This window comes from Channa argus, chromosome 11, assembly GCF_033026475.1.
Source record: "Channa argus isolate prfri chromosome 11, Channa argus male v1.0, whole genome shotgun sequence".
Lineage (NCBI taxonomy): Eukaryota > Metazoa > Chordata > Actinopteri > Anabantiformes > Channidae > Channa > Channa argus.
Genome location: NC_090207.1, coordinates 25,474,200 through 25,539,474, shown reverse-complemented (window position 1 = coordinate 25,539,474; position 65,275 = coordinate 25,474,200). Strand labels below are relative to the sequence as shown.

At 40.5% G+C, this 65,275-nt stretch overlaps 1 protein-coding gene across 1 annotated transcript; it reads right to left on the bottom strand.

Annotated features, from left to right (window-relative positions):
- Positions 1-8,145: 8,145 nt before the first annotated feature.
- LOC137135753 (tight junction protein ZO-2-like) lies at positions 8,146-64,577 on the bottom strand. The gene is made up of 23 exons (XM_067520300.1): positions 64,188-64,577; positions 42,026-42,079; positions 38,616-38,740; positions 38,238-38,340; positions 34,747-35,251; positions 33,298-33,401; positions 33,046-33,199; positions 28,691-28,796; positions 27,698-27,810; positions 26,891-26,954; positions 26,471-26,621; positions 26,221-26,329; positions 23,469-23,688; positions 20,670-20,854; positions 19,564-19,659; positions 19,390-19,469; positions 18,782-18,992; positions 18,591-18,691; positions 16,272-16,490; positions 14,659-14,766; positions 13,139-13,639; positions 12,937-13,022; positions 8,146-11,533 (listed from the first exon to the last, which is right to left on the bottom strand). Exons 1-23 carry the CDS (start codon positions 64,245-64,247, stop codon positions 11,389-11,391), a joined length of 3,600 nt encoding a protein of 1,199 aa, XP_067376401.1. The 5' UTR covers positions 64,248-64,577; the 3' UTR covers positions 8,146-11,388.
- Positions 64,578-65,275: the final 698 nt, after the last annotated feature.

The following is a 65,275-nucleotide window of genomic DNA, read 5'->3' as shown; positions in this document are numbered from 1 at the left end:
AAAACACACAGGTATGAGTGGCAGGATGAAAACTGCCTGTGAGTAGAGTAAAACTATTCCCACAGTCAAACATGGTGGAAGATCACTGATGTTTTCAGAGTGTATGTCTGCATCAGGCACTAACGTTCAGCATAACGTGGAAGAAAGAATAAGAGCAGCCTGTCATCAGGAGATTTTAAAGTAAAGCCTCTCACCTTCAGTCACAAATACAAAAATTTAGAGGCAGTGAATCCTTTAACAAAAAAATGATCCCAGGCACAAAGCAAAGTAATTCAGACATGCATTAAAAAGAATACAGTGAACGGTCTTAGTGAACTTATATAGCACTTTTCTACTTTCACTTTTCTTTTGCATATTTTTCACACTTAATGATTCAGATCATAATATTAAACAAAAATAAGCCTAGTACAATGATGTTTTCGTGGAAAAAAATAATTTCCTCGTAAACCTTATCAAAAAAGAACTACAATCAAGCATTAGTGATAACTTGCAATATTTCACATCGCTTAACCTGCATTTTGTATTTACTCAGCTTATTTTTGTGTCATGTTAAAATGTTTTTGAAAAAATCCTTTGAAGAACGTGATCACGTGCCCTTCATAGACTGTGAAAACAAAACTTAGAAAGTAACATCACCAAGATTATGTTACAAGATATATTTATTGGATTACTAAAAGTTTTATCGTTGTATTCCTCTGTGGGCAGCACGGTGGTGGACTGGTTAGCACTGCTGCATCACAGTTTTGGATCCATGTCCCCTGACACCCTGTCCAGGGTGCAACAAAAGCAACAACAAAACATCGGGCAGGTTGGTAGGACCAGTAGCTGCACGATGGAAGACGCACAGCTTCAAAGCCCGAGGACAACTGCAGAAAGGGACAGAGAGAGGGAGACATAGAAGGACAAAGACAACTACGGGAGAGAACACACAGAGTTAATGACATACAGTGGTGACAATTGTGGGGTGAGAGGAGAGGAGAGATGGGTTAAGAGGAGGAAAGGAGCTCAGTGCATTGGGGGGGTGGGCCCTTCAGCAATGTAAGCCTATAGCAGCATGACTATAAGGAAGGTTTTAAGCCTAGACTTACAAGTAGAGAGGGTGTCTGCTTCCCGAACCTGAACTGGGAGCTGGTTCCACCGGAGAGCTATGACAGCTGGAATAGGCTCCAGCCCCCCAATGACCCATCACAAGATCCATGGTTACAGATAATGGATGGATGTATTTCTCTGGCTCTGTGGATCCTGGATTCTCATTTGTTTGGTAACACACAAATCATTTTGGATCAGAACCTCAATCCCCAAAGGATCCACTCATTGGAGACCTTGTAGCCAGGAGAAAGAAAGCTGCATTTGTCAGTCACACTTGAAAGAGCCTTTAACATGGGACGGGCTTCTTGCTCTAATGCAATTGTGCTCCAAATACAACCAAATCAAAGACACAGCTTCACTCTGCTATACCTGTAAAAAAAACTCCACCAGATGACATCATTCGGAAAGGTTTTTAGATCAGATAATGTCCGTAGGAAGAAGATGACCAAGACTACAACAGAGCCAGGTGACATCATGTGAAATTATAACTTTCTTGGCCAGTAGCAGAGAGAATTAAAGTTCCAGTCATACACCTGTACTCTCCAAGCTACTACCATTGGAAAGCAGTTAAAAATTGGTGAAGCCACTCTTTAACATAAAAAAATCCAGAAACATTTCTTTGGCATATGAGAAAGCACACATTAAAGATTTAACTGGATAATAACGAGAATAATATATTTCAATTGAATGAACAATGCAAAGAATAGCAAAAATATGCAGAGCCATGCTGACACACTGCAGGCCAGACAAACCACTGAAAGTCCACATGTGCCATTGCAGCATTTTTTAATAGTTGGGCTATTGTAAAAAATTATGGCAAACATTTTTACCCTTGGTGATAACTTTAAAAACGTGACATTTACCTGGAAGGAAAACGAAACTGCAGTGACTTTGTGGCAGATAAACCCTCAGTGTCAACTTCCTGAAACTTGGCCTGTAACAAACATGGTCCATTCATTTGTTTTGATGATATACTGTAGCACTGTTGTTCTGAAAACAGCCTAAAGCATCTTATGTTTTAACAACAACATGGTGAAAAAAAAAATGTTTGAGTGACGATCATCAGTGACGATTCTGAACTTAGACACCAGGATCCAACTCACAAAGACAGTGAGGAAATCAAATAGAGATTGAAGCAGTTCCCAGACTGTACTTGATTAGCGCCATGTAGACATGGATTCCATTGGGGTTTGATGCATTATATTATGTCCGTATTCAATAGTATAAGCAGGATGAAACAAACTTTAATTTGTCTGGGTTCAAATTTGCATTTTATATCAATATACAGTACATGAAGGTTAATCATGTGTAACCTTCAGACATTCTTCCTGTTGTACCAGCAGCAATGCGCTTCAATAATAACACAGAGTCCTGTCTTTGTCCCGAAAGGCTCAACACTGCTGTGTTCTATGTGCTGATTAAACGCTGATTAAACACTCTGATTTTTACAAGATGCGCCACACACTTTTCAAGGTTTCACACAGGAATGTGTGTCTAGAAATTTTTGGTAAAACTTTATAATAACGATCACTTGGTATTCATTTATAAGCCATTAGGCAATAATGAACTAATCATTACCAGAATATTTTTAAATGTTTGTACATTATTAGAAAATGTTGAGTTAATATTTCACAAATGAATTCTAAGACTTTTGCAAATACTTTAGTGAATCATGAAATGGTCATTAACAAATCGTTAGTACATGTATTACAAATAATTTGCGTTAATTCATATGTGAGTAATGTTGTGAGAGTTGTTAAACATTCACAACATGATCATCTTAAGGAAATTTACATAATAAACTCGGGACGATACAGATATGTAGATATGTCAATAGTGTTGCCCAAATATGAAGCAATCAAAGAACATTTGTTTCATCAATGTAGTTACAAAACAGGATATTTACATGTTGCATGAACATTTTTAAAAAATGAGAAGTGCACCAATGAAATTACCAATGTTGAATGATATAACTTCTGTAAAGATAATCTGCACTACAGTATAGGACGTATTCAAAAATGTTTTCCTACGCATTTGTAAAAAAACAACATAACAATTTACTATGGAACAAGGATTTTCTCTTACCTTGTTTGTCATTTTCTAACCCTCCACCAACCCACCAATACAAGTTTATAAACTCTTTTATTTATCAGAATCAGAATCAGAAAACTGTTTATTGCCAGACACAGTCAAGAGAGCACTAGAAATTTCTTCTTGGTGTCAGGTGCATAAACATAATCCAAAATATAAAGTTAAAATGCAAAGGTGTGACTCACAACAAAGTGACTGTCCGTGGGTTGGGGGATTATCTGGGGGGATTTGGGCGCTGTGCAGACAGCACAGTGGGGAAGAAACTGTTGCCGGATGCCCTTCCTGACCTAACCCTCCCCAATTTTTACCAGGCTTGGACCAGCACTACACAGCTGGGGAGGGGAATGGGCTGTCAGGGTTTCAATGTCTTCCTACAGACACTTTGACAAATAGCCGAGACCGGGGATCAAACTACTGACCCTGTGGTCTGTGGACGACTGCCTTACCAACTGTAATCATTAAGTCCCCCCCTTGGATTCCTGTCTAATCCAACAGCCTTGTTAGAAAATCTCAAGTTCTTCCCTTGAGACCCTCTTGGGTGCATTCCCATCCACAAGTCGTGACAGTAGGGACTTGCCAAACTGGACCCTGTTGACACTTGGGAGGGAGTTACCATGCAAGCCTCTGAAGTAGTTGAGTTTTGGCTTCATTACAGAGCACAGACAGACAGTCCAAGCCAAACCCCAGGCCAAATCTCAGAGCCCTAGTGAATGTGAGACTTCTGGCAACACTCTTGCTGCCCCTTTGTTGGATGACAATGCAGTTGTTCCTGATTCCGAGACGGCCAACCTCCGATCTGCTCCTGCAACCCATTCAGTCACTGCGTTGGTCCCTGCTACTCTCTGGGTCCCTGCTCTTCTCAGCTCTTCTGCGCAGTGTCAAGGTGGCCTCAGCACCTACACCTGCTTCAGCTACTGCTTCGGTTCTGATTGTGGTCCAGGAGTCGATTGACCAGTCTACCCCTGAGCCAGTCCCTGTCCAAATGGGTTCTAGGCCACGGCTCCAAAACACCGTCAGACCTAGGACACAGCCAGCCAGACATCGGGGATCTTGCCACATCAGCTCTCCCGAACCTCAACCTGTCAATCATGAACATCTCTACAATAATCACCCCAAAAACAGATTTGTCCCAGACTTTAACCAGCAAGAACAATACCCCGTGATCCACCAGCTACTAGTAAGCCTTTGAGAGATCATGGAGACCTCCACAGATCCTGAGGTTTGCTATGCTGCAGCACACCAAGTGGAGGAGATTATCACATCAAGATCATGATTGTTGAACCTGTATGGGGTTCCCCAGATACCTGACAGTTTGGGGGCTTTCAAGGTGGAGGTTGGACTGGCACAACCTCCTCCTCTAAAGGGCTTCTCGCCTCATTCAGACTTGGCCAATGTTTTTGTCCCTGAGTTACCCAACCTGGTTTGGCGAACACCCCTGAGTCTGCTTCTGGTCCTGGGTCGGGCAACTCTCTCTTTGCTCCTGTTCCTGCCTCATGTTTGTCTGAGGACAGTGGGGGCTTCCTGTCCTGGCATCTACCTCTGGTGCGGCCGTCCCGTCTGCTCTGATTCCTGTCTCTGAGTTGGTTGACGCCTGTCTTGACCCTGATCCTGTCTCCAAGTCAGATGTCATCAAACTTGTCCCTGGACCTGTCCCCTGGTCAGCTTTCTTTCCCGCCTGTTGGTGCTACCAAGGAGGCCAACAGTTCACCTGGTCCTGAGCTGGTCGCCACCTGTCTTCCAGAGTCAGCCAATGCTTCGCCAGTTCCTGTTCCCCAGCTGTCTGTCCCAGGAGCCATGTGTGTTGGCAATGGACAGATTGAGAAGACAAAGAGGATAACGCACAGGAAGTCAAAGAGTTCATTGTAATACATTAAAGTAATTTTTGACATGAGTATAACATACTGTACATAGTTATTAAATATGTAGCTAAATGCCATAATTACCTAATGTTGAAATATGCACAAATGCCTTTTTAACAATTGTTGTAAAAAGAAATTTACCTTCACTTTAACATCCATTTGCCTTTTTAATATTTACAGTATGGATGAGGAAGAATGAATGGCAGATGGAAAAAGGGGGAAGTGTGTGTTTGGTATCTGGGAGTGAAACACCAAGTAAACACATCTGCAAAACCTGTTCTCCGCTTGGTTGAATGGCGGACAGGAAGAGAATTAATTCCACTCATGCCATCATGTGTGTTGTCTTCCATATTATGTTATGTGAAGTAAGACAAAAACATAAAACATTATTTTTTAGAAACATTTTATTCTTTTGCTTACGGCCTGTTACAGCCTTAACTAGGGTTAATGTCTAAGTAGTTACCTACAGCATTCAGTCGGTCTTTCTGTTTTCACAGTCAGATATATCTTGTTAATATTAAGACAGGTTTAAGAATATGTACTGAAGTCACAAAATAATTTAGAAAATGTCTTCTACTTTGAGCGTCCACTAAAAAGTTTGTGTGACTAATAAATGAGTTTTAAACCGGTGGTTCTTTTGTAACATGTAACTAACAGTTTGTAGTGGAATTTAATAAAGTTTCAAAATGACTTGTATACATTTATAGCGCTATCATTGATTTACAACACATTTACATGGGATGAATAGTTCATATAGGTCATGCATCCACATTTTATTCCCCCGGATCCCACTCCTGTGTACCCCAACCAATCAATAGTGAAATGAAAATCATTCCTTGACAACTCACCTGTGTTTGATGTTGCACCTGCAAAAGCGGTGAAAATGTTTTTCCAACTACTTACAGGTGAATAATGATTTGTTAATAACCATTTCATGATCACTAAAGTATTTACAAAAGTCTATATACTCGGCTTTCATGTCCACTACAGGCACCACGTTTTCCAAATGGCAATACAATGGTTTTGGTCATTCTCTGCTACTGGTACAAACAACCTATAGATCTGTGTTTTACAGGATGATAGTATCAGAGGCACATTTGAGAAATAGCTAACAATAATAAGTGAAATAACGCTGCTTTTAGCTAATTCTTTCATGTGCATGTGAGTATGCATTATTTCAAGTATGATATCAGTGTCAGACTGCATATTTGTTGGAGTCAGTTAATGTGATTTTTACCTGAACATGTCTGTTTGGGATATTGGTTACTCTCTCGAATTGTTATTTCTGAGGATGATAATGTCTTACTTTAGCCTATAATTTAGTCAGTTATCCTTTTGCTACTGTACACACCTTGTTCTACACTCGGTTATAATCACAAGCCAAGCACCTACTTCCTGACTCCATGTGTGGCCAATGTCAGTAGAAACTGTAGTAGTAAAAGTAGTATTAAAACTACCAGTACTCAATGCAATCAATAATTTACATTCAGCCCTTATTACTCTGCAAGAGCTTCTGTTCATCCTGATGTCCTGAGGGGTGTATTTGACTCCAGTTTGTCTTTTGGACTTCAGCCTGCAACTTTATCCATTAGCGATTAGTTACTGACTGCACACCTTTTGCCGAACCCTTGTGTTTTACATTACTCGTTCTGCCCGAGCCAGTCGAACCAGAGGTCAAACAAGACGTGGACATGCCCCTAGCTTGGAAGCTAGTGGTATCCTCACATTGTCCTTCTTCTTTCTCCTCAACACTAGCATTAGATCAAGTATCAGTACCTCCTGCTAAACAGTGCGGTGTCAAATCTCTGCAGTCAACCTTTGAAGAACTATTGATCTTCCAGTAGGTTTAATACCTTACTGCAGGAACAAAAGCTGTCTTATAATTATACCCTGCTACTCAAATGTCCTGCTCTTTCTTTCATTCACTTATGTACACATCTTTATATAAGTTAAATGCATTCAGTTTGTCCATCAGTTTATTGACCTGATAAAGTTGTTACAAGTTGTCTTCAAGCTATATTTTGATTGATATATATTTGTAAATATACTTCATTATATACTATTATTATATACTTTATTATATACTTATTATATACTTTATTTCTTCAAAATAAAAAGGTCAGGGACTGGGGTCAGGTGTCGGTTGTTGTGCCGAAATAGCTCAGTTGGGAGAGCGTTAGACTGAAGATCTGAAGGTCCCTGGTTCGATCCTGGGTTTCGGCATTACACCACCTCTGTCTGGCGTACGATGCCATGAGGCCCCTAACCTTTGGGGCGGCTATAGCTCAGTTGGTAAAGGCAGTTGCTTACGGACCACAGGGTGAGTGGTTCGATCCCCAGCCCTGGCTATATGTCGAAGTGTCCCTGGGCAAGACCCTGAACCCCTAACAGCCCATTCCCCCTCCCCAGCGATGCAGTGCCGGTCCAAGCCCGGTAGAAATTGGGGAGGGTTGCGTCAGGAAGGGCATCCGGTGTAAAAACTGTGCCAAATCAACATGCGGACAATGATCCGCTGTGGCGACCCCGAACTCACGGGATAAGCCGAAAGGAGAGTAGTAGTAGTAGTAGTAGGGACTGGGGTCAGGTACTGGGGTCAGGGTTCAGTATTGACATCTGTGTATTTCTAACACCGTTGGTTAACAGTAAGCCAGTTTGGTGACACTGATGAATCACTGTGGATCTGTGGAGTCTCTGAGCCTCTAAAACAACTTGAACCCTTCACAGACTAATGGATTTCAGCCTGGTATTGTGCTGGATGTGGTAACAAAGCGGGTGAATGCTTTTTGCCACAGGACTTGGCATCACATCATCTTTTGTGATTTACACAAAAAGAGAAGTAATCAGAGGATGAGAGGTTCATGGCACAGTATCCACCACCTACTACTACTGTTCTTATGATCATGTGATCATCTTAAAATACACTGTGTATGCTGAAACATTTACTGGTTGCTGACAGTGTGTTTGTGGCGTGATGGTGCTGTGAGAGAGAGACCGAATACACAGGTTTGTTCCGTGCAAACTGTATAATGAAGCTTTAGTCCGATGCAGACTAATCACCTAGATAGTTTAGAGATCCGTTTGATAAAAAGATCACAGTATGAACATGTGGTTAAGACGTTTCATTTTATTTGGTGTTGTAAGGTGAAAACATGGAATAACTCAGCAGACACAGTCCAGTCATTCTTCTCACTCTAAGACTGTCTTATTGTAAAATAATCCCCCACCATGACACAGCAAAGCAAACTGAATGAGGTCAACGCCAGTGACACCACTTGGTAGCACTTGGATTCTGACAGTAAGCACTTTGTAACTTGTGTGGAGGTAAAGAATGAGCTGAGATATACAATCAATTTGAATGGGACTCCACTCATTGATACTGATGGTGGAGCCCAGAACAAAGAGCCTGAAAGGTTCTGCGACACTAAGTGTCCTTCCACATGCCATCACATCATACTAGTCATCTGAACACAATAAACTGCCATATTTTCATAGAAATAAAATGTTTTTTTCTCCACTCTGTGGATGACTGATAGAACACAAAAATTATTCTGACAGGTCATTAAAGATTTTAATTTGTTGTTCTCCATGTCTGGTAGCGTAGCGGAATGCAGAACGACGTGTGTGTGTAATGTCTCTGGTTTGTCTGGTGGAAGAAGAGAAGCTGTGTCTCAATCAAGAGCCTCTCTTTGGACAAACACAGCTCATGGTGGTGTGTCCTTTAGGAAAGGCTGGATAAGGGCCTTCAGGACCCTGCTTTATTCATCTTGAGGTCATGTGAAGGGGTTCTGTGTCACGTCTAGGCACAATGCACAATGCCCCCTAGCCAGTTCATCCAACCATTCCTATAGAGGAATTCAAAGGATAAGGCTGGTGTTATTCTGGATTTCTCTTACTCTAATTTTTTTTTGTCTCTAAATACTGTCTGGTTCATTTTGAACACACAAATCTGTAAAAAGTCTCCACAAATATATAGGTTTGCTTTATAGAAAAAAGCTCAGCAATTTCCTAATACAGCTGGACAATGCAGTTTTGTTCTCAAATAGTCAAAGAGCAGAGAAAAGTGCATTCGATCGAGAATACAGGAGTTCTAATGAATATTTCATGTGGTTCAATAGTTCTTAGACAACGACGTAGCTCTATGGCACAGAGGAAAAGGGCTATTTTCTTACTATGATACATTCAAGTTGCAACATTAAAAAGTAAAGAATATCACCAACCTTATGATTTACTGCGTTGTTGGCATGGGCAGTGATAGTCAACACATACTGAAGAGGGCACCACCCGCATTACCCAAACTTTCCAAGAGAGGAAACTCTGTTAAATCATTTGTGGCTGACAGCAATGACTGATGAGCCCCAGAGATGGCAAAATTAAAAGCGATTGGAATCTTAAGGCTCAGTCACACCAGAAAGTGGAACACCAAAGTACCTTTATATATATATGTCCTAGTAAAATAGGTAGTGGTAGCAACTCAGTGACTAGTTGGAAAACTCTTGCAGCTGGCAATCTAGCTCATGGAAGTATTAAGTAAGTTTGTTGGGATGTGGTAAGTCAGCCTTGCTTCCAATTTATATGGTCAACCATGGTCAACAATAACAGTGGAAACCATCCCCTGTGGCCCAAAAATGCTAACATGCCACGGATGTTTTATGAGGACTAAAGACAGTATTGCCACTCACATGTTCAGCCAGTTTTTCTGTTTTTTGCCAACACTGCAAAGTACCATAAAAGACCAATGGCCCCCAATACTGTGGGGTCCTCAAGTACCCCTGTCTTGCTTGTTTATCAACCTACGATCAGTTGATTACCAGGATCAGGTGTGTTTGGTCAATCAAGAGCTGGAAGATAGCATCTTAGATGAGGAGAGGAGGAAAAGACAAAGTGAATGGGTATCGTTACACCTGATCCTGGTAATTAGCCCTGGGTAGAGTAAAAAGGTTGGTCATCACTTTAAAAAAGTACATTTATTGTGGTGACGCCATCACAATGTAAAGTCTATCGGCCAGGTGGGAAAACTACGAAAGGCTACAAAAGGCTGAAGCAAACCCGGAAGCTGGAAAACTTTTTTGGCTCCTGCGCCAGGTGAGCAGTTTTCACAAAGTGACTTTGTGCTACCTTTTGATGCAATGCTAAGCCAGTAGAAACGTGGTAAAAGTCAGTCTAACTTGCTAATGACATTCAATTAGCAATCTGGTTAGCATGGTCTCTAACAGGACAGCGGTTGACTTTTGTCTCTGGCACATCATTCATTGGCTAATGCTTGCATGTCAAAGCTCATCCGGACTGAACCTGCCACAAAAACTTTGTGCAGAAATACATCCTCCCCGCAAGTTTGCTCACCCATTGTGCAGATTCCACTGAAGCTGGAGTGACTGGGCCTATAAAGATATTTAACCTCACATCTGAGGTGCCAGGTTTTTAGATTCTCTTAATTGAATTCCAGATCCAACAGAGTTTGCTCCTACTAATGGCAGATAAAACTAGCTGAGGGGTGTGTACTGTATTTTTGTGGGTTTGTTTTGTCACATGAGGTGACTGCAGACAGTACAGTGTGTGTGTGTGTGGGGGGGGGGGCAGCATTAAGGTTTTGGTGTCACTGGTTCCCTGGTTTCCCTTTAAGCTTGACAGCAGCAGAGGTTATAGTCCAGCTTGATGGCTGAAGGGCAGAGGAAAGACAACCCAAAACTTGTGGGTTTACGAAAGTAAAAGGCACTTCAAAAAATTGTAACAAATTCCAGTGTTACTAGATAGAATATATATAGATATATATAGATATATATATATATAGATAGATATATACTGTTATGTATACACAGGCATTGTCATATAGGGAGGAATGTAAAGACAGAGTATAAACACTTAACACACTGTATGTAATAATATATACGCAACCTTTGTTGATTGCCGCTGACAGCAATAGGAGCCTCAAAAAAGAAGGGATAGATATGATAAAGCGCATCAGGGTTTTGGGGTTCGTTGAGGTTTCTGTGAGGGCAAAACTCTTGGCAATTGGTTTCAGTTGCTGTGCACAAACTGAAGAGTTGCATAGGCAAGAAAACAAGTGGTTCCTGATCACTCAGTTTTCACCATTTAAAATATGTACAAAAGAAAAAAGAAACTAATAAATACAGCATAAGAAAAAGTAAAGTGTGTAGAGTCGAGTGTTTGTATCCAAACGGATTTTACGGATTGCTTTAACTTCCTCGAAGCAAAGAAAAAGTTCAGTCAGCTGCTGACTTGTGCAGAGCATGATGGAATGGTAAGTGTGTACACAGATTGCATGTGCAGTGCATTTGTGCATGTATGTCCAGGAAGAGGAGGGTGGGCACAGCTGTTGTGCCTGCTGACCCTACAATTCAGTGTCCTGGTACTGGTGGGAGTTAGCAGTGTAGTATCCTGGTGCTGTTGCCTCCTCTGGGCCCTCTTCACTTGGGTAGAAAGGACATCCCTCCCTGGAGGACAGAGGAGTCTGGAGTTCAGGACGGGAGCTGGAGCTGGTGGGACACAGATAAAAAAAAAAAAAAGCTTTGCTAAGTCCTGAAAACGTCTCAAGACGCCTGCTCGTTAGGCATAACAGTTGCAAGATAAGCACTCAGGGCATTTACTTGAGTAAATACAACCCCTGCAGCAACAAATATTAACGGTTAGTTTTTGTAACGTTCTTTTCATTAAATGCTGCTTTTTTTTTCTCCAGAGACATTTTTGTTGATCAGGCCAAGAAAGTTTAGTTCATTCAAATCATAACTCCGTGGTCAAAGGCATTATTGGCATATCCACTGATCTTTCTGCGATTTTTATTTCCCTTGCCACAGTTAGAAGGTGGTAGATACCTGATGTAGAACTTTAAGCACAAGGAACTAATCAAACCCGAAGCTGCAATAAGTTGCTATTGAAAAAAAGAAATATAAACACTTACATAGTTTTACAAGTTGCTACCACCCAGACCTCAAAGGTATGAATTTATACCTCTCTCTATCTGTATACATCTTCCTACTGTTTAGTTTAGTTGATATAATCAATATGTTTATTAAACATAAATTACCATAACAAACAGAATCTCTATGCATAGTAAATATCCAGTAGAATTAGGTTGTGTTTACTATATACAGTATGTCAATTGTAAATGGTCTGCACTTATATAGTGTTTTACAATGTTTGTCATTCACCTATTCACACTCGCAGACCAATGGAGCTGTTGTTCACCTGGAGCAACTAAGTTGGGGTTCAGTGTCTTGCTCAAGGACACTTCGACATGTGATCAGAGGAGCCGGGGATCGAAACCAACCATTGCGGAATTGGTGGAGCCAATTCTTGTGCCACTGTCACCCCAGTGTGGGTAAATTGTATTGCATTGCATTGTTAACAGTATAGGGTGAGGGTGTCTTCTCAGCACCTAGATGAATACCACACTCCCTTTGGTTAAGCTTTGGTGATATAATATATTGCACATACAAAATATTGAATGGATCATGCTTTAGGCTGCAGACTTCGATCCGCTCAGCAAGCTGCACAGCATTACTGTGGAAAATAACGGGTGCCACACACAGCATGAAAGGTCTTCTGTAGCATTTTTGATAACTCTGCTGCTCATAGGACTGTGTGCTGTAGTATTAAAAAGCTACTTGTTAAATCCAGTAAATGCCACTAACAACAGAACTACAATTTTCAGTATAACAACTTTGGTAAGACATTATGTGTCTGTTGGCTGTCTCTCAAATGTGTTGTCATATTGTTGATGGAATTTTCTCTTTCTGTGAGAATACAATCCTGTCAGGCTGCCGTATCAGTCACATCTTGTAAACTGAAAGATAAGCAAACGCTGAAGAGATTCAAACATGCTAACAAATGCACTCACAGTGAAGGCTGGAAGCAATCGTACAGCAGCAGTACACCTTACCCGATCGGCTGTGGGCGACTGTGATCCAGCTTGGCTGTCTTCAGAGGGACAGCATAGATGTCTGGGTGCTTCTGAGCAATTTCCAACTGGAAACACAGACTAGATGATTAGTTTGGTATCCCAGCCAAAATACAGTTTCTACTTTAAAAATACACTATCATGGCAAGGAATCCTCTCCTCACTAACATAGAACTGTGCCCACCCTGGCATTCTGCGCCTCCTGGATTTCGAGCACCCTTTGGGCTCTGGCAAAGTGATCCATCTTCTCAAAGGCTTTGAGCTTCCCCAAGAAGGACCTCGTAGATGGATCCTCTGCATAGTTTTCATCTGCCACCTCCTCGTGCTGCCTACAAGCTACGATGGCTAGACTGGGCAGAGCCACAGGTGAGTGAACTGCAGCCTCTGTTGTGCTCCTGCTGCTGCCGGGCTTGGGTGAAGCAGGGGGCTGGATAGGTCCGAGGTGTCGCAGTTTGCCAAAGGAGTTGAGGTGGTGAGCTGGAGGCAAGGGTGGTGGACCACAGGAGGCAGATGAACGGGAGATGGGTGGTGGAGGGTCGTTATTGCTGCTGGCAGGGCTGCTGCTGGATGGGGAGTCGTAACTTCGGCTGGAGCTGGGGGGTGGGGGGTGGTGTTGGCGGGGATGATGATGCGGGTTGATGGAGCCTGATATGAGGATCAGCTCATCCCTCAGAGACATTTTGACCTGACCAAGAAAGGAAAGTATTAGAGCCACAGTAATGGGCGGTACTCACAGTACGAGCTATGAGAAGCAAAACCATGTAACAAAAACTGTTCTGCACAAACGGCTGCCACTATCAGCAAACAGTGCTGGTGTCCAATTACCCAACACTAAGCAAAAACTGTAGACTGCAGGCAGTAAGGTGAGTATTAGCAACTTCATGTGATGTAATATCTTGTTCTATAGGGATCATTCTTATGTCTCCCTGGTTATTAAGTCCTGTCAACATATATTACACATTCAGATTTAAGCCTCATCTTAACGTATTGGATCACAATTTCTGTTTTATAAAAGGTAGAAACATTTTTAACAGTTTCTTCAATTAGTGTTGCCATTGAGGCCTTTAAAGCATATATGTGGGGTTTCCACATTCAAGAAAACTTGAGCACAATATTGCTAATATATTGGATTTATTTGAGTTTTAGCGTCTGTATAGAGATAATTTTATATATGAATAATATAGAAAATGAACTAAAATTAATTGATTTTCAACTTGCTTCCTATAGTTCTGGTTCTGGAGATGACATATTAATATAGTAATAAACTTCCCTCTGCTGTCCATGTATTAAAATAACCCTGCTTCCAGCTGTTCAGGACTGATGATGTCTTGACTATGAAGGTTTTACTCTTGGTCAAGCTGCTTCTTCAGAACTAATTCAGATGACATGACATCATCTGAACTGATCAACTTCTTCAGATGATGTAATCTGGAGTTTTCCGCTAGACATAAATAGATTTTTTTAATACAGGGAATTCAGAGGGACGTTTAACATCATTCATATGCATATTCTGCTCAAGTCAAAAACGGTTGAAGTCACTCTTTAATTAAACCAAATTTACAGTTAAGTTTGCTGTAATAAAGTGTAAAATTAAAGTACTGTGCACGTGTGCGTAACAAGACCAACAGCCCAAAGCCCTGTTTCCAGAGCTGCTGTAGGTGGATATTTACAGCTGTAGTCCAAAAGGCTGCATGTGTCCCTCACCTTGCTGTCCTGTAAGAAGACAGGTGGAGGGCTAGACCTGTTCAGGAATTCCCGGCTGGTGATTTTCCTCATGCGACTCCTGATGTCCGGACTGTATCTGCGCAAGATCTACGCACACACACACACACACACACACACACACACACACACACACACACACACACACACACACACACACACACACACACACACACACACACACACACACACACACACACACACAAACACACACATTAGACACACTCGGACAGCATTGTCTTTGCTGGTAATTTGGTTTGCTTATGTACAGTATAACTACAAACACTCTAAAACAAATTCTAGATTAAAACACCTTGTAGATTCTAACCGCTTTACAGATGCTACTGACAGCCGTGTTGTGATGTGATGGCAGATTTGGGGCTGTAACCCCCTGCTAGCACTATAGATGGCAGCATCATCCAACGAGAGACAGGAGACTTTGAGCCTGCATCCACTTTGTGTGTTTAGGACATAAAGATGTTGGTCAATGCCTCAAAAAGATACAGGACTGGTTCAGACCAAATACAAATAAAGAGAGTTATCTGGAATAACGGGGACAATGAATGATCACTTTGACAGCAGAAAGCTTCAAGATTGTTAGTTAAGAAATGCTGGAAAGCAACTGAAGCTATTGAAAAAAATTGTATTTAATTGTTTTTATTTCCAGTTGGTTTCCAGATTTTATTTTTCAATGTGCCCCTGGTTGAAAACCAGACTTGAAATCAGTCCACTCTGCTCCTAGACATCCCTCTCCTTGCTCTGCTACACTTGGTGTAAGGTATTCTCATTATGAAAGCAAAATAAATAAGACGCTCCAAATCTTATCAATCGAGCAGACATTGCGGAAACTAGCTACTGTGTCCTAAAACAACAGTTGGGTGCCCATATAAACACAGAACAAGTTTTTACTTTCTGTAAACATTCCTGCTGTTAATACAGGATTTGTATCTGTTCCAAAATATATAAAAAGTATCACGGACTTAAACTAACGTACTCTTTATGTTACTTTCCATGCACTGCAATTCAAAGAGGAAACACAAAATATTATGCTGTGATATAATACCTGCACTCTGCTTGAGCTTAAGATACTCATCTAAATCTATATCTCCATATAGGTACCTGACTACTGTTCGAAGATGGACATGAAAATGTGTGAACATATCCTTTAAAGAGCTGCTATTATGGCCCTTTATGACTCATTATTATTATATTTGTGACTTGATATTTGCCTTCAGATTTCTCTTCAGCTATCTTTACAAATAGGCCTGACTGCTCTCTGTTCTGAAGCAACCTACCATACATTTTGCATTATTCATGAGCCTCTCGTCTGATAGGCTGGAGGTATGGCCTTCACATTCAAGCGCACTGGGTGAGACCATGACTTAAATAATAAATGCATGTTCTGTTAAGCTGCAGCTGCAGGTACGTAATGGAAGCTGCTGGTGACGTAGACAGAATAAGCCGGTGTAAAACAATAATCCCATCTTTATGATTCACCGGTGTCAATAGAAGTATTACCATGAACCACTTTGTTTAATTACAATCAAATTAACTGGTTCCAGTTTGGCGAAAGCTTGTGTGTGTTTGACTCTGACCTCCTCAGCTGTCACAGGTTCAGAGGAGCGGCTAATGGCGGAAATGTGCATCATCTCCACATCTGGCTCATTGTCAGTGTAGGCTCCGCCCTCGTCTGCGGTGTCATCCATGTCAGAGGTCAGCCGGCTGTCCATGCTGAGGTAGTCGGCAGACATGGCGGACAGGAAGGACAGTCGCTCCACGTCCTGGCAGTCCAGGTCACTCTCTACTCCCTCCAGCTAGAAGAGACACATGATGGATCTTGGGTGTACAGGAAGGAAGGATGGACAGACGGATAGTACAAGAACAAGAGAGAAGAAAGAAAGACAAACAGAGCCGAGCTGTAGAGCACTACTGGCAGGAAGTAGGAAAACACAGAGTGAACATACTCAGAGCGCCCACACAGGTGGCTGCTATGAAGGTGACTATGGACTAATGAGACTGATTAACAGTAAACTCTACAGTACAGTACAGTACAGTCAGTGTCCAGTTTATTAGGTACACCAGCCTACAACAGTCCTGTAACGAATCCTCAACGAAAGTGATACTGTTCAGTTTGTGGCTTGGTGAACTCAGTAAACTGGATACTGAGAGTAAACATCATACAATACACTATAGTAAACCAACCGTATAAACATACTCTTACACACACCCATGTGCAGTCAGGACCATATCTGTTTGAACAGGGCCACAGTTTTTATAATTTTTGCTCTGTAATAGTGGATTTAAAATAAAACCATCAATAATTACTCAACATGCACCAAAGCTGTAGACTGTCCACTTTAATTTAAAGGTTTCATCAAAAGGATTGGACAAACCATGCTGAAATTACGGGCATCGTCGTGACCCCCCCCCCCCCCTCCTCATTTTGGTGGCTCATAAGTATTGGGAGGGTTGACTCCTTAGCTGTTCCATGGCCAGGTGTGTTTAGTTTATTTATGAGTAAATGATAAAAAGGTTTAGAGCGTTTTTCTATATTTTGCATTTGCATTTAGAACCTGTTGTTATTTAATTTTCAAACTACAGTCTAAGATGCTGTGACTAGCAATGTGACTAGCAATGAATTAAGCCATGGTTAGACTGAAAAGTTTTTTTTTTTTTAAACTATTGGGTACAATTCTTTAAAAAAAAAAAAAAAAAAAGAACACGTTTGAAGGTTGGAAAACCACAGAAAATAACTGCTGGAAGTGACAGAAGAATTCCCAGGAAGTGGTCAAAGCAAAGCCAATAATCAAGAGAACACTTGGAAGTAAATACAGAGGGTGTAAACCATTGTTAAATCTAAAAAAACAGGAAGAGAAGATTAGAGTTTGCAGAATATACGACAATAACTTAACTTACAGCAGTAAAAAGGGATGATAAGTGGGAAAAGGGAATTGATCATGATTTGCAGCTACCACCTCATCTGTGAAGCATGGTGGAGGTGGTGTTATGGTGTGGGCATACACAGTACAGCATGTACTGCCAAAGGGACTGGTTCTCTTGTGTTTATTGATTTTGTGACTGTTGATAAAAGCAGCAGGGTGAATTCTATAGTCTTTAGGCCTATACGCTTTTTAAAACCTATTGAACAGTGCTTCACAGTGAGGATGGTCAATGACCCATAGCACACTGTGAGAACCATTTTAATGTTCTGCAAATAACAAATCTATCACCTGACAGGGATTCAGCTGAACTGCATTTCACCCGCTGAGGCAAAACTGAATATGCAGGAAATAAAAATATGAAGCGAGCTATAGAACAGAGCATCACTACTGTAGTAAAGAAACCCAACATGTGGTGATATTTAATTATAGGCCTCGAAATGGAGGCCTATAATTTAATATGGGTGTAATTTTGACCCAACCAAACCACAAAATTAAAGCTGACAGCCTTAACATTAAGTTTAATTTCAAATCCACTTTAGTAGTTTACAGAGTTAAATGATGAAACCTGTGTCACTTCCCATTTGCATGCGTACATGATGATATACTGTTGAGTGTAACTGTGTTGTTACAGCTGTGTCTCATACTGTGGCAATGTAAAATACTTTTTGTGCTTAGATGGATGTGGGTGTGTCATACTGACATAATCTAAATACAGTAGTCCCTGTTTGAAGGCTGCTGGCCTCAGTTGTTTCTGGAGTAGTAGAGGAACAGCTGATAAAATACTGCTGACATGAGGTTTACTTAAAGCAGAAACATGGCTCAACAATATGAGTCAAGTGGTAAAGGTGCTGATATTGACATCCGTGGGCTGAAGATGCTTGATAGAACTAACAAATGAAACAATGGTCATGATGATCATAAAAGCCCTTTTAAACGTGCAGTACATGTGTGTATGTGTTTTTTTTTTTTTACCTTGCCATCAGAAACCCAGACAGACTGCATCTGCTGCTCTCTGATGGTGTCTTTGACACTGCCATACCAGGCATCATTGGCTGAGTTCAGATCAATGGTGGCTGGGTGAAAAAAACCCATAAATCTTCAGCTATCATCGGTAAAAATCAACAACTATGCAGCTACAGCTACTGCATTGCTAATAACTATACCAGTGAATAAATGTAAGCAGGTCTTCCTCAGTTTGACGGCCTGCTCATAGAGTTTGCGGGCACTGCGATTGGAGCTGGGGATGATCCTCTGTCTCATGGCCTTGATGCCGTGCTTGGTGTCTGGGTTGAAGAAGATGACGATGGGGTACCACTGGGTGTAGTTCAGTGTGTCTACTGCCTTGGGCGTTACATCCAGCAGAGCGTGTTTGTCCTGTGTGGACAAAAGGAAACGGAGAACAGTTAATGGAGGTCATTGTCATATTTCTTTGTCTGCTATTAATAGTAGCTTATGATGCATAACGGTTTTCTCTCAACTTCTTGCATGTAAATCTTGCAGTGTGTTCAGTCTGTATTAGTACTTTGTCAAATCAGTATCTGCACAACTCTCACACTACACTACATTTAAGCCCTTACTATTATGTAGAGACATCCCAAGCTGATCTACAAGGCTGGCTTCATTGATTTTCAACTTGTTTCCTATAGTATTTTGCGGACCACATGTAGATGAATGGCATAAAACAGTGGATATCATGGAATGAATAACTCTTAAATACAGTAATCCTTCCCCAAAATGAAGGCGTTAGATAAGGCATAAATTGAGTAAGTACCTGCTCAATGATTTGTCGGATTGTGTTCAAACGAACCACACCTGAGGACTTTTCAGAACCTGCGTCTTTTGGTTCAGTTTCTAACATTAAAGGGCAGAAACAATGGATTTAGCAGAACATCAGGAAGGGAGAGTTTCATACACAAAATGTTGACAGAGGCTGGGATGAACTTACTGGCAATGGCAAACAAGTCGGGCATCTCAGAGGCCAGTCTCTCATTAGCAGCATCAGCGATGGGGCCAAACAGCACTACAGGACGCCTGAAACCAGCTGCGATGACACAATATCTCTTACAATGCTGCTCGCTGTTCATTCTGATGTAATATAATGGAATTTCTAAATTACGTCAGAACCACTCCGTCTCTTTACTACATTATTTCTGTACAGACAAGCCATTAGGTTTTGTTTGGGTCAGAAGTAAGTGAACAATAAAATAATAAATTAAAAGTGACTTAATTTGAAACAAACACTCAAAAAATTTTACCCCACTGGCAAAAACATGTCCTCATTTTCTCTAGTACAAACTACTGTAGAAAAAAATGGCAGCAATCAAAAAAATCTGGATTATTAGCTTTAGCTTTAAATTATTTGGATTTTTTTGTTAATTTATTATTAACATAAATGCAATGTCAACTATTCCTTTGGCATCTTTACTCAAACATATCTGCTGGTACCACATAGATGACCTTAAATACTAGTTATACTAATTTATCACTCACATAATTCATATTTAAGAAACCAAAAACGTGGTTAAACCTATCTGGAACAAGGTAATGTGATGAATTATTTTTCTCACACAAATATGCAGAGAGCAATTATTTCCAATCTAAAATAATAAGGTGTTGTAATAAGCCTGTGCACCATGTTTAACATTACTGCTTGTTGGCATCTAAAGTAATAGCATCATGTGGAAAATTTATTTGGAAACTACTCAAAGCTGTGTCAGGATAAACGTCTTTACCCATTTACTTATTTATTAACAAAAGACTTCAAAATCTAAATACATGAGAAAGTTTAAAGTTAACATAATAGTAATAGGTGAGTTAGTTCAAGCTACTATAAAACAAATGTTCCTCCATCATCAGGAGCAACAAAGATAGAACAGGAGTGTATAAAAAACAATAGTTTTCGAAGATCCTTCTTTATAATCCCTCGCCATGGTAAGAAAAATAAGGTTTTAGGTGTCTTTAAAAATTAACTCAACGAACAATGTTTGCCAGTATTGTCCTAATTGAAATGACAGTATAGTGCTTATGTCTAGAAGCTGACGTTTCGCCTACCTTCTCGCAGCACCACTCGTTCATATGCTGGGAAGCGGGTGGCCAAAGTCTGACTGCTCTGGTTTTCTCTGCTCTTCCTCAGGTCCTTTCTCTTCACAGAACGCTGGCCTCGCAATCGCCAGAAGTCAGCTCGATCGCCCACGACCACTTTATGGGAGCTCTGGACACTGGCCATCTGCTCCGCTCTGACATGGGGGACGAATATCTGAAATCTTTATTTCATTCATATACTTTTGTAAATCCCTTCTGGATCACTTGTCATTGCTCCAGCTTTTGCCAAGATTGCCGAAAAGTTCTCTCTCACATTGCAATGAAATGGAACTGCTCTTAGAAAAATATTTGTTCAGATTAAATATGATCCTGCCATCACAAAATCTGGAAAAGGGTCATTTAACAACATTCTACTACTGAGACCAGTTGATTTGGTTGTAAAAGTTGCTTTTACTTCATACTTTTTTATTCATCCTCTTCTTACTTCTGAAAGACTCGGCCTCTGTGGGACGCTCTTTTTATATCCAGTCATGATAATTATCGGTAGTCAAATAACCTTATCAGCTGTGAGGTGGTCCACCAATTGTTTTTTAAGCATTACTCAAGTTGACCAGTCTTTTATTGCCCCTGTCCCAGGTTTTTTTGAAACAGGTTGCTGCTTTTTAAAATTTCTCTTTGGCTGGATTGTTGTGAAAAGTTGTGACTTCATGTGACATCCACTGCTTTTGTCCTTGTTTTACCATCTACTTGAAAAAGGTTTTATAGAAGAAATCTTCCATAGTTACCATTTAAACAAATTCCACATTCTGATGCCCAGTATGAATGTGTGGTACAGTCCAAACACAACAATCATACCAGAGCACACAAGTGGGACACGTGTCTCACCAGTGACCGACAGTACCTCAGGGCTCTGGACCTGTAATTACAGTAACCCTCTTGGGCCAATTACGTGTCCCGTTACTTGAGCCCAGCTGGGATGTACATATTTCTCCTCAGTCCAGAGCTAGTGAAAGAAGCCTTGCATTGAGAAAGACTCACAGAACTAGAGGAACACATTGCACAGTCTATTCCACACATTTTTCAATCTTTTATTGTATTACACAAACAATTATATAAAGTATTTAGCAATAATGGAATAACTGAGGTTCTTCTTCTTTGTTAATATTTAAAATACTACAGGACACAGTGACCTTCTATTGTGTTCGTTTTTTTTTATATTTAACATCACCTAGGGGAAATATTCAAACACGCTTGACATACATCATATGTCTTGAAGGCTGCTGTGGTATATTTGAGTCACAGCCATAAAGCGGTGTGAGTATCAGAGTGACCTTGGTTAGAATTCTCAGTGGAGACTGACTGACTAACTGAATGACTACAGACTGGGTGGTAAGCAGCTTAAACGTACCAAGGCACAGAGCAATGCTGCTGTGGGGAAACATGACCACAAACCTGAAAGATCAGCCACTTAATCTAGCACAAAAACAAACATGTTTTTCATCTTGTGTGGCAAAATGCCTGCGGGTTGCTTTTATCCTTGCGAGATGACTGTGTTGCTGTCACTATTTGTAGCTAATACAGACAAGGAAAGACTAACATGAAACACAATGAAGTTGCAGCTCTGGCCTGATTTTGGCAGCATTTAGTGCTCGTATCACACAGCGGTGCGTCCAGTTTCCCTGCACCCATGTCCAAGCACTCCAACAGCTACGTCCCTGAAACTTCTACATGCACTCAAAGGGCATCCATATTATGGAAGAGGAAGAGTAGTCAGAAGCCTCTTACAGCCATCCACTGGAATTCAGACATTTTGAGACTTTTTTTCGGGTGGGTGTACAGTATGTGTGAACGCAAACACCCAAGTCTTGACACCCTGACTGAACGCAGCCAGCTCCCTAGTGCAAAGTCTGGAAGTAATACTCTGGAGAATTCACCATGAGTGAGGGGTTGATGACATCGAATTTCCTGCGAACTCGTTCATTCATACGAAATCAAGAACAATATCAAATTGGAAGGACAACAAAATTCATAAACTTCTGTCGGTAAGGACAGACTTGGAAATCATTAAACAAATACAAGGAGCGGCATGTTCCGGGCCCAGCTCGGAGTGGTGCCCAAGCACCACCCCTTGTCCAATTACATCAAGTAAGAACGCATCTCGCACGGGCTATATCCTGATGTTGGCTACATGTCTGAAAGGAAAACTCCAGACAATTCAGGACTTGATCCTCCTGACATTGTCCAGAGTTCATGTCTGAAACAGGCTAGAAAAGAAAAAAAAAGAGGCTGAATGAAAGAGGACAGAGGGATGATGAAGTACTACTCTCAAATATACCTAGAGTATGTATATAATGTTTACAGCAGGACAAATTAAGGTAACACAATGGTGCTGTCAAAGGTTTGAAAAACATAGATAAAGAGTGATAATGGAGAAACACGTAGTCTTCCACAAACTTGGACTAAATGTATGAACAGCTGTAGCCATGGCTTCAACACTAAATACCTGGATTCCAGATTCCAGCTGGAAGTCACAGGGTTCTTTTCTTTACCTCTGATCTCACGTGAAATGTTTGTGTGTGAACTTTTACTATGAGAGTCTGAGTACTGATGCTTAGTGAAAAAAGGTCAGTGTTTTGAATGTCCACGGTCAAACGCCCCCCTACTGGACAAACCTCCCACTGAGCTCTGCCATTCAAAAGGAAAGTCTCAGATGCTTTTAGAAAATGGGAGACGCTTACAGCCTTACAGAAAAACATAGCTCCAACAAGCTTTCTCTTTGCCTGTAAAGGTACCACCTGAAACCCCTACCTGCTCTTGTTGGGGATGATGCCCTTCTCCAGCAGCTGCTTGTCCTTGTCAACGCGGACTGCCAACCAGTTGCCGAGCTTGCCATCATACAGGGTGTCCACCACCTTGAAGATGTCCCCCCGGCTGAAAGCAAGGCTCTGAGGAGTCTCCTTCTCATACTCAAAGTGGGTCCGGATAAAGAAGGAGTCCCCACGTCCTGACACCAAGATATCATTATAGACTAGAGATTTGAGAAAGAGAGAGATAAAAACAGGAGACATTAAAAGAATAGAAATTTTTGGGGCAGCATTTGAAGAGCAAAATGAGGTTTAGACTAGTTCCTGCATCAACTCTCCCATTGTATCCAGGTTCGGGACAGGCACCAAGGTGGCCTTGATAGTGGGGCAGGGCCACAGCTGGTAGCACAGGATTTGATCCCGCAGCCTTCTGCATCCTAACCCAACGCTCTACCGATTCAGCCACCAGGCCCTTAACTACTAGCTAGTATATAAAACTTTATCATTTGGAGTAGTTTTTTGAATGTGTAATGTGACCAAAGTTTCACACATGGGTTACATGGCGATTATGAAGTCATTCCCACTGGCTCAACTGAGACCATGACGTGCAGTTTAAAGCTCAAAATCACAAGCATATGGAACTTTGAGCATAAATTATTTGGTTACGTGCACTTCCCGAAGGTCAAGAATGATCTCTCATGCTCAGATTTTTCAGCTTTATTTGCACAAACCAAACAACACGGACACGTTTGTGTGACTCTTGCATGTAAATACAATTTACAGCCTGCTCCAGGCTTCCTGATTTGATGCGTTTGGTCCGACAAAGCGCTGACCCAAAAGGAGCATCAGCAGCAACATTCATAATGTTATGCTACAGTTCACTGCTGCTGAGGCAGACTGGCTGCACAAGCACATATCCAGTCCACTTTAATTACACACTAACACTGACAAAATACATAAAACAAAAGCTTTTGCTTGTAGAAACATCTTCTAGTTGAATAGAGTTGCTCCAAAATAGAAATGTGAACAGTGGCAGTCCACGAGGCTTCACAAATTCCATGTCCATTAAAAATGTCCATTACTGTATTTGGGAGGACCCTGCATAGATTGTCAATTGTTCCTTTAAGTATTAAAGTATTTTATCAGTACACTATTATGCATAACTCCTGCTTTATAATTTATTTTGTGGTTGTTATTTTACAATTACAAAACCCCCTTTTTTTTTAAAATGGGCCTTTATGCAGTACTTTTGCCTTCTGAATGAAACACACCAAGTCCCATATGTTCTGAAAGGGTTGGGTTGGGGATGCCTGTTGGGTTCAGAGAACTCTGGACGCTCTTGCTATTACAAGTAAAAATACAGAATCACATATTATGCAGTGTTTAAATGTAAAAATGGGGCAATTATCCAAAATTCCTTCCTATCAAAAAGCAACATTACAGTATCCACAGTATCCAGACCATTACAATTCCCTTTCCATCTCATGACCTTTAACGTTCTCTCAGCAGTGCACGGCAGTGAAGAATCAGAAGATTTCATGTCAGGTCCATTCCGCTACATTGTGTGATGAGGTTTTTGCTTCACAAATAGATGTTTTCTAATTAAGAAAAGGCCAAAGCCTTTTAGCTTGAGGGACCAATGTGCACATTATATAACACAATTTGTGTTGCTCTCACTCATCCGATGTGTTCTTAAGCAGATCTGTGTGTGTGTGTGGGTGTGCATGTGTGTCACGGTTGGCTGAACTAAAACTAGGCTGATCTGGTCTATGAGCTTTGGGAAGGGGGGGGGGGGGTTGTAGCTGGTATCTCTGAGATAGAGAGACACTAGGGTGCTGAGGTGTGAGTGTGACAAGAGAAAATTGCGGGAGAGTACACTGTACACTGCATAGTCATTCAGTGTGGTCATTGGCTGAGCTGTGATATGCAGATGATGCCGGTGTTCTTCTCCTCTGTTTCTGTCAACTTATTATATACAAACGCCAAAGTCAAGTATGTCATGAATCCCCTTCTCTCTTGTCACAAAGCACAAGAAGATATAACTTTTTCCTAAATCTGATACTAAAGGGAAATCTACAGGGCCACAAAAGTCTAAACTTAACTACTTAGTATCATGAATGTTCTCAGCCGACTTTACACCAGTTGTGAATAAAGTGGAAAATTTTACCTTATAACAACCTGGATTTTAGCCTGTTAGGGTGAATTCACATTACATGCAGAACTGGCCCAAATCTCTTTTTTTTTTCTTTACAGTAATCTTGATCTAATTTGTTCATAGAAGTGTAAACAGCAGTGTGAACAAATCCAAATCCGATTATTATAATTTGGCCCTAACCAGACTCAGGTCCATACTCAGGTCTCGGTTTCTTTGAACGGAGAGGAACTGCGAAAACCTCTACAGAGAGGGTTAGATTGGAATTAACATCCCAGGTGTGTGCTTGAATACACACTGGCTGTTGTCATCACTCAGTGTCGGCTCCTCACAGTCACACAGGTAAATAATCATAGATGGAGACAGAGGTGCATGGAGAAGTGAGGAAACATCAGCTTTGTTCTTAGGCATGAAGAAGCTTCTTCTGAAGCAAAACTGGAAGATTTGCAACTAAGCAGTTTAGGAAGACACTGCACAAGTGATGTTGTTATTATTGTTCACTAATTTCGTTACTTCGCACATGTGAGGCAGCTTAGAACAATGTGTGTGTGTGTGTGTGTGTGTGAGTGTGAGTGTTACAGTGGTCCAAGAGGGAAAGTTTTACCATCAGGTTTGCTCTGGGCCAGGATTGTGATCACATCTCCTTTAGGAATCTCCAACAGGTAGAGCACTGCTTCCTCTCTCACTACACCTTGGAAATCAACATTGTTCACCTACGAGGAACAAACAAAAAAAGCACAATAATTGAACTGTTTGCTATCCCATCAAAACTACGTTACAATACTGTTGTAATGTGAACCAAGTCTTCTTTAAACATCTTATTTACATAAATCAGCTGTGTCTGGACTGAGTACCTTTAGGATCTGGTCTCCAACCCGTAGACCCTCTTCCTCAGCAGGACTGCCCTCTTGAACACCAGCAATAAAGATTCCCACGTCATTTCCTCCTGCCAGCCTCAGCCCGACACTGTCTCCCTTCTGGAAATTCACCATCACTGTGTTCGGCCTGCGAGAGGACAAATACATGCAGCTATTGACAATATGAAGCAGGCGAGCAAATGTACAAATGTTCCTTAGAAATCTGGTCCCTTCAAAAGGTAAATCTAATGCAGTTGTTGGTTCAATCCCTGTCCTGGAGCAAGACACTGAACCCCAACTAAGTTGCTCCCGGTGAGCGTTGGCCAGCTGCATAGTGGGGCTCATTGGTGATTGATTATCAACAAAACATAAATGGCGTGAGAATTAAAACACAGTAAAAAGTATGGAAAAACTCACCCATATATCTTTTCATCTTCCGGACTTGGTCGAAGGAGAATTTTGGGTGTGGTTGTTGCAGCAACTGTAGAAAAGAGTATGATGCAGAGTGGACTATCAGAGTTTAGAGAGGGGCAGCTCTTTTTATGTGACAGAAATTGGGTGTAATACTGTAATATGTGGTTTGTAGAGCACTCATCCAAGAACCACAGAGTCAGTGGCTCAATTCCTGGTTCAACTCTGTGTCTCTCCTGGCTACATGTCAAAGTGTGCTTGGGCAAGACACCGAACCCCAGGTCGCCCCTAACGTTTGCTACTTACTCATAAGTTGTTTTGCATAAAAACCTTAATAATTGACTGTAATTGTGAACTAAAACAACAATCACCATACTGGAGTCATTTTCTATGTATAATAATTTCCAAATCTATTGCAGATTTGACTGTGGTCACTTTTTGGTCCAAAAGCAGAGCTTAAAAAAAAAAGGTAGGAAGTATTTGACTTAGACACAAACATCACCGAATGGATTCTGGTGAGGATTCATGATTGTTATATGTATAAATAATCACTATTTTCCATGTGAACTTTATTAGATGATTGTTTTATAGTTTGTTTCTGTTGCCCCTATTTGGCAAAAAACAAATAAAAATAAATCTGTCTAAAGGAGCTTTAAGATTTTTCAGATGTTAAATCTGTCTCTTAGCCTTCAAAAAAAAAACAAATTACACTGTCAAACATTTAGTCCAATAAGCTGGAACAACTATAACAATTTATTGTGTTATGTCTAAGAGACAGGACCCTGCCACGGAAGATTGAAGTGGTTTGAAAACCTGGAGGCTCCTCTATGTGCGGTGTGTCCAGCTCAGCTGAAGCACGAGGGTCTTCGGGTACTCTGAACGGGGAGGCCATGGCTGACATCTTTGCTGTCCTCGTGGATTCTTCCCTGTTCCACAGACACACACATTGGACTCTGTAGCGGTGAGGACAGTCATTGACTGTCATCACATCTAACTGCCAAACCCCAACACTTACACAAACCTAAACCTAATTCTGACCTTAACTAAAAAGCAAGTATCAAAGATCAACCAGCATTTCGAAGTACTTAGGATCAGCTAGTATGAAACTAACCTTAGTTCACAAAAAACAGAATAACATGTACATACACGTAATGAAAGACTCTACAGGAACTACAGTATGTATCAGCAACTGATTAGCAGCTGAACAAGATTAAATAGTCTCAGAAATGAGAAAAACATTTAAGAAGGAGGAAGACAAATTGTTTAATTTCAGAAAGCTCTGATAAGCACTAATTGAAGTCTTTTGGGAAAAGTAAAACAAAAGTTTTAAAAAAGTTGTTTTAAGTCAGTATCTCAGTGTGATGGTTAATTTGCGACAGCAAGCATTGAAAGATATGTAATTGCATCCAGATAAGTTTCTATTCAGGTAAATGCGGGTATGTCAGTTGATATATTTGGGAAGTCACAAATATGTTATAACTTAATTTAACAGTGACATTTTGACAGGCAACATGTTTTCCATTAAAATATTTGATTTGACATTATTAAATTGTATTATGGTTTTGTTTTGAAAAAGATGTTGGTTCAGTTTAATAGAGAATCAGCTCACAACATCGGATACAACATGTAAACAAAACCACCTTCTTTCACAAACCTTAACCAATTCCTGGCTAAGCCTTTATTACATATAGTGATGAACTGATTAAGAAAAGTTGCCTCTGAAAATAATCCAGACTAGAAACCAGTTATGGTTTTAGGACATATTTTTGCTTTCAACTCCTCCACCCAAGCTTCCAGCCATCTTACCTGGGGGTGTCCCTTTCATTAGAAGAGTGGGAGGACAGGTCAGACTGCCGGGACCTCCTCTCCTCTGGCGGAGAATAAGAATGGTATGATTCCATCTCGGACATGTCTGACAAACAGACAGACATCTCAGTTAGACACATAGGCTGGTTTCAAGTTAAATGCGCACCACCACCACCACCAGTAGAAAAGAGTTGCCTCAGGAAGTCCCAACACCAGCTAATTACCATATGTGGCTAACTGAGGATTTTATTAGAAATGTTTGTCACAATTATGAGGTCAAATTCTGGTGCCACAACTCAGAACTCAAGATAAAAGCAGCTTTTACTTAAACACAATAAATGTATAGGCCAGTAATAATCAGGTTTTTTTTTTTTTGGTCAGATTTGTGTAAGATACCAAACAGTCTTAGAGACATGGAGGATATGCTCAAAATCTTCAAAACTTGCTTTTAAAGTATCCAGCAAGCAGCTTTTGGACTGACAGTATGAGGGGAGCATTGACCTCAGTGAGTACACATACTGCTTTATAAGTTAGTCCAAAGTGCTTACACCCACACACACACACACACACAAAGCCCAGGTTGCTCTCCATAGAGACTGCACGGCTTTAATTTGTTCCTTTTTTTTCTCTAGTCTTTGATTTGGCTGCTTTTATCTGTGTGGCGCTCAGTACACTGCTTTAAAGAGAGTGCGATAGGCTGGAGATGGAAGTTCTGACAGAAACCTGCACGCCAACAAACCGGGAACATTTGAGAATTCACAGGTGTGAGAAGACAAACACAGGAAACACATTAAAAAAAAAAAAAAAAGAGCAAATACAGTAGCAGTGAGAAATCTATTCTGAAAACCTCATACCATGACAAACCAATTAACAGCCAACAACTCTGGCACCTGTAACAGGACTGTTGCATCCCTTCATGGCTTTACGTAGAGCATTGGTACCTTTAATTGAACGGCAGTTATAGAATGGAAGAGGGCAGGAGGATGCTGGTTACTGTAGCTGGAGGTATGGCACAGCCCTGTTTCACCAAGTACCAAGCACTAGAGCGTGTTGATTAGAGTTACTGAAGTTAGTGAGACATTCTGCATGCAGGACTGTAACCAGAAAAATGAGAACGGGACAGCAAAATGAGGACAGTGAGGGAGTGCACACGATGACATCAGACAGAGAAAGGTCAAGATAATGAGTCAAACCTGAGACAACCCAAAGACAAAACTATTTCCTCCAGAGTTTTTTCTGTCTGACCTTTAGAACAATGGCCACTTGGGCTGGTCTATTCGGCTATGGCTCCATAAATTCTCTGGTCCACAGCAAGCTGTCTTCACACTATAGGGCAGATTAGATATTCCTGGTCCCTACAAAACCAATCAATGACTCCATAGCAATAGATTTTTCCCCCCCTCTTAGATTAAGATTAATTTTTCTTCCCATTCTTAAAAGCACTTTACAGAAACTTTAATTCTCCTCAACACTCTCAGAAAAATTTCAACCTCTATTTTAAAAAATTTTAGACATTAAACTAGTTGATGAACAAACAGGTCCCAACCAATCAGTCTGATTATGATGCTCTTCTGTTGTCAGTTATCAGTTATTTTAAGTTATAGTTCAGTAAGCCATCTACTACCAACTAGTAGGGCAGTTTTAGGAAGTCTCGGGTTTATTAATGATACATGTGGTAGTTTGGGGACATCTAATGGTAATTCCAAACCCTAACCAACAAAATGTTGTTCCTAGTTTGTGTTTTTGTGTTTAAATGTAACATAGCTATAGCCCTGCATTTGGTAATGTAACCATAGCGAAGGGCTGATGCATAGAAACATACGATAACCACTTACTGTGCCTCCTGGCATATAGAGTAGACACCTACTGAGACATATTTGTGGGCTGATAAAAACAGATAACTGGCCATTAATTGCATGTTGCCATTATCCAAAACTGGGCCATTTCAGTGCTGTCTCTCAAATGTGGGGAAGTGGACCCCTTGGTGATCTGCAGTTGCACACACACATGGTTTAATTTAAATAGCCCTAAAATTCTAAGATTAAAGAATTTGTATTTTGTGGTTTGTATTTTACTTCTTTTCGTTACATAAACTCTAAAAATTGCTTGGATCCAAATGTGTCACCATGCAAACCTATGCAACATTGTGCAATAACATTAGAGACATAAAGAAAACTCAAAATCCAATGAACAGATTTTGGCTAAGCACACAAGTGTTCTAACCTTTGCAATTTGAATGACCTTATAACCTTTCCCCCAAGAAAACTTTCATTTGAACAAGGAGTCTTTATCTCTTGCCAGTGCTTGAAGATGTGGCTCAGTCAACTACAGACTTTAACAAGATGTTACAGCTACTGTACACACATTTTTTGTGTTCAAATTGTTGCTTAAAGTTTCACTTGCTTATCTGGATACTTTTGGTTTTGCAGAAAGGTGCTCCATAACTTATCTTACTGTGGAGAGGGGCTGTCAAGGCCTCCATCAGGCTCCAAAAACAGCACTGGAGAGATATTTGCAAATCAGAGAATTCCAACAATTTCTAATTAGTTGGTTTTGCAGTTTTTTTTATTTATTGTAATTTCTAGACTTATACCTGAAGGGCTGTGCAGGGAATGGGGGAGCATAGCAGATGGTTGAGGAAAGCCCAGCAGAGCAGGGAAGAGGGAGGGAACACTGGGTGAAGAAGAGTGGATTGATTTCGACTCTCACGCTACAACTAGCTTAGGTTGCACATCGTATTGTAGCTTCAACTATTATGGTTTTGGGTTGTACCTGTGATATTATTTTATTTGTTTTATCAAGTTGACAAAACTAGTTCCATTATTCTGGAAAGTGATGTAAGGTGATGGTGACACATAAAAATGTGTTTTTTTTTTTCTTTCAAATAAACCTCTTTAAGTAGATGTGTGGGGGTGTGACATGAGACTGTCTGTGTAAAATGAAAATGCAGGGAAAGACAACAGAGGGATGATGAGTTTGCAAGAGCACCTGGATAAAAAAAAAAAAAAATAGTACGTCGCTACACTGTTAGAATAGATCATTAATGTGTTATTACACTAAAAATTAAATAAACATCTTACCCACTTTATGAGCCACTCTTTGTCATGCAACATTCTGGATTCACAAAAATAGATCATCAACCTTTGTTGGGAACACCATGATTCATGATATACATGTGACAGTATTAGAGAAGGAAGTACATTCACCTGAAGGCATCTAACAGGCTCCTACTACGTTCATTTTTCAACTTCTGCACTTAATGAATCACACAATTCAAAGTACATATGGATTAAAATATGTTTATTTAATCAGGAAAAAAATTTTTTTTTGTATTAAAAACTTAAAAGATTTAGAGCAGTATAAAGAGAAGTGCAGGGTGTGAAAGCTTTACAACTTAGTCAGGTTGTGTCACAGCCACTTTTACAGCTTAGAGAAAAGGCAACATTTTACACATGCTGTGTCTTGCGTGGTCCTTCATCTAAAAGTATGACATATTATCTGGAAGAGAAAACACAGACAAACAATGCACTTTTGAGAGATTAGAGGGATCACCTCTGTGTGTGGCACAATGAGCACGCTGAAATCAGTATGATCAGTTCAAGGCACCGAAGGTTTTTCCTATCACACGTCAAGTCCGAAGTAAGACCCTGCTTAAAGCCTGAACTCTTTCACAGTAGCTGCACAAAATCAAGACCGCTCCACTTTCAGGGGGGTATTTTTAACTTCCTACAGTATCCTTCAATTCATTAGTCTGTGTTTGAATGGAGTGTGTCACGGAATAAATAACTTTCACATTAGTTCATTTTAGACACTACACACTTTGGTGAAGATGTGGCAGTAGCACTGACCTAATGTGGTGACGCAGTCGCCAACTTATCAACAGAAAGGCAGGGGATCCTCAGAACACGGCACACAAAAAACTAAAATTTAACACAGCCTGACGTCGACTTGTTTTTCTCTGTTATATTCGCCCTGACACGGACCTACATTAAAAGGTTGGTGCTGTCATAGAAACCGTTACAAATCTGCGATAACTCTTAGCTCCACTGTTATCATGCTGCAGTCTAGGTACTGTATGTCGTTAGTGAAGTATTACAGGCATCACATTACATACGATTGAAGTTAAAGCAACATTTTTGACAACGAGGAGGATAATCATCTTACTATTACATATACACAGTAGAAAAAGCTTTAAACTAAAAAGCTTTTAGTTTAAAAAATAAAATAAATAAAATAGTATATCGCAGCAGATCTGTTCAAGATACAGTACACAGCTGTTCTGCCTACACCATATAATAACTATAAACCTTGTAGCTAAACACTAAGCCTGTTGGTCACGCCATTCAGGGACTTACCGTCATTTTCAGAGTCAGAGTCTGCAAGGGGAGGTATACGGACAAGAATCTGGCGGTGGTCTCTCTGAACCACCAGCTGCAGCTTGCCCCTGGACTTCTCAATCAGCTTCCCAGCATCATGGAGAGAGAGGTTCTCTGTCACTGTGCCATTAATCTGCATGCACACAAGCATACAGAGAGTACGGTAAGTCAGAGCCTTGAGATTGGAGTCTTTGGAAATGTATTCATGGCTTTGGGTAAAGGTGTGTGAACCTTGAGAATGATGTCTCCCTCCTGCAGGTTGCCGTCCTTTGCAGCCAGGCCTGTGCTGGTCATCTGTTTGATGAAGATCTGACTTCCCAGGCGTAGGCCGTACTCTGGAACAACATAAAAGAGTTAGGCAGGATATCTGAAGACAGGATTCTATGGCAAAACAGGAAATCAACCCAGAGCTGTTAGGCAGATGATCTGGATGTCTGCAAATCAGATTTTCACCCAGTATGCTGATACAAAATGAGATGCTAATCTAAGATGATCTTTGATGACTGAGGTTGTCTTTCCAAGCTGATTACTGCTTCTATACTGTTCAATGGACTGTAAGAAATGTGCAGAAATGCAAAAAACAAAACGGAAGTGAGCCGGTCTCACACCAAGAACAGGCTAAGGCTGTTCTCTACATTCAAAACAGTTTTCACTGTACACATACGACTGCCCATCCTCTAGCTTCCAATTTGCAGATGAACAAACATGGGACTCAACACTTCGCTCCCCTAGACCATAAACAGAATAGAGGTAGAAAGGGCTGATAGATTCAAGCTACTTGGCTTTCACATCTCTAGAAATCTGAAATGGGCCTTTTTCAACACAAAAACAGATGGACTGGCCAGCGGTGGACACACAGACAGCATCCTCATAAGCTTCAGCACCCAATCACAACGAGAGCTTTCAATAAAATGTGTATCTTCAGTGAATGACAGTCTCTTGTATCCTCACTCCTCAGAGCTTATATTTTGGATTGCTCTTCAAGATGAAGGACCACAAGCATCCAAGCAAGAATTTAAGGAGTGATGAACAATCACTTAGTGGGGTTGAGATGAAACTTAGTCTTTTAACTCTGACTGCTGTCAGGAAGCCTCATTATTCGAGTTGGTTCCTTTTTGTCTTTGTGTCGTCTTCTATGCATTATTGCAGTCTTTTTTTTTACTTGACTGAAGACTCTCACAAGATTTCCAATGCATTTTGTACCTTGGCAAATGGCAATAAATCAATCAATTAACACATCACCCTTATTTATTTATTATCCCCGACCAGCCATCTACAACAAATATGTTACAGAGATAACAGCTTGATACCAGTCAAGTAAATCGAGAACAATTATGAAAACTCTCATGTCCTATTCCTCAGACGTTACTGTACCTGCCAAATACACAGTTTTTTACTCATACAATCAAATTGCATGAGTGAAAAACTTGAATAAACAGGACAAATAGAACCAGTAAAGAGTACTTTCAACTCTGAAGATAGTTCAGTAGCTACAATTAACAGTGGGGTTCCTACATATGCATTTTAACATTTAGTTTGACATGTAAAGTCTGAGGTGGACAAATGATTAGAATAACAGTGGGGATTCAGAAAAAAAGAGGATGTAGTATCATACATCATAATGTTAGTTAGGTTTCATTTTATCCACAGTCATGCACAAGCTTTTTTGGGGGGTTTTACCTTCGTTGGGCCTGTTCTTCACCAAAAGGACGTTGACAGGTTTCTCCAGTGGCTCTAGTTCTTTGGAAGGTTCTGGGGATGGGGGGTTGTCATTAAGCCGGTCCCTGCTCCTATACCTTCCTTCTTTCCCTCCCCGCTCGTATTTGTCCTCCATTCGGTAGCTGTCCCCGGGGCTGCGTCCTCGGCTGCGGTATCGCTGACCGTCTGTGCCGCTGTCCAAGACTCGTCCCCGACTACCATCTCTTCTGGATCTGTCCGGACTTGGCGATGTTCTGTCCTGGCTTCTCCCACGGCTCCTTCCTCTCTGGTTGTAGTCCTGCCCTCCTTTGTACTCAGGTTCCAAGTATCCTTTGCTCTCAGTGGTGCGGCCTTCATCTCTGTACCAGCCATTGTCAGTGTCAGCGTCGTAGTAGTGGGTGGAGGGGGTGTACTCCCGACTTTCTGCACTTGGGGAGGGGGGCTGCTTAAGGGTGTGAACGGCCACTTTATGAGGTCTCTTTACCATCTGAAACAGAGAAAAACAACAAAAAACACAAGGCATTTAGGAAGAATAACAACAACAAAAAAAACTTTATTGTCAATGAGCACATATACATATTGTACCTGCATGTTACAATTAAATTCTTTCTCTGCATTTAACCCATCGCCCTTGGGGGCAGCACGTGGGAAGCTACCGCTGAGTGACACATCTGGGGGACACATCTGGCTGGGATTTGATCCCACAACTTCTGCATCCCATTCTGTGGCCCTACCGATTGAGCTACAAGGCCACAGATTACTAGTTCCCAACCTTTTTTTATTCTGATGATCCCCCCAAAGACCCGATGTGCTCACGTACACCTACAGTAAACTGACACCACCCATGTCAAAATGTGCTAATCTAAGCACTTTTATAAAGTTTTTAAACAGTAATTATAGGAGTAGATATTGTTACAATAATTGTTTCATACCAAACACAGACTAATTTAAACTCAGTGTCCACTGTGAACAGTTAGCAAATTACTAACAAGGTAATTAGGTTAATTTCCAAAGATCAGGAGGAAAAATCACCTGTGACGCAGCTAACAGGCAATTATACATTTTTCAGTTAGAAGCAAATGAAACCAATCTCAACTGCAAAGACAACTTGGTTCTTATGTCGCTATGGCAACACACAAAAATGGCACACTGAGTAAAGGTAATTGTGTAAAACTGTATGAGACTGCAGTGAACGTCAACCACAGCTGAAAACAAAACAGCAAAAGGAAACCAAACAAAAAAATGTGTTAGCAATGTGTACTGAACCTGTAACAGAATATCAATCACTTAAAGCATGAAGTTTTATATGGGATTGTATTAATAACCAGTTGTAGTTTGTTTATTATATTATTACAAACCCACTGAATGTTTTTCTTCCCTTAAAGTCCGTAAGGCCGTTACCACATACACGCAGGGAGACTGGAGTGCAATCAAATCTGCAGGCGCTGAAAGAAGTTCACTCTTAAATAGCATCACACAAAACGATGTGAAAAAAAAAATATGTACAAATTGACATATGATCAAAATAAGAAATGTTATTTCTCAGCTTCTATGCATATCCCCCTCTGTTTTTTGGGCAGTCATTGAGGGTTGTCTTGTTTCTCTTGCTTTTAAACAATATAAATAGAAGGTAGCTGGTGTTGAGGGGCAATGCTTGACAAAAAAAGGCTTCGGATATGGTAAAGCATGACAGAGAACCTTGCAACGAGTAATGAAGTATGCCTTACATATTGTGTTTGTCCAAAAAAAAAAAAATACAAAAGAACACCAAGGCTAAAAAAAACAGCTCAAGAAAGAAACATTAATAAAAAGAAGCTTTGAAGTAAAAAGCTTCTATTTCTGACTCCCTCAAACAGGATTGAGAGGAAACATGCAGCTGGAAAGCAGTGATTCAAAGCAGCAAATCAGATTCCCTCGACATGTCAGCCTTTTATATATTTAACCGCGTGCAGCAGTGAGATTAGTCCAGTACTGCACACGGGAGAGAACTGCTGCTACTTTTAGAGCTGCAGCAGCATGAGAGGCAGCCGAGCTGAAGACATCAGACATTACTGTGCAGGAGACTTAGCACAACACACACTCACACACTTGTGTGTGGAATAGAGGTGCCAGTCAAAGTGCTCTCTCAAAAAGTTTGTTTTAGTTATAAGTATAAGGGTTCAGTTTCCCTTAGATAACCCAACAAAGGGTTTATGAAATACTTACAGAACCCTGTGCGACATATACCTGCAACTGCAAGTAAACAAAAAAGGCCGCAGACAACAAAGAACACCACACAGAAAATGTGTTTTCACCACAGTGTGTTATACTGCACAAAGACCTGCTTAAAGTCCGGCCCACAGATCAAATGCAACAAAAGACTCTCAGACGCTTTTTCAAGCTGAAAATTCCCTCTTGGTCATAACACGCAAATCGGCCCTTTGGCCACTCATAAAGCAGCTTTGTGCTGGCTCCGGAACAGTGGTGCGTTCTCCTGTAATCGAGCAGGGAGAGAAGCGAATAAGTTGCAAAGAATTAATGTTTGTACATGGTGCCAGCTGAGTAGATCACACTGTATGGGATGGCTTTTTCTTCCAGTGCATGTATCAGGTGTGTGTGATGTCACGGCCTACTGTACATGCTTAAAGTCTGCTACCGCACACACGGATCCAACCCTAATGCGTCCCACAATCACCACATTCCTAGCCCTTATCCTAACCCCACACTAACCTCCAAAGAGTTTGTGGAGTGTTGTGAAGTAAGAGAAGTAACAAACAACACAACCTTTGACAATAACCAGTTGGGAACACGTTTTTTACTACGTTTTTTTTACGTTTCGCCCAGTGGAGCAGCGTGTCTGGTGGATGTGTTTTATTCATTTTTGGACAAAATTGGTAAAGTCTCTATAGGGGATTGTTGAAAATACTATAGATTTAGAAAACGTACTAATGCTGTTTAAATGTTTTTATTATGTGCAGTTCTACTAAGCAATGTGTTGTCTCTCACTTCCTCTGTATGTGTCTTGTAGAGCCTGTTAAGATTTATACAATTAAGAATTTGATATGCATGCAGGTTTCAACTCATGTCCTAATCAGTTCATCCGTGAGTCCAGGTAGACATTTGTGCCTGACGTAACGACATTTCTTGCTGGTGTTTCTGAGATGTGCCATTGACGACAGTGTGACAGATATGAGATGAGGTAACTGTGACTTTGACCATTGTATCACGACACGGATCTGCACGACACAGATCTGCACGACACAGTTAACCACTGGATTTGTGCCTGTCTAGGTGTTGAGAAGTGCTATTGCATATGTGCAAAATAGTTATGAAGCCTTTGGTGTCTCCACAGCGAGACATTTAATATTCATTGACACAATAACTGAAGTCTGATCAATATCCTCGTGTGATCTTACTTGAGCCAGAGTCAGCTGGGTCTGATGACAATAATTATTTTCAGCAGTGAACCTTCCTTGTGTGTGATTCATACTCACTATTTTGGCCACTTTTCCACATTTACGGAGGGACTGCACAGCAAAAGAATGAGGCACGTTGTCCATGGGGATGGAGTTGACCTGAATGACACGATCATTCTCACTGGACAAAAACAAAAGATAGACATACAAATAATAATGATGAGAACTAAATAAATTAAAAAAGGTGTCATGAATAACTGGAGTTGCTTTTGTGCCACTAAATGTGTTCGCAGAAACACATTCTTTTCCTAGTTTGATTTGACTGATTTAGTTCAGTTCTTTGAATTGTTACACCTGTAGTGACTCCCAGTATCGATGAAGTTGTGGATCGGTCAGTTCAACCAGTACACAGCAAATGATGTCAATGAGGAGGTTTATGGTCACTGTCACACTTACTAGAGTAATCCATCTGCTGGTCCTCCCTGCAGCACATCTGACACAATGATTGATGTCTCACCATTGTCCACATTGGGGTTGTCACGCCCGCCTGACACAGCGATACCAAAACCCATCTTGGCATCCTACAGTAAAAGAAATTATTTTGTTAATAATGAACATTCAGAAAGAACCTGATTCACAATAACACTGAGCCAAATGTTTTCCAGGACATTTTTAGGGACACGAGGCTGGTTACCAAGTTCTCAACTACTGTACATACGTCTAATTTTCTGTACATAAGTTTAAGACGCTTGACTCAAGAATTAGTTAGTCATCAAGGTTTGGTCCTTGTCAATGTTGCTCAGATCCTAATGCTGCCTATTTTTCCTCCTTGGTGCCCCACCCCACCAGGTGCGGGGCAACTGTGGGGAAGGAGGTACAGCAGTCGCCCATCAATCCCACAGTTGTTGGTTTGATCACGGACAACTTCTAGCAGTGACTGTTCATTTGCTGCAAATACTGAAAGGTGGTTCTAATGTTTTGGCCATCTCAAACATTTGAACCACCTCTTCTTATAATGCACTTTGACCTCGATAATAAAAACAGAATTATCACCTTTCTGACAGTTTCCACCTAAAAACTGAGAAACGATACCATTGTAAAAGTAGAATTAATGACGGAGCCACTGTACTGGATTTCATTAAAATGCACGGGTGATCGTACAGTTATGCCTGATTAGAGGTGGTTTTATAACATTCAAATGTAAATCTTCAAATCATAGCATTCTATTTTGTTTTTTTCCTTAATTTGATGCTGCTGGAATTATATTCAAAGGCAACATTTGATTTCCATTTAATGAAGTACTACAGCTTTATACTGCAAGTAGATCACAGAGAAATCGTTGGGACTGGCTGGGTGGCAACTAAGACACCAAAGAATGGAGTTTGTAACATGTCTAGGCTACTAAAGATATTTGCTTAATATAAGAACAGGCAGTGATCATGTCTTGGGTGAAAACTATTTGCAGATACATTCATTAGTAACAAGAATATATTAGCAATATTTTCTCATTACTGGGTCGATAAAAAAAAAATAATCTAAAAAACAGTTAGTTGCTGGTTCTCATTAGCTGCAAATTAACATCATTTTAAGAGACAGGGTTGGGTATGTGAGTGTGAGCAGTTGTGCTTTTTTTTTTTGCTTTTCCAATATAGACTAATGACTACAGAGTTCAGTGAGGAGAGGCAGCCTGAGGGTGGGTTAGCTAGTGTCAGGGTAGGTCTATTTATAGAAGAATGTTAATTTGCATTGTAGAAATCAGGCCTTTCAGAAACAAGAGAAAGTTATTCCATCATCGGTGGACGTAGGGTATTTAATTATCTATAACTCAAAAGGGCATATCAGGAAACCGTTTCATTAAAATATGATTACGTCTGGAATCTACAATGTAACATTTTTGTAAAAAATAAAAACATTTTTTTAAAAACATTCACAACGATATAAAGAAGTGAAGCATCATCTGCATTTCCACTAGACCACTACTCCACTACTGCTTACTGCGTTGTGTACGAGGGAAGTCGGCCCAATAGCAGAAACTGGTCTCTTTGCTACAAGGAACAATGCACATGCACATCAGACGCTAAAGTTGTCATCTTCATTGCAGGGCAAAAATTGCCATGATAATTGAGAAGAGATTATCAAGGCTGAGGAAAAATAGATCATTTATTGGAGCACTTTGAAATATTAACCTACAGAAGGAAAAAGTACATTAAGGCTGGTGGCAGTTGTCGCACCTTGTGGCAATGCAGGTTATCACTTTCTAAATAAGTTCAATATGTTTTCACTTTGTAATTCTTGTGCAAAATCTGATGGCTTTGAATAATATCTAAAACTGCTGTATTTGAACCAGTTGCTTAGATACTGTCGTTTTCATTATGAATAAAATATAAATTGTCTTGCTATAAATTTCTCTAAACTAAATATAGATTACAAAGGTGTTAAAAGGTGCCAAAGATTTAAAATGATTATTTGTAGTTAAAAAAAAAGAGTAATAATTTAAAGTACTGGATCAACATAGGCTGGCCGATTTTCCAAAATTTGTTTTGTAAATGACTACACATAATTAGTAGTATCTCGTTCTGAAATTCACAAATCAGAGCACACAGGTTTGAAAGCTGTTCAAACACAGACAATGGTTTAAAAAAAAAAAAAAAGCCTGACCAGCATCAACTTCCAAAGTAAACTTCAGTATAGGGCACCTTCTTTAAATTAATTTGGTCCCTACAAGCTGTTGACAACGGTTTGGATTGAAATCATGTCTTTGTCTTTGTGTCCCCAGTTGATTCGCCTTTGGAATAACTGCATAGAATTGTTGTCTGCACAGGTGACAAATGTTTCTTCAGTATAGTTTTTGCATTTCTTCTTCTTTTCCTTTCGGCTCTTCCCTTTCAGGGGTCTCCACAGCGAATCTAACTCTGTCCTCTGCATCCTGTTCTCTAACACCAACTAACTTCATGTCCTCTCTCACTACATCCATAAATCTCCTCTTTGGTCTTCCTCTAGACCTGGCCTCTCTGACTTTATCTCCAAAACATCTAACATGAGCTGTCCCTCTGATGTCCTCATTCCGGATCCTGTCCATCGTCGTCACTCCCAAAGAGAACCTCAACATCTTAAGCTCTGCTACCTCCAGCTCTGCCTCCTGTCTTTCCTTCAGTAGTTGAGCACTGCATTTCCAGTATTAAATAAATCTTTGGACATGCTTGAGGATGACATCAGAAATATTTGTCTCTGTTTTATCCTTTTTTCCCCATTTACACACTGCCCTCCTGCCTAATTGCAGTATGGTATGGCTGTAAACGAGGTTTTTAGTTTTTTTGGCTTTGTAAGATCCAGTCATGGATACTGATCAAAGTGAAACTAAAAAGATCAATCTACCAGCATCATTTATAGGTTGTCAAACAACTGTCTTATCATTGGACAAACACCTTTCAGCAGCTGTAAGAAGTACATATAAGGTAAGGCTGTTGACAGGTCGTAGTGATTTCAGTGTCTTTAACAACACAGAGGACTGAACCCTGCAGGATTACAATGACAGGACATTTTGAAATGTATTTCAAATAATTTTATTTTAATATTTCAGAAATATGACTAGGTGCACAGCAGAAAATTAATAGACTGTGTCTCATAGAACTCTTACACTTGTGTAGAAGGTTTTAGACAGCAGAGATACCTGCTCTACTACATTTGTAGTTATGATAATAGAAGCTTTAGATTTTTTTGTTGGTTAAATGCTTAAAATCCCAAAAGTTTCAAATTCAAAACAGCTTGTGTTGTTGTAGTTGGTGAATTGTCTTGGAATATTTCTCCCACTTTTATGATCATGTAAATCTGTAACAGTTTTATCAGCACTTGGTGAATAAACTCACCCGTTGCAGAGTGACTGTGTACTGCTCCCAGACCGTCTCTTCCATCCCTGAGCTCTGTAGGGAAAGAAAGACAAATAACAGGCTTAGTAAACACTGAATTCATTCAGTAGCATAAGATATGTATTTATATATCCTTTCATACAACAAATCATCCATCGGTTAACTGTTAACGCTTATTCTGTGTATGGTCACGGGGGGCAGGGGGATGGAGCCTATCCCAGTTGTCATAGGGCGAGAGGAAGGGTACAACCTGGACAGGTCGCCAGTCTAGCTCAGGTCCAATAATTTAACTCACATATATGTAGGTTGTCAGGCTACGTTTCAACAGTTACATAAAGGTGTTTCCACGTTATTGCAGAAAACAAGGGTCATTGTGCTTTACTCACTGACAGCAGAAATTTCATACATAGGCTGTCTGTCTTTGTCTGGTCACTTTAATAAATTCAATATATTATAATGCTGGTTACTCTCCTGCTCTGCTCAGAGCACATGTGCTCATATCATATAAATCATAAACACAACAAAGAAAAGGTGACTTCAAATGCTGTTTGTCCACAGTAATGTGAACACACCGTAACCCCTTTGAAACCAATTCTGTTACAATTTTGTGAAAGAGAAATATTTAAGATGTGGCCTTTAATTTAAGCCTGAGAAAATGCACAGAATCATAATGTGGCCGTAACTAGGATGTCTAACAGCTCTTCACTACAACAAGTCTTTCCTATTTACTGCCAAATTGGAGCCTTACTTCAGTGTCAGAAAAACCTAAAAGGTTTTTTTAACAACGTAAGAACATATTGTGTGTTACACAATACACAATTCATTACCTGTTATTCTATTACAGAACAGTTGCTCACACACACAAGCACACAGAGACTCGCATCTCCCATTAAGCTTCATCTAACACATACACACTCGGTCGTAAATCTGTCACATCTGCAAGCTAAACAAAGCAGCAATCGTCTAATCTTGAGCGAACACTCAAAGCTGCCGTTACAGTTTTGATTGGCAGCGAGTCCATGCTGTCCTCACCGACCTGAGGTGGTTCAGGCTTCTTTTAAATGCCCACAACTTTGTGGGGCCATTAGGGGGTTGAGCCTTTCAACCCCCCTCACCCAGGCATCCTAACTTCATCTGGTCCCTTCAACTAAAAATGGGTCAACCGATCCACACAAAGCAGACGAAAAATGGCATGTGTGGGAACTGACCTCTGTAAAAGATCAGTCAGTATCATGTCAATAGCAGCCTGTGTGTATCTCCTGTCTGTCTCACGACCCGGATGGGGTCTCATTTTAATTGAACAACCATTCCAGCCCACATCTCCCCTAATCCCTTCTCACCATTTTGCTTCCTCTCTTTCTCTCTCTCTCTCTCTCTCACTCACTCACTCACTCACACACACACACACACACACACACACACACACACACACACACACACACACCAAAACACCAAAGAGGTGTGTGCTGAGCTCTGATGTCACTGATGGCGGCAGGCAAGGGAAAACATAGGAGGACAGTGGGGAAGAAGGAAGAGAAATTGCTAACAAAAAGCTAGGAGGACAAATTTGTGTGAGGACAGATTTTCTGTTGTACCATTCTTCCATTGCAAAGCAGTTTGAGAGACACTGTCTTTTGGATTTTAATGTCGTCCAGCAAAATGCTGTATTACCGTCCAAACACAGTAGCTCTTCTTGCTGTCAGAGGTCATCATCACGTCTTCTAGCATGGAATGTGTTTGCATACACAAACCCCTGACTCTAGTACGAGTAGCACCACAGGGCTTAAGCTGAGTAACTTTTTACTCTATTATAAAACTATTTTAAGAAACATTTGGGTTTTTGAATAACTAATAATTCATCTCCAATAGCTTATCTTAGATATTAATTGAAGTCAATAGTAATGTGTGATCAGCATCAAGTGTTGAAAATCTGCTGTCGGAGATTCCTCAGACACAAATCTACCGCTAGCTTCATAACCTATTGTAATGACAACTGTCTTTTACTTAAAGTTTTGTGACTAGTAAGAATTTAAACACTGCAGTGAACTCACACGCACCTGTGTGCTGCACTCAATTTAGAATCTCCTCCTCAAACCAAATTCATGTGTTACTTCTGCATGTGACAGTCTGTACAGTTCTCCCCTCTAGATAAGCACTGAATAAGAAATGACACACATGGTGATGCACAGAGACATTTTTAGACTGACAGTTGGAGACAAATTGACTCTACAGACTCTGTCCCTAATTCAGTGTCAATGGACAATCTCCACCCAGTGTCCCCAAATGAGAGGAGAGGGGCCCCATGGGTAATATACTTTTGCCAAAAATCGCAGCATCTTGGGGATGTGTGGATGTATACGTACAGTACAATACAGTATAATCAGCTTCCATACATTCACACATCACCTGTCTCAGTTTGTCTCATCACTGAAGAGAAGCTCCAACTGCCACTGGAACCGCAGCCCTGGGCGCTGGCTGTTCTTTTTCCAGTCACTGCTTCCTCCAACTCACAGAGTCAAAATGAACTCAGTGTGGCCAGAATGACACATTTCAACGCCACACTCTACCATTTAAACTCCTTCTTTAGTTTTTGAGTGCATTGTTTAAAACAGAAGGTTGAAATACACTTTTTTTTTTTACCTACTTCCTGAATTGAAGTACTTTACATCATCACATTTAAAAACTAAAAAGAGCGAATGACACTTTTGGAGAAGTCATTGTCTGAAATGTCCACTTCTCTTTCCGCAATTTCTGCTTTACTGGAGTCCGATGTCTGAGTAATGACTTTTTATCACTGTATCATCGTCATGACAGTGGGCTGTATGACAAACAGCACATGCCAAGCACCTGTACATGTATATGCCACTGACATTTACAAATTCATGACTTTCAGACACAAACACAGCAACACACAGCTTTTCCAAAATACCGTTTAACCACACAGTCAAATGGCACCAACTGATGTAAGCATTACTGAACATCACTGCCTCTCTGTCGTATTTAACACATCCAGGCACAAACTGTAATGACAACACAGGCTGTCACACTTCAGCCTGGGTGTCCACAGTTGCTCACAGCTTTCTCACCTCAGGTACACCAACATTTTAAAAACCAAGAGCTGTTTTCTTAAAAAAAACTGTGATGCATGTTGTGATGTGTTTATGACGTTTTGAACTGCAAGCTCAAACAGAATTCACAAGTAATCAAGCGATTGAAATGTTGCGATAGAAACCTTTCAAATTTCTGGAGGGACTGATTTACTTAAGATTTATAATCTTGGAATTTTTTAAAACCATTAAACTTACTTTTTTATATATATATTTTGTTAAGTTTTGGAAAGTTCGATTTTGCAGCAAAAGAAATGCAGGAAAGCCCACGTGATAAGGTCAAAGACCTGAGCTCCACACGAAAGAAAATTAACTGCTCACTTCCATTTATCACATTAACATGAAATATTGCTTTTGTAGAGTCATTTTTTGTTTTGGCAAATTAAAGTGAAGAGGAGCAGGACCAGAAAGCTGCTTCGACTTCTTTAGAGCAAAAGAAGCTGATAAATAGGAATAATTTCAACTATGTGTCTTCTTTGGCATGAAAATTTCATCTAAACTGACCTAACAAATCTAGTTTTAAAAGATGTATTTATACATATTTAAAGGCTGAGATGCTTTACTCTAATTCACAATCAAGCAGAAATTATTTTCTTACCCATGTCAAAATGATTTTATATTTAGTTTCGTCCAAATGTCAGAACGACTAAGCAATATTATTATCAAATCACTGTGTCAAACACTGGACAGTTCACACATAAAGACTGTTTTTACCAACTCTCTGATTTCTAGACTTTGGGACACACCTGACAACTGAGTTTGGGTGGAGGAAACAGCTGTAGGTTGGCAAATTGGCAATAACTTAAATGGCTCTATTTGGAAAGAGTTTATAACTGTAGATTGATTGGGGTGATGTTTGTAGATGAAATGCTCCATCGGCCTTTACCAAGGTAAGATGAGAGACCGCTAATGGCTGATGGCGGGTGTAGTGATGCACATGTAGTGAGTGAAGCATTTGCCTCTCAAGTTAACCTGGTCTGTTAAGGATGGTAATGTTCAAATGTTCTTCGGTCGCTGTTCCTCAAAGAAAATTGCACATTCAATGAACGCTGCTCTCTTCAAACCTCCACACACAGTTGGTTTCAACACACAAAATATATAAACAGGTGAGCGTTGTGACTGCTCTTCTGTAAAGATTTTAGATGGAAATTAGGTCATTTTATACAACGGTTGACTCACCATGAAGACATGAAGTGTCTATATCTGTAGCTGCGAATAATTCCATGTTTCATATATGTTTTTTATAGTATAAAATGGTCATAATTGATATTGGTGGTTGAGGGTGAATATCCCTCAATAGTAATAAACTGTGTATTTAAGGCCCCTTTGCCAAATCCAACATGGCAGTTTCCTCTTTTTAAAAAACAGTGTGATTTGTACTAAAAAGAACACAAAACAGTGCAGATTTAGGATTAGATCCACACTGGACAGACGTGGACTGTCCAGTAGAGCCTATAGGGTAAAAAAGTGACCTAACTTTGTGAAAGAAGCTAAAAACAGGTAAAGCTGTTAGTTACGGTAGGTTGTTCCTTAAGTTTTCATGTCATCGATCACCAATGTAAGTTGCAAATATCAAGCATGGTTTTTTTTTTTAAAAAATCTTTATGATATTGACTGACAGGTACTTGGTTTTAAGACTAAAGATGAACAAATTCTTCTACTGGCACAGACTGAGCTAAACTGGAACAGATACAATCCAACCATCCATCCCGACCAAAGTCATAGACAATACCGTTTTAAATACATTATTGCCAGTTTGCACATCTTAGGATCAAGTCCAGAGAAAACCTTAATTACAAGCTCAACACCTTTAATTCTGCACAATGCGGTCACAACATGATCTTTGCATCTATCATATTAAATACCCTTATGTCTTTTACATGCAAGTGATTCGAATAAATACATAAAATTCAATTTACTGTGCCATGTTAAAAGCAGCAAACCCCCTGAGCTCATAACACACATCATCACACTCTGCTCACTATCCATTGCTCTACTCATCCATGCCATGTCCCACCAATCTGAGTAGACAGGAGCTCCCAACAGGTGCATAGAGGACCACCAGGTTGCCCTTTAGTTGTTCAGTGTCCAGCCCCTTCAGCTGAATCCTGGCACCCCCGCCATCACTGCCACTTTGCTCTTCCCTGCATCCATCTGAGGACCCGATCTTGCCCATCTCGGCCCGCTTGTAATGATTCCAACTGGTGTAGCCAGCGCAGCAGCTGGTCTGCAGCCACTCTAGACTCATGGCCACCAGAGGAGCTTCCTCAGTGCTCCTGTGGGCACGGTCACGGTCCCCGTGCCCGGTCTAACCCACGGCCCTGACTGGTACAATTCTGTGTTGGAACGTACATGGTCTGCCTCAGTGTGGGTAGTTCACAAAGCACCACAAAGTCGGCTTTCCACAGACGCGACTGCTTAACCTTCCTGCCTTGGTGTCCTACCTCCAATCTGGATAAGCTTGTGCAGCGGTGGATTAGCTTAACCCCGGGGGGGTGTGGGGGTGGGGGGGGGGACTAAAAATAACAGCAGACTCACAGTGCCTCCACCTCCTCCTTGTGCCGTCCCGCAGAGAGCCCTGAGCGCTCGTACTGTGCTCCTCCACTTCCCGTGCAGGCTGGATGACATGGCCAGGTAGGAATGGGATGGACAGGTTCACAGGGAGAGACAGGCTCAAGAGCTGCCCAACAGAGCACTCTGCCTGTTCTCCCTCCTCCCTGTCTGTCACGCTACACACCATGCTGCTGCTTTTCCTCCCTCTCTCTCTCTCTCTCTCTCGCTCTCACTTACTCAAACATACACACACGCACACACACAAATTTGTTGTAGTGTGGCTAAGAAGACTTACTCCAAACGTTCACTTCCTCAACAAAACTTGATGCTATTTCTTAATGGTTTTGTATTTTCCTCTTAATTTGGTTTTAAACGCACCCCAGACAGTACATGTTGAAGAAATTTCCTAACCAACCCTATGTAAGGGATTGTTACTCACCTGTCGAAAGTAAATGTATCAAAAAACACCTGGCAGAAGTTGTGCAATTTTATTGAATATCAGCCAAACCACCAATCGCGAGTAACTTTAATGAGTTTTGAGGCATTCAGTGTAAGAGCTCCTCTACCCAATATATTTAAGTTAATGCTTCGGTCACTTAGATGTATAATAATGTAAAACAACTATAATGTAGCCTAACTTTTGTTTTGGGCAGGATGGGTATAACCCAATTACCAACACAGCTTAAAGTGATCAGTAACCAGTCGAAAAAGGCTGATGTCAGAACTCAGGAGTGGACCTGAACTCCCAAGCAATGACATTACAGAGATAAGCACACACAGTCTCCAGGATGGGCATCAGTTTGGCTGCTGAGGACACAGCTGAAGACAGACGTTCAGTGTGGATCGGCCATAGTCAGCACGGTGCAAGAAGACCTTCTGGTCTCCTCCACCTTGGATTCAATTGGCAGGTGTTTGGCCCAGAATGACCCACGCATGTGAGTTCATCTAACCCACAGTGGAGCTATCCTCACCACTCAGTTTAATGTTCAGCTCACATAAAGAGACACGAGGCTGCAGAAGCGTCAAATCATACAGCTATACAGTAAAATGGTGCACAGAAAATTAGGATGTTATGACAAAAGAATCGTGTTATCAAGGTCTTAAGCAAAGTGGATTTTGCTGAGATTGGATACTTAATGGTATTATGACATCACACCAAAAATATCGGTGCCTGCATATTCCAGGGACTTAAGAACCATGCTGACCCTTAGTGGCATCAAATCCTTTGTATTTCATTTGTTTAGTCCACTAAAAATGAAAGATATTAATACCTATTTAAGAGAACCATTATTATTCAGTCTTTTAAGTGATAAGTCCCTTTTTGTTTCTTTTTAGTTCTGGGACCAGCTGCTGAACATTTTTTAGATGTTTGCACAGTTATAGAATAAATTAAAGAACCATTTCATTTCCTCTTAACAATGTAATAAATAAATGGTTCAGCGATATTAGAGGCTTTCTTCTATTCTTCCATCACTCCTGACCACTTCTTCCTTTGACTGGGGACTCAGGATTATGCTAGTTAAACTAGTTCCACTTTTCCATCAGACATTTCAAAACGGTCTCCCCCTGGTCCTCCAGACCCACTTTATCCTCGTCTCTAAAAGCCGAGAGCAACTTCTACGATTGTTTTACTTGGAACACGTCCCTCCTCTTGTTGTCGTAAATATTTCAGACATTATCTTTCCATTATAAATAAAGAACAAGGCTGCTCCAGAGGGACAGATAGGAAGGGAAGAACTACGGCTGGTCGAACAAGAAAGAGCTAAATGCTCACTTTTTCACACTGTAGATGCTGGGAAAGCAGACGTGGACACTATTGCTTACCACAACCTACTGAACTCATGTAAATATACATCCCAAAGCAGGGACAGGATCAGGTAATGCTTTAAAATCCAGAATTGTAAATGCATCCATGTATCCAAAAGTTAGGATACAGGATACAGAGAGTACAATGATTTGTAGCAGAGAAATGTATGACCTTTCTTTATATTTCCTAATTTTGATTTTGAGGGCAGAAACATTTCTCAAAGAAGTTGAGCCGTTCACAAGTAAGCATGTCAGCACGATAAACATTTGGTTTGTTGCCATATCCCACGGATCTCACATACAGGTTAGACTGAAAAAAGAAAAAACAATTTTTACTTCCTTCAGCTGAGTCTGAAATTTGCTTTATATTTTCTTTAATCAAACACTGACATTACACTGCATTGTCTGTACTGTCACACTTCTCATTACAAATAACTGTTACTTACGGCTCTGCAAGTTCACTAAATCTGTAATATGTAAAAGAATATGAATAAATGTGTGTGCAATGCGTGTAACTGCTCAGCTCAGTGAGAGCACTGCACAAGTCAATCATGGTGACCAGTCAGAAAAACAGGTGAAACATGAAAGCAGAGGGCAGTGAGGAGACAAAAGTAAAGTAAAAGGACAAACTATTGCCTAAATAACGAATCCTTTTCTTTCTTTCATAAAACTCAATAAGAGACGGAGTTGAGAAACTACAGATTCACTCCCACAGTGTGCAAAAGGCCGAGGATGGAGGAAGACGCTTTCATTAAATTGGAAAGTTTAATCTTCAAAGAGGAGCTGAAAGGCTGAAGCACCCAGGGATTCCCTATCGCAGCCTGTGACCTTTCTGCCCTTATCAGTCTAAAGAAGGACGAGTCAGTGGCAGCGGGGAAAGACTGCCGAAAGACCCTCTGACTCACACTCTGAATGTTGAAATGACAAGCAGCTCTTAGTCAGTTCACTGTCAGAAGAGTGCAGTCTGCACACAGACACTGTGCATGTACTCAACTGAACAGTACTTTCAGTGAGCTGAGCTATTTATGCAAATATGCGACTGAAAAATAAGAATAAAAAAAACATTTGACTGCATGTAACACAGCACTACTAATATAACCATATGCAGTATGCACTCAGTCAATCACATTTCCCTTTTTATGGACCTAATGTACTATTGGCCAACATAGCCTGTAGTGTTCACAGCAGCTACAATATGAACAACTAACGTAATTATTTTACGTCTTTCTAGATGCTAACTGGCCTGGTGCCTGCTATATAACAAGGTCAGGAGGTCATTACTCTTGGATTTAGATTCTACATGATATTATAAAAGCGGAAACATCTGATTGTACCAAGCTGTAATCAATCAGCAGCATGTAGGTGTCTGTGCTACACAGGGACCTGCACACAGACGTGGCATAAATGCACAAGTTGTAGTAACACACAACTTCATAATGGTAACAGTAATCACTGTCTGTTGTCTTTTTTCAACACAGTTTTACACTAACCGCCTGTGGTTTATGCTAATGCATGGTTCTATGAACAGGGAATAGGTCAGGGTATACACATATCTAATAAAGCGTGAGGGCTATGAAATGGAAATGTGGCTACTGGCAAGGAGCAGCTCTGAGAACAATAAAGCCCTTCAAACATTAAAGCACTGGCACACTTCAAAAAGATGGAATTATACACTGCCCACAGTCCAAACTGTGAATATGCACTGACCTGGCCCAAAACTTCCTGTTGGGGCTGAATCGGCCTGACAGCTCATAAAATATGATCTACTGTACAGGGAGGAGGTCATTTCAACTACACAACAACACAACAGGTGAGGGTGAAGGGTCATTCCACAGCCATTCATTCTTAAAAAACATCCAAGGATCAGTAGACGTAGCTCAATTATTACAAATCATATTATCATACTGACACCGATATCAGTCTGTGCAGTGCAACTGTGAATTAGCTCCCCCCCAGAATTTATCTATAAATGAAGATAAAGAAAGATGAAGGAACAACAAAGAGGAGGAAATAGTAGAAAATGATAATGAAAAAAAAAAAACATTGTCCATTTCACCTTCTTTCCCTCTTATTGCTCTGAGAAAATCACACACATACTGAGACGCCAGTGGGGTAGATGCTGCACAGCTGACCAGACCCACCAGGAGCAACTAACATGGCGTTCAATGTCCTTCAATGTCCTCAAGGATGCTTCAACATATGACATGAAATCACAATTTTCTGCTATGTTGATGACATCCAGCTCTACATCTGCAACAAATCATTTCCCTCTTCCATCCATTTAACCCTGGACAGGAAAAGCATGAATTCAAGCTACACATGAATTATCATCGGGTTCTAAAACATGCACGAAAAACTAGTCAAAAAAATGGAATCCGGGACAATTTTACTGTTCTCCCTTCTTTTCAGGTCCATAAATGATGCACTATTTTTGATCAATCAATCGTATTAACCAAGCCATAAAAACAGCTTCTTATCATGTCAAAAATAGAATCCTGTCCTACTATTTTGATTCATGCTTTGTCATTTCCAAACTAGACTATTGTTAACAGCATCCTCTATAAAACTACCTGCAAAGCATCTCAAGAAACTGAGCCAGTCAATAAACAGCACTGGCTCCACATGCCCCAGCAAATTGAAATAAAATCCTGCTGCTTACTCCCAATATCCCCAAAACAACATTTATTGTTGTTAAAAATACAAATTCAAAGCAGATGAAATACTATGTAAACTACTATTATCGTCAGTGTCAGACTGAAAACAATAGTCACTCAGCAGTTCAACAAGCATTGTACACAACACTGATGTAATTAAAGGCCATCAGCCAGAGCTGCTCCAAAAAAACAACAACCACATACTTAGAACATTGGGCTTTCAGTCAATGCCAACAATGGGGTTACTGTGACACACGGCCCTGACCTGAAACCACACAATATACATCCACAAAGGCATGTGCACTGTAACCACACACACACACACACAGAGTCATGTGCACAGGGTCATGGGAACCAGTTCCAGCCAGCCAGCAGTGAGCCGTAGCTTTGTTAACATAACATACAAAACACACAATACAAGTACTGGGTCAGTACAAACAGTGACGAACACAGTACTCAGTGTTGAGCTACTGCTTGTTCTGTGATAACATACTAAGATCGCTGGGATTTCAAAGAACCACACAGATATTATTGAATAGTATTTCCAGCATTACTCTTAAAGATATTGCTCCTACAGTACTTTACTATGTCTCAGATCATTTCATTAGGCTGTAACAATCAGCTGTAAGACACTAAAATGTGCTCAAGTAAGTTAACATTGATAATTATTAGACTTGCATTATGTTAGGCTTAGAACCAGTCATGCATCTATTTGTTAAATTACCTTAATTAAATGCTGACGTTGCGCAATCGCAGACTTAAAATAAAGATTTTTCTTTATGGCTCAACAGTTTGGGAAACAAATTAAAGTATGAAGCTGAATAGCGACACAGTGAACCTCACTGTTTGGAAGAAGTTTGGCAGGAATGTATCATGTTTCTGGAGCCACTTTGGGTCACGGCTACTGTTGGCACAGGCTGCAGAGCCTTAAAGTGACGTGCGTGAGGTTACATTCAGTCACTTTCCACCACTTCAGCTCAATCCAGGAATGCATCTCAACCCATCTCTCACTCCAGAGCAGAGGCTGCACCTGGCGCTGAGGTAACCCAGCTGTCTGACACGCCACCAGCAAAGAGAGGGTAGGACAGGAAGTAACAGGTACTGACTTCTTCCAATCAGCGCTGTAGCTGCAGTCGTATGCTGCTGAATTAAAAACACACGAGTAGAGCTCCTGAGGTATGTGCGACCTCAGAGCGCACGCTGCAGTTTGTGCGTATGAACTCAATCGTGACCTTTGAATAATGATAACATGGCTGTCAGCTGTGTGGTGCTTATCACCTGCTCTGAATGAGATTTGGCTGTAGCAGCACCTGGAACTGGCCGACAGGTCACCTGGAGGTCCAGTACATGGACAGGACACACAAACTGCTGGTCACTATACTATATAACAGGATACCTCCATCCACTTAGACAATAAAGTTATACAGTAAAGTTATCGAGTGCCTAGAAAGGAATATAAATTACATAATATCAAAAATTATTACTAAAAGCTTAATGATGGGCCATCACTAGGTTTAAATACAAGAGCAACTTAGTGTCTATTACATGCTCTATATACTCTTCAAAAAAATTTTGGGGTCTTCAGTGCAGGTTTATTCCTGAGAAAAACTGTAACTGACTATAGCAGAGACATGTTTTAATACACAGCTACATGACTGAGGAAGCTACAGCTTCTTCACCATGATAAATGATAGTGCTATTTATACATTCTCCCTCTGCTACACCTGCAGTTCTGAGTTGTGTGTGTGTGTGTGTGTGTGTGTGTGTGTGTGTGTGTGTGTGTGTGTGTGTTAGTCAGCAGTGGAGAACTGGAGTGAAGACTCATTAGTGCTGCAGCCAAATCTTTTCCATTTAGATTTATTCATTCATTCATTTACTTCCAGCGAACCTAGCTCACAATAACTTAGTGCCCATTAGGAGACATGATGATATCTGACAGATTCTGTGAGCTGTGCTGTTCAACACAGGTCATCAGTGAATTTGAGTTATACCCAGGTCACTGGGAAATCTAATCCCTAACTGGTTGGTAGATACAGTATTAGCAGCATGGGTCGTGACCCCTAATGCCATGACAACAGGCACTTAGTCGCTTAACCAACACGTGCGAATGTTTCGCTAACATTAAAATCTATATCATCTTTACAAAGCACAGCCCAAAATGCTGTCTGGGAGCAGGTCATATGCAGCTGAGCTCTGCTTGTGACCCGTTAGGTTACAAATACAGCCTCCGGGCTGCTATGAGCAGATTGATGACATACTGAACAAGTGACTGCACAAACTATATAATTCATTCAATCCAGGGTTTACTATATTGTGTATAACAATATTTAAAGCAGTACTAGCAAGATTTCAACCAAAAAATGTAGAAAGAGAAGTGTGAAAAACTTACTGTAATACTGTTACTTAGTGGCATCAACAGTGCAATATATCCATACAGCCACTTTTTTCCCCAACTCTATTCTGTATATTAATTGGAATATTCAACCTACGTTCAATAACTACTAATGACAAATTGAAAACATGTTTTCAGACGTTCTGAAACACAGTGGCTTCAATTGTTGCAGCTGAAAGTTCTTTATATTAGAAGGCCCTTATTTTAGGGAGCCTGGCTTATTGGTGTTATCAGGCTCTTCTTTTAGACGCCTTTGCCTATTCACACTGAACTCAAAAGCACCGCCCTAAACAACTCAGCTTACCAGTGTGATGTTTGAAATGACCCTAACTCTGACACATTAACCATCTATCAGAAATACTGTAACATCATTTTCGAACACCTTGCTCAAATATGGGCCGAAAGTGACCACAATAATTAGCATGTTGTACACAATGACTAACTTAACTTGTCAGCTGGTGTATTGGAGAACTTCACCAATGCAACAAGATTGCCAAATCTTTTATTCCACTTAGAGCTGTAAATTAGAAAAACAACTAACGAGTGATGGAGCAGGCACAATTGGATCCCTAAAGGTTTTTATATATTCATTTATGGGAAACTGCTGGAGGCGGCATGATGCTCACACAGAAACCAAGTGCGTCAAATCAGATGAAAAGAATATATCTGCATATTTTGGTGTTGGTGGGCTGACATGAGTTGTATTTGTGCATCTGGACAGAGTTTTATGCATTTGGCCTCTGGCTTCCAGGACTAAAGTGAGTCTTGTCATTGTTCTGTTTCTGATCTGCAGCTTCCTCTACCCTCACACTATTGCACACTGGCCTGCTGTGGATTTTAATATCAACCGATAAAGTGTTTAAATGTCACCAGTTACCGTTTTTTTCACAATGTTTTGTTGGGGGCAGGGGCTGTAATTTTTTTTGGAGACAAGACTTCACTGGTGACACACACACACACACGTATTCACCAGCTGTCCTAAATCTTCTTCCTGTTATTGTTCAGTAATTGCAGTGTTTCATTTTTCAGATTAACGTCACAGACACTTTGATTTGTGATTTCTTCCCTGCTTTCAAGTCTGTGAAGCAGATGACCCAATAGAATGTGCATAAGATAATACAAGTGAATAAATAACCGGCAAAAAACATGATTATCTATGGTTTCAAACTCTTAAGGATGGATTTAAGGATGCTTCTTTTAAAAGGAATCACACTATAAAGTCAGAGATCCACTGGAACAAACTCTCCACAGTGGAAATGGTTCAACTTCTGTGAAGCGTGAACAAAAAAAAAAAGAAACAATGACAAAAAATGCAAATATTCATAAAGTCATACAATTAAAAGACACAAATGACAACTAAAACTGTCCAAATTCCAGAGATGGGTAAAATAAAAGAAAGGCCAAACCAAACACAAGATCAACTACTCTATTCCAGTGTAACTAGATTAAATCACTCATACAATATTAAAGCTATGTGATTTTAATTAAACGTAACACTTAATATATCGCTATAATCCAATTATTCATGATCTGCCCAATTATTTAATAGTTTACTAATTCAAAAAAGGCAAAGTCAGATCCTAAGTTTAATTCAAAACTTTTTCTTTTATTACTTTTTTCAGTTTAAAGTTATTTTAGAGAAGATCATGGTTTTTTTTTATTTATTTTTTTATTTATTTTAAAGAAGGAAACCAACAAACTCCTCCATGTCTGTATCATTGTTAAATGCCTAAAATAGACTTCCTGACCAGGGAGATGTTTGTGACATGTTATATCATCACTGTCTGATCTTTTTTACTTTCGAGTATCTGCAATAGCCACGACGTCATAGACGCTCAATCGATCGAGTCTACTACAAGGACTATGATAAGTTATATAAAGTAATTTTCCACATGAATGGAAATACGTCTGACAAACTCGATAGAAGGAATAATAGGAGCAGTTTAATATTGAAACAACATTTTACAGTGCTGTGTGTTTGTTTCCACAGCAACTGTTCGTCACTGACTGGGTTGTTGTCGGTGCTGAATTCTAAACTGAATGAGATGTGCGAACAACATGACTCACCTGTCCCTTATTTACACACACACACGCACAACCACACAGGCGTGGTGACTCCTGTTTTTTCCCACAGAAATATGTTCTGTGCCAGAAACCCAGGGTGACGTGAAGCAGGCTTTGGAGAGTGTGAGCATCTTCTTTAAAAAGCCTATGTAAGTGGTTTAAACTTAGGTTTAAAAAAAATTTATGTTTTCTTCTCACAGCTGCTCCTGCATCAGAATTCGACCGATGATCATGATGAAACAGAATCAGATTAGTAGTTAAGGATTTCTTAGAAATGTGAGACCTGAGGTTGGGGTTGAGAACTTGGTTTTGGTCTCCTCTTGGCCTCGGGACTCAGGGTGTGGTGAAGAGGAAACGTGGGGTAAAGTGGCCTCTGTTGCAGGAAGCAGTCTGTTATCATCACTCCCACTTCCTGTCATTCCTCAGATAACGTCTTTTTAGTCATGTTCACTCACAGGAAACAACAATCTGTGCAGCACCACACACATGTTGGTCTTACTATAGTTGAGATAGTAAGGATGTAACTATAATACAATATATTCCAAGCCTCTTACACTAACCTTAACCAGCATGACTAAATGTCTAAACTAAACCTGAATCTAACCTGACACTTGACACAAGACAAAGTGTCCTCACACTATTGAGCTGTGCTCTCAGACTGTGTATGCAAATGGGGTGTTGCCTACATTCAAAATAGCACACAAAACCAGTACAGAGCAACCATACTGCAGTCACACCCACTATATCATACTGTTTAGTTCAAATAGTATCTGGGTATCTATGTCCATTAAACCTTATAACGTGACATCCACATGAAAATGAAATACTCTTTACAATTTTTAGATATTAATTCGAAAAAATAATTTCTGCTACAATACGTGACATGATAACATGATCAGGGAAAGCTTCCTGTTGTAAACAAAACATCCTGGTGTGACACTATTTTATGTGGTGCATCTTTAAAAAAAAACACTTCATTTTAAATAAATGGATATTTATAAAGCAGATTTTAAATGTATTTATTATTATCATGGTGAATTTTAAAGTAGCAACCCAATTAAGGTTTTCCTTTTCAAATGTTCTTAATTTAACATAGCACTAAAAATATAGGTCAGACGAGTCAGATATACAGTATACAATATGACTTAATTAAAGTTTCTATTAATATTAATGCTCTTAGTAGTTTAATACAGTCATACGTTGCTTTTTTAACCTGTGTCTTGATTCAGGGACAGTGTCCTTCACTACAAAGGCTAAACCAAAATCAGAAGCGCTGTAATATTAGGATTAAAATTTGCATGAATATATAAATAAAGTTGAATTGAATTACCAGTGCTCTGAACTTTCAACAGAAATGTACGAATCTGTTACATTTTTAGAGAAAATAAAGTCTGTTCCAACATGATAATTTTATGTTCCTGTGCTAAAACACAGAAGTGGAGATAAAAATACTAAATAAAGAAAACTAACATACCTCCTGCACAAAAAGAGTAAGAGGTTATAATTATGTTATTTTATTTGTTAGTTTTGTGAACCACTTATTTGCCAAAAGTAATATTAAAAGACAACTGGTAATTTTTTTTAAATGAATCATACTGTCCTCAATCACTGTCAAACCTCATTCCCGCACTGAATCCTCCGACAACCCCGGTCATTTCCTAATCTGAGTCCAACCCCCTGCCTTCACTAAGTCAAGTATATTAAAACTTAGGCTTTGGGGACTGGTCTTAATTGACGAGAAAATGCTCGGAGTCTGTCTACTGGCTCACTGGCTCTGTGATGTTCAAAATAAAAGCGAAAGTCGCAGACTCCCAGCTACAGGCCATTAACAGGAGAAGACTTTGGATTAGTGCCTGGGAAATTTGTGTGTGTCAAAGACGTTTCCATCTGGGAGAAAAACAGGTTTGGGTTGGACTGCACTTACTGTTCTCCCAAGACGTGCTCTCACATGCCTTGTAAGAACATTGTGATGCTTTCAGAGGACCCCTGCTCACTGCTCAGTCATGTGACATGTACATCTCCACACTCTACATAAGTGGTCCCAGTCTCACCCTTTCTGCACTGGAGACACATAGGGACAAGAGATTGTGATGTGTCTGCCCCATCACAAAAGTCAATATCTGAATTCTGCAAGGCAACATCTGTATAAACCAAAGAGCTTTGGAGATATTAACCAAGCTGTGTGAGCAAGACAGACAAAAATATCTCACAATTTAACATTTATCGAATTTAAAAAAAAAAAAAAAAATCAATCAAGAACTTGTGGAACTTTTTGAATAATGTGTGTTACTCGCACCCAAAGTGAGTCTGAGCACTTCCTAACTGCAGGTGACCCACACTCTGTACTGTACCAGAATGTCCTCAGTGTAGATACATTAAGTGCCCAGTTCCAACACAGGTCCAGGATGTGTTCAGCCTGCCTTGGCATAAAGACTGGATGTACAGGGAAAGAGTTAATCTAGTTTCATCAAAAGTAAATAATACACATTCTGAAAGCTACAAAGAGCTTTTAGTTAACTAATCATCAGTGGTGTAAAGTAACTAAGGACAATTACTCAAGACTTCTACTTTTATTAATATTAATATTATTCCCATTTAACATTTATTTGAAAACTTTAGTTACTATTCATGTATCCGAATGTGATTAAAAGAACTAAATACAGTATACAAGCTGCCCAGCAATACATAAAGTCATTCACTTGAAACTATAGATTCAAAACAGGGTTTTTAAAACATTTGCATTAGTGATAAACAAACATGCATCATTAATTAATATCAGTTATTGAGCTAACACATTTTGAACGCAACCTTTGCTTGGACCAGAGTAGTTTCGCACTGCGTCATAATTAATATCTGAGCAAATTATTGGACTACTTTCTTCCACCACTGCTTTGTATGATGTATTAGTGTAAAACCACTGTCTGTTCCTCCATTCAGTTCTTTTCTGTGTTCTAGTGTCATGTAGGCATATATAGTATGCTCATTTATGACACCAAGACCTGCCCACATGCACAATCCAATACAAGACCAGCACTATTCCAAATGTTGTGTTCCCTTATGTTAGCTTGGGTTTCAGCAGTGTGCCACACCCTTGGCCTCTGAACCTATTCCCCAGCTGGAGGGCAGTACCAGTAAACACTCAGGGAGGGAGATAGAAAGAACACAGGCAGGAATTTTATCAGTCAGCCACTCCCAGCAGCTGTCTAAGATCATGTGGCATGCTTCTCATCGGTCAGGGCATATCTGGAATATCTCGCAAATGATTACATACACGCAAAGTCTTCAATCAGTACTCCTGGAAATACCAGAATCGGGTCACTTTAGTAGGTTCTCCAGTGTGCCTGTTCAGACTTCCTTAAATCTAACGAGAACCCAAATATCTGTTAGTTAACTGGCAACTGGCAGAGAATTTGCCACACATTTTATGTAGATGAGGCTACAAAGGTAACACTAATCCGCATGAAACGTTAGGTGAAGCACCGCGGGAGTAAATTTGAGCTGTGGCTCCACACTGAAACCTAGCACTGCCTTACCAAACACCACCGCACCACTTGTCTGATCATGTTTGCACACTCTCCATTCTCCCTTGCACACTTGAAATGTTGACTGTCCTGATTTCACTTGCAAAAAAAACAACCGTGCTGGAAATAACCTGAGCGAGAACAACTGGCAATGATGAGATCACAGGCAATAGAACCCTGACGACACTGCACACTGTAGGACGTTAACCAAGTCATCTTTAGAGTCAGTGGGTTTACGTAGACTCAGTTTACAACCAAGTCCTTGTGAAAATCTAATTTAAAGCAAGTTTTGAGGATTTTTACAACCTACAACGAGTTGCATGCAATGCCTTGTTTAGGGCCTGTGGACACAGTGAAACACTTACATTGTGGAATAAGAGGAAATGAGTGGATTCTTCAGGCTTAATCATTTATAATCATCCCAACAATGAGCAGTCTAATTATAGAGGTTTTGTGTGTTGCAAAAAAAGGGTGAGGCAGGGAGAGAGGGAGCAGGTGAAGAGGGTGTAAATGCCAGAATCCGAGCACATGCACCATCATGTCAGGAACTACTGTTTACTCACATTAAGATAACTGAAAATGTGAAGATCTGCTGCTTTGGACTGTTGGCTGGACAAAATAAGCCATATGAAAACATCCTATTTTCTGATATGTGACTTAAAACAACAAATTCACGACCGCTAACTTGTGAGATTAAAGAGGCCATATTGTGCATAAACTAGGGTTTATGTTATACTTAACGGGTGCTATTGAAATCAAAAATGTGCTTCTTTATCTCTTAATAGGTCTGTATGCAACAGCTCATCTGGTCAAGTGAGTGAAATGGTTCGTTAAAGCTTCTCTGTCCTAATGGTTGTCCTCCCCCCCCTGAGCCCACTTAGTCTAAATGACCAGCTGGTGGAAGTCGTCCTGCTGCTGTTCTTAGTAGGCATGGAAATCCAAAAAGGGGGTTTCGCAACAGTTGTATGTTACACTGTCAGGCATGTAGATCACAGCCAAGCCAAACCAGGGTTTTTTGTTTTTTTTAGTTATCATCAAGCATGTAACTTTTGATTATGAGCAATTTTTACAACTAACTTTTCATAGGTATATACAGTATATTACACTACATCACTAAAAAAATATAATGTGTGTTTATAGAATTGGAGCAGCATAGGCAGAGATATTGAAAATTGTATTTGTTTAAAAAAAAAAAAAAAACATTTTCCCTTTCAGCTTATCCCGTAGTCTCAGGGTCACCAGAGCAGATCATTGGTCCTACAATGGGTCAACATCCAACAACTCTGCATCCTACAATTTCTAATATCAGCTAATTCCGAGAAATTCTCTGTAGCCTCATAAACTTTGTCCTGTCCCTGAATTCTGTTACTTCTTAAAGTGCACAAAGACCAATTGGACATCCAATTTAAAGGGTATTTTGTGTATTTTGCAGCCATCAGAAAAGTGCTATTAATATGCAGGACTAATCTTATGCCTAAGATCCTGAAGACGATGTCTGTAAAAATAATTGCTAAAGACCACGTAAGGCAACTCATTGATGCTCTGCACAAAAGCAGGGATAAACAGTTGAATAGCTTAAACACTGGGACAAAGACAAGAAATATCACAGACACAGGCTGCTGCATCCAGATCTAATGTAAGTGCAGAAAGAATCAAGGTGAGTAGGATGAAAGAAGCGAGTCTGTTAGCATTGTGTACATAACAAAGTGATGGAGTGGTACTGCCCGTTTGCTTAATAAACTGTGTCTGTGTGTGTGTGTGTGTGTGTGTGTGTGGGGGGGGGGGGTTGGGGGGGGGGGCATACCACAAAAGACATTATAACTCTATATGCACAGGATAAGCAGTACGTCACATGGTTAACTGAGCTTTATCTGTAAAATTAGCTGAGCAGACCTTTAACTAACACAATCAGCAGATACAGTAAGTCCAGAATACTGCTGCTCATGCAGAACTGAAGGTCTTAGCATGAAGCTTTCTCCAAGAGACACATGGACAATTCTGTGTCACAACTCTTCTGTTTCCATGGATATAGTGCACCAGTGTTTATGAGCCATTTATACTTCATATGTAGTGAATGCTCCCTCTGTTCACTGTCAGCAGCTGCGTTGGTCTGAACACGTCACTCAGGCTGAACTGGACTCTCAGCTATTTTAAGGCAGAATGGTGCTAGTGAACCGAACCCACCGGATCGTGGAAGTATTGATCAAAACCTGACGAGGCTCCGCTGCTTCACCGCCAATGTTTTTTGGGAAGGTGAGGATGGCTTCCAGTGAGAAAGGAGTGCACTCATTGCATTCACTAATGCATGAAGATGCCGTGTTACATTTACTTGAACGTATGAATGAACAATGAGTGCTGACTAGATTAGGCAGGGTGCAAATAAATTCAGCTTATTAACAAAAACACTAGATTTGCATTCAGTAAGCAGCACTGTTGAGTTCTTTTTTTATAAGAAAATACATCAGAGGCACCTCACTGAACTAGACAAGGACTCTCTCAGCATTCAGTTCATTAATGTACCCAAAAAGACTGAAAACAAATAAATTAAGAGGACAGAAAAATTTAAGTAACAATTACTCTTCAAGTATCACTTCAGCTACTTTTATCTTTCAAGGACGATTAATACTCTATTAGTTTTCGGAAAAGTCATTTTTGTGTAAAAATGAACAACGCTGGACAAGTCAGCTAGATGCTGGTTTGGTAAATAAAATGTATGTAACATTTTTTTAAGATGTCCTTAGCACTTTTCTAGTGAAGTGGTTACACACACTTATATTTTGCATGTTTTTCTGTCAAATAAGACATAAGAAAAAAATAAGCTTAATGACTTTCGGCTGATAGAACCTTATGAGTCGCCATCCGAAGCCCCTTTTCCAACCATTCTTCTATATCTATATCTATACCCATATCTACTCTCCATATCTACTGCAGCCAATGTGCATGTTCCTAGTAAAAAGTCTGAAATCAAGAAAAAAATGCTTAGAAGCTTGGAGAGAAACCAGTCTAAACTACAAGAATTGAAGTCATAGTTATTAGTGTAATTGCACAGAGACTATAGTACCACACACACAGAGAGAGAGAGCGAGAGAGAGAGAGAGAGAGCGAGAGAGAGCGAGAGAGAGAGAGAGAGAGAGAGAGATGCCCCCAGGCTTTTCCATTAAGGATGACCATTAATCTGAGCAGGCTCTCTCCTACTGGGCCCAACCAGCCAGGCTAGCAGGAGCCTTCACACACACACACACACACGCACACACACGCAGGTCTTACTATAGCTGGCAGATGATGATATAATACAGCCCCTTACCGTAAGCATCACAACTACATGTCTACTCCCAACTCTTACACAAACCTACATCCAGCTTGAAACCTGAACCAAACCTGATGTTTAATTTGTGATTGTAGTTAACTAACATTTAGCCATAACCAAGGACTCACAAACACAGGAAGAGTCAACCATGACCTATTGTGCAATCGTCACTTCTTTCCTTTGGTCAAAGCGACAAGTGTTTTTTCTACTATTATTTTACATAATACCATGACACGAGTGCTTTGAATTGATCTAACTGTTGCTGGGCTACAGCCCTACAGTGAGAGGACAGAGAATTAAAGGAAATATAAATGGGGACATGTCCAAACTTCCTCTCCACTGATTACATCCAGTGAGTCTCTAATCTGCACAGATCCCTCACCACATTGGAGGGGGGGGGGGGGGGGGGGCAATCTAGACAAGAGTTCCCAGCAGGGCGTCACAGTCAACTTCTCCGCACTGGATTTGGGTCAAAGTTTTTACCAGGTTGGAAACAACCGGGAACAACCGCGGAGTCTAAACACTAGCAGCGCCAGCTGTGTTACGAGCGTTTCTATTGGCTGTGCCGAAGCCCAACAGGTGAACTGACGCGCTGACTATTGGCTGGCCGACACGCTCCTCACGCTCCCTCCGACACATACGTAAACATTTCACTTCCATAGTAAAAAGCAGTAGCAGGAACGCGTCGGCGTCATGGCCAAATTATTTCCCGTGTTTCCAAACGCAGCGCCACACATGGTAAATACAGTGCCACTTACTCCGATATTGTCGCCCTTGCTCGGGTAAGAGGCCAGTTTTCCTCCTCCTTTCACCGGCATCCTGCTTCTCCACCAGTCGGCCCAACAAACGCGGTGTCGTCGCGGTAAAAGCCGAACCCGTGTGCGGATTGGGACGGTCCACTACTTAGCGCGTTAGCTGCTGCTTCAAATGAAAGCGTCTGTCGCTGACAGCGGGGCCAGCTCCGCCCTCGTCGCTGCCGGGGCTTGTGTTCCTGCGGGCGGACAGCCTACTGGAGGGGAGGAGGTCCGTCCGAGCAGCGCCGCACAACCGCCTGTCGATCACTGCTACGACAACACAGCAACCTTGGAAACTCGCATTTCCTGTTCTCATTGTTTTCGGAGGTGGAAGTAGCAGCCTGGGTGGAAACACCGTCACAGCCGCGGTAGTGAACTAATGTCCAGCTGCGGCTCCATCACGCTGCACAGGTTGTCGTGGCTTTGTGCTGCTGCTCGTCATACAGAAACTAAAGTGTCTCTTTTTGCTCCTTGTTGTGTGGAGCAGAAAAGTAGTTACGTTTTCCTCAGTGTCCAACCTTAAAGGCTGACTTCACCTATTTTCATCTTGCTCAATGGTTCTACTTTGAGAATTATTTATATCAATGGGATTCAACGTCCCTGTGTTAAAATATCCGTATATTTGCAGCTTTCCAGCAGGAAACTAAGCAATATTTTAATACAGGGAAGGTACAGAAAAAAAAAAATACCCTCATATACAGACACTCCCACAACTGGAACTACAGGTTGCAAATTGAAAATATGTAAATGTACAGATTAATTTGCTAGCGTTGTAAACTGTTTTGATCTTGTCAGGATGAAATGTGACATTCACCAAAGGGATAAAGAGAAAAGATCACAGGCTTTAGTCATACTGTGCTACTTTAGGTGGGCTGCACAGTTTCAAGTTGCTTTGCTGATAAACTCTTCTTTCAAAAGCTGTATATTCTCTACAGGAACATACAGGGGGTGGGGAGGGGAGGCCTCTGGGGGCTCAAGCCCCAGTGCTTGTCCCAGTTTAATTAAAGGTGCCCCTGTCAACAAGAATGAACCCTTTTGGGTTTGAGCCATTT

Excerpts from the sequence above, each read along its gene's own strand:
- LOC137135753 (XM_067520300.1), bottom strand. The coding sequence starts at position 64,247 with ATGCCGGTGAAAGGAGGAGGAAAACTGGCCTCTTACCCGAGCAAGGGC. Across the intron at positions 28,797-33,045 it reads CTCTGACTCTGAAAATGACG|ACATGTCCGAGATGGAATCA; the intron begins GTAAGTCCCTGA and ends TCTGTTTGTCAG. Across the intron at positions 20,855-23,468 it reads ATCATCCCCAACAAGAGCAG|AGCGGAGCAGATGGCCAGTG; the intron begins GTAGGGGTTTCA and ends CCCCCATGTCAG.